General features: G+C 39.1%; 2 protein-coding genes, 1 non-coding gene and 1 pseudogene across 3 annotated transcripts; all 4 read right to left on the bottom strand.

Annotated features, from left to right (window-relative positions):
* Positions 1–45071: 45071 nt before the first annotated feature.
* LOC131173384 (G2/mitotic-specific cyclin-2-like) lies at positions 45072–45708 on the bottom strand (annotated as a pseudogene).
* On the bottom strand, positions 45072–46225 carry LOC110644828 (uncharacterized). Its single transcript, XM_021797789.2, has one exon. The coding sequence runs from the start codon at positions 46223–46225 to the stop codon at positions 45800–45802; it is 426 nt and encodes a 141-aa protein (XP_021653481.2). The 3' UTR covers positions 45072–45799.
* A 583-nt stretch (positions 46226–46808) lies between these two features.
* Positions 46809–57047, bottom strand: LOC110644827 (protein transport protein SEC23 E). The gene is made up of 12 exons (XM_021797788.2): positions 55969–57047; positions 55680–55853; positions 54404–54565; positions 53544–53686; positions 52612–52687; positions 52365–52537; positions 52163–52244; positions 50442–50519; positions 49717–49878; positions 49336–49599; positions 47778–47882; positions 46809–47341 (listed from the first exon to the last, which is right to left on the bottom strand). The coding sequence occupies exons 1-12, from the start codon at positions 56734–56736 to the stop codon at positions 47195–47197; spliced, it is 2334 nt and encodes a 777-aa protein (XP_021653480.2). The 5' UTR covers positions 56737–57047; the 3' UTR covers positions 46809–47194.
* Positions 57048–63034: 5987 nt separating this feature from the next.
* On the bottom strand, positions 63035–63141 carry LOC131178193 (small nucleolar RNA R71). Its single transcript, XR_009147325.1, has one exon. It is a non-coding gene; the product is annotated as a small nucleolar RNA R71 (small nucleolar RNA).
* Positions 63142–72089: the final 8948 nt, after the last annotated feature.

The following is a 72089-nucleotide window of genomic DNA, read 5'->3' as shown; positions in this document are numbered from 1 at the left end:
GCAGTTCGTCCATGGGAAGATTCTCTCTCCCTGAAGAAGGCGCATGCCTTGAGGACGTCACTTGTTCCCGAACTGAAACGGAGACTCTAGGAGGTTCAGTTAAGACTTCCTTAAAGAAGTCGTCAAGAGGGAACCGATGCCCGGCTTTCAACTGTTCTTCGTATACCATAATCATGTCGTTCTCTTCGAAGAAATGATCGGCCCGGAGATCGCCGTGACACCGGAGAAGTTCATATGAATCGGGCTCAATGTTCTACTCTGGTGAATGATCAGATTGATTTCTTGAAGGACCGACGGCAGTTCGTCCATGGGAAGATTCTCTCTCCCTGAAGAAGGCGCATGCCTTGAGGACGTCACTTGTTCCCGAACTGAAACGGAGACTCTAGGAGGTTCAGGTCGTGCCCTTGGCCCGACCATCTCTACTTCATCAGATGACCACGAGAACTGGATGGAAGGAGGACTCGCCGCTCTCTGACCTTCGGTGCCGCTCATTTTCAAAGAAAATAAAGAATTTGAACTAAAAGAAGGATCAAAACCCTTACCGGAGCTTGATCGGAGTCGGAAGAGCTTGAGAAAATGAGAGAATTTCAAAGTTGTTCGCGAGAAGCTGAAAATGACACAAGAGAGCAAATGGCTAACCCCCACCCCTATTTATACTCGTCCGAGCATTTAATGCTCACGGCATCCCAGGCGGTGCATCGGTCAGCGAGATCTGCCAGCTGTTTCTGACATCTCATGAATATTCCAGAAGTTCCATAAAGAGATCCGCTAACTAGAGATCGACAGATTAAGATAAACCTTTTGAATGGCGGATCGGTTTAGGGTCATTTATATTAAAGGTCAGATCGGGTAAATACTTCAGAGATCGGAAAATAATTAATGCAATAATAATAAAATGATTATTGACAAATAAAATCTTTATTTCCAAAAGATCGGATTACATCATTTGGGCGATCTCTAGGGATCGGATTACATTAAAATTGGACTACATCATTCGGGCGATCTCTAGGGATCAGATTACATTGAAATTGGACTACATCATTTGGGCGATCTCAGAGACCGGTGGAACATCCCATCTAAAAGGGGGCCTATGTCAAAGTCAACATTGTGACTGATCCAAAGGATGTCATCGACCGGAACCGAGCCGCTGTCGGAACACCCAATGTGAAGGAAAGCCGCTGTCGGAAAACCCAATGTGGTGAGAAGCCGAATAAACTTGGAAGAACAACCGCTAAGGGTCGACAGAACATTAGTAGTCTTCTCGGCTGAAATCGGTTCACCGATTATACCGATCGAACGACTCGAGATCGGCACGATCAAGGTCTGCGATCCAGATCGGTTAATTGATCCAGTTCTCTCACCATCATCAGATAAGGTTATCACGATTATTCGAGCACCGGGATCGTAAATTTTCAGTTGGGGAATAAAGAGGTCCATCGGAAAGGGATCAACAACCACAATCATGGCCGGAACATCTGTCGGAGCAGCTAGAACTGGAAAGTAAGAAGGAAGAGAGGGAAATCAAATGAAGAAAGTCTCCTCTGTCAGGGGGTATATATAGGGAAAATCGGGCATTTATTGCTAAGCAGAAAACGAAGCGGATGCTTCGGGAATCGAGGGGAATTAATGCTTTGACCGGATCGGGCCTGATTAAGGGAAATATCGGAATAACAGAGATCGGAAGATGGGAGACTGGTATGCAAGATCGGAGAAGGATCTCGTTGAAAAGACCGGAAAAAAGGGGAGGTCGGGAGACAAAGAGAATAAGACAGCTCCTGGCAATTATCGTCATAATCAGAGCCAAGGTAGTTAAAGCGTTGCAGGAGAAATCTCAACCGCACGCCCCAGAATCGCCCGCATTTCTGACATGCGTACGTCAGGACAGCGCTGTACATCCTAATCTCCACCGTTGATCTTATTTGTAAGGACGAGCTCGGAGCCCTCGGATCGAAGAAGAAAACGACAAAATCAGCGCCCTTCACTCCCAGCCCTCGGATCGCCCTGGACAAGAAAATTTAGGACCGTCAGATTAGAAGAAGAAAATGACAAAAATTCTGAAGGGGATCTCAGCCGTCCATTCTGATCCTCTTTAATCCCTGAGCCTCAGATCATGTCCTTCGAAATCCTGACCCTCCATCTCCCTCAAAATAGATCCTGACCCTTCACAGGGAACACCCGGTCCCTATAAATACCCGCATGAAAACTGTTCAGGGAAAGGGACGAAAAAAAAGAAGGAAGTTACTATAGCGGAAGAACTCTGAAATTTAATTCAGATCGTTACTCAGCTTCCACAAGAAGAACTTTTGAAACTAGTTTTCTAAAGTGTTTTCTTAAAAGATTTGGAACGTTGAAACTCTCCATTTTCAGCTCGTTCCTTATCCCGTAGCGTTCACATTTTTCAGTTCCTTGTTATCTTTATTTTCACTTCCATCGCCCATGCTCAATCTCATTTAAATTCGGGTATAATTCTGACTCAATTGCATTTAATGAAGCACTCTTTGTTCCAAGACGAACCTTAGTCTCCCAACTATCTACTTGCAATCTTATTGCGTTTTGTGATTCTCGGTTAGTTCACTAGAATCGACTCCTTACAGGTCAGTATTCATGTTGCCATTTTATTAAGTTTAGTTTTTGTTCTACGCATTCCCATTCTTCTCTCTTTATGTATGTTATTTTCTTTAAGTTCATATCATGCTAGAAAGATATAAAGAAAGGTTGTGCTCTAGTTTATTTCCGTGTCGATACCTTTGTTAATCTTTATTATTTCTGAGCATAAGTCATCTAGTTCCAAGCGATACATAAGTAGTTGAATGAGATGTAGGTAACGGCAACTTAAGAGTCCTTTTGAAATAATGAAGGGTCTGAATAATAAGCCTGGAAAATGGTAAAGCTGAGTCACTAGAATAACTCAATAGGTTATAGGGCAAGACGTCCTAAGACGAGCAAAACCAAAACCCGGGTAACTAAATGGAATAGATCGGTTGCCAAAAATGCTGGTAAGACGACCATATTGGAAGGTCGGAGGATTCGGTTTGGCATCCCCTGCCCAGTCCTAAGGTACCAATAAGTTAAAGAGGTCTCGTGTAGACCCCCTGACACCTTTGAAAGTCAGAACCCTTAGCCTTAGGCCCTCTCGATAGGTAAAATTTAGAGAGATCGGAAAAATCCTCATCCGACCACCGTTTAATTAAAAGAGGTCGGAGGAGAGTTCCTATCCGATTCTCAATCTAAAACTTTAACAAATATTTTAAAGGAAATCAGAAGAGAGTTCTTATCCGGTTCCCAAGCTTAAAAACGTTAACAAATATTTTAAAAGAGATCGGAGGAGAGTTCTTATCCGATCCTCAAGCTAAAAATAAATATTAAAAGAGATCGGAGGAGAGTTCTTATCCGATTCTCAAGCTTAAAATTTTAATAAATATTAAAAGAGATCGGAGGAGAGTTCTTATCCGATTCTGATTCTCAAGCTTAAAATTTTAATAAATATTAAAAGAGACCGGAGGAGAGTTCTTATCTGGTTCTCAAGCTTAAAAATTTTAAATATTAAAAGAGACCGGAGGAGAGTTCTTATCCGGTTCTCAAGCTTAAAAATTTTAATATTAAAAGAGATCGGAGGAGAGTTCTTATCTGGTTCTCAATCTAAAATTTAAATAAATATTCAAAAGAAATCGGAGGAGAGTTCTCACCCAATTCCAAAAATTGAATTCTAATAAAATAGCCCTTCAAACAAAACTAATATACAATAGTGACTCACTAAGGTTATCTCATTTACTTATGTATCTGGGTAATCCAAACTTAGTGAAAAATTAAATATTCCTTTTTGTTAAAAGGATTAACATTTCCATTCAAGCTCTCCTAACTAATTTATAAAAATGCGAAGTTAAATCTACTTACCCTATTAAGGGATGAGGTGGGGTGCCTAACACCTTCCCCACCCGTTTATGGACCCCGAACTTGGAATCTCTGTTTTGAAGTGGTTTTATTTCAATTTGTCTTCACAAATGGTTTTCTTTAGTTTCCCTCAAAACTAAGGTGGCGACTCCTCATTCTTTTCCACTTCGGTGAGGGTTCATTTAGGCGACCGCAAAATCCCTTGCGACAGCTTGGCGACTCCACTGGGGACGTTATCCAAACTAAACCCCGGTCTAGAGGTCCAAAAGTAGATTTAATTTTGTGTACAAATCATAGTTAGAAGGGCTCACTCTGTAAAATTCTATACGTTAATTATTATTATTCCTGCTAACCATTTTTGTTTGTCTTGCTTGTCTTATTTCCTTACAGTGCTCTACATTTAAAAAAGGAAGGAAAAATAAAATCTCCCTGAATTGGGAAGAGGTAAAGGTGTCCCTTCACACACTGAACACTCACACGATGTCCTCACACACTTCAGCCCTATACCCGGGCTTTCTTACCCTCTTAGGAAAGTAGGAGGGAGTCATGTAGCGGTACCCATGGGTTTTACCCCGTTAGTATCTGTGAAGGCTTCTGCTCAAATTGAAACTCGTTCTATTCACTGTGATACCCGTGGAATTTTCCCGACAGTATCGTGGGGGATAGAATGGGGCTCTACTGTTTATAGTAGGGGCAATTTGGGAACCTGTGGCTCTTAGAAAACTAGATCCTGAGCTAAACTATCACGATAGCTGAAAGCCGTAGTAAGCTACCTTATAAGATAGAACTATCCAATTAGGTAGCACTCATCCGGTATCAGGAGTCTCCCTATCCTAGGATAAAAGGGGCATACTTACTCTTAACCTATTCTGTTTATTTTATCTTGTTCTTATTTTTAAAAGTAGTCTTGAATCATATTGTTAAGAAAACCTACACATTTTCCTACTTTGATAAATGTGTAGGCACCACTCCGCCAATAATATAATACAGGATTACCTGAATTTATCCTACTAACGAGTTTTTCCGCAGGCGTCATCCAACCAAAAGTCTGTGAAAAGGATAGGCATCATTTTTATCATGGCATCCTCGAGTCAATCGGCAGAAGAAGTCCAAAATGCTAAGCTTTGGCCCATATCAGCTCATAGTCCAGTACCCCCGCAAAATGATGTTTCCAAGGCACATGCCGGCTTGCTACCTTCATTGGATCTGAATAAAATTGAGGTCAGAATGAACAGTCTCGAAGGTCTGTCTAACGGTTGGAGGTCGCTTCTCGACCAGATCAAGGCGCGATTTGAGAAGAAGTACGGGAGGATTGCAACCCTAATGCGAGTCAATGTCCAAATCCCGGCATTAAAGGCCATGCTGTCGGTTTGGAGTCCTAAGTACAGAGTATTCTCTCTCAATGATATTGATACAGTTCCCACTATGGAAGAATATCAGACATTACTAGAGATTCCTTACCTGACGCAAAATCAGATCTACCTTCATCTCGAGCATAGGCAGGCTTGGAAACGATTGACACATATGATTGGTATTTCCCCAGAAGAAGTAAAGTCAAAAGAAACTGTCAAAGGAAACACGCATGGTTGGTATTGGACACATCTCAAGAAGTGGTTAGATCAATACATCCGAGAGAAACAATGGGATCGAGCTTCAGTAACACTCGCCTTGGGAATCTATAGCCTGATTTTGTTCCCGGGACCATCGGGAATCATAACCCGCAGCACGGTAGAAGTATTCTGGGCGGTAGAAAAGCAGGAGGTCAATCCGATACCGGCAATTCTTACGGAGACCTTATTAACCCTTACCTACTGCAGACAATAGGGCAAAGGGTCCATTAAGTGTTGTTCTCAATTGTTGTACCTTTGGATTATCTGTCACATGTGCCCTGTGGAGACAAAAGGATTGACTTGGTACCTTGACCAGCCTCCCATCGAGAAGATGACCCGGTTGGTAATCAGTCCGAAGAATGAACAGCAGTGGCGGGAACGGATTTTGAGTTTCAATAGCCATGATTACCGTTGAGGAAATCAGGGCGTCGGGCCAATCCGCTTTGATCAAAGACGGAGGTAATCGGTATCCCTAATCGGAGTATTTGGATACACAAGTTACACTCGGCATTGGTAATGAGGCGCTTTGGCTCAACATACCCGTAATCAACATTGAAGAATATCACCAAGGTCATTTCTACCATGAGCTCAAGGAAGAGGAAGGGTTGAAAATGGCTCGCAAATCTTGGGAAAACATCTCTCTGATGGAAAGGTCGCCTAAAGGTCCAAGTGCCACACGCGATTATCTTGAATGGAGGGCTGACAGGGACCGAGAACACTCAACTACAGAATTCGAAGACAGCGACCCTCGCCGAAACATCCTATTAGAAGAAGCTGATAATCGTCTGGCTGACTCACTACAAAAGGCAAATACCGAGAACTCACAATTGCAAGAACAAGTGAAACAGCTGGAAAACCAACGGCAGAACCTTAAAAGGAAAGTGAGAAGGCTCAGGGAAGAGGCAAAAGCCGAAAAGATAGGGTTCGAAGAGCAAGAGGAACAATGGAAAAAGGAAAAAGACTCTCTCCAAGCTGTGGTAAAAGAAGTAGAAATACAAAATAGTAAGCTTCAAGAAAAAATAAAATACCAAGAAATACTCGTTGAGGAGTACAAACAAGAAAGCAAAAAGAAGAAGCTCGAATTGAAAGAACAGGCACTACTCATCAATGATATTCTGAAAGAGTGTGCTAAGGAAAGGAAAGAGAAAGAAAGACAAGCCGCTCTCTATCAAGAACTGAAAGAGAATGTTGACTAGCTGGACAAAACGATAGCACAGGAAAAACAAGAACTATTACCTGAATCCGAGTATGCTCTGAAAGCATTCGACCCTGCCAAACAAGAAGAAAGGTTATATGAGTATCTCAAAAAATGTCATCTCATTATAAAGAACCTCCCAGAGCCTAGGCCGATGTAAAGAACACGGTGTACAAATTATTCGGTTAATGAAATGATTTTTGGACCATTGTTTAGCAAATTTGTGAATGAATAATATGACTCCCGTAGGAACTCCCTCGCTAGGGTTATGTGAAAAATTGAATGCGCTACATGGACAAGTATCATAAATGCACATTCAATCCAGTCATTCACAGTCAGACTATCGAATGATGCCATGATAAAGTTGATGCAATTATCCTTTTGCAGATTATATTCTGGCTCCCAAATGCCACTGTATCCTTAGTCCAGACCAGGGCTTTTAGTTTTTTTTACAAAATTCGAAATTCATTAAAACTTTTTACTCCTTACAGAAAGTCAACATTGCTGCAAACAAGGCAAGCCTGACCAAGCACACGGTTCAACCTAAAAGAGTGTACTTAACAAGATCTCGAACAAAGAAGATAATGGAAGATCAGGAACAAGTACAGAACCTACAAGGGCAGGTTTCCGAATTGAAGGATCAGGTCTCGGAACTTATGAGACTAATGAGAGAAATGTCCCAGAATAAACCTGCTTCAGAACCTAACTTACCACTACCTCCTCCACCTCCTACAACAATGGATCCTCACCAGGCTTCAACTTCTTTTACCTTTCAGTCGCCTATTCCGGACCCGACAATCACTGTCAATCCGGCTACCATGAATAATGACCTATCTTACTCTCATTACCCAACCGTTTCAAACACCGACCCATACCCTTCAATTCTAATCCCCCCAGTCCACTCTACCCCTCACCTCCCAATTGGGGGAGCATTTCATGCAGTGGGAAGAGAAAATAAGATGAGAGAAAATGAAAAACTATTCACTCTAGAAGAGAGATTGAGAGCAATCGAAGGACTGAATATGTATGGTTCAGTCGATGTGGCATCACTTAGATTGGTTCCTGATGTGGTAGTGCCACCTAAATTCAAGGTCCCGGATTTCGACAAGTACACCGGGAACTCAGATCCCCGCATTCACCTGGCAACCTACATTGCCAAAATGTCTGCCTTGACAGAAGATGACAGGCTTCTCATCCACTTCTTTCATGAGAGCCTCTCAGGAGCAGCCCTGAGATGGTGCATACAATTGGACAGGAGCAAACTGCGCTCCTGGAAGGATTTAGCTGACGCCTTCTTAAAACAGTATAAGTTCAACTACGACGTCAACCCCACAAGGAGAGATCTCCAAAATTTGGTGCAAAGGGACAGGGAAAGCTTCAAAGAGTATGCCCAGAGATAGAGAGAGAAGGCTGTAGAAGTATATCCTCCGGTGATCGACAATGAACTCTGCTCCCTATTCATCGAAACACTGAAGGCTCCTTACTTCAACTTAATGATTGGGAATACTTCCAACAGCTTCTCTGACATCATTCAGGCCGGTGAAAGAATAGAGGCCAATTTAAGAATGGGACGACTGCAGGAGTTGGCTGAGAGCCCTGCAAAGAAGGCTGCCAATTTTGGCAAGAAAAAGGAGGGTGATGTGCATTCCATCACTCGGCAGAATAATTACTCCCCACTTCCCCAAAATAACTATCGACGATACTCTTCTCCTCCTGGCCAAACCATCGCAAACATTCCGCCTCCTTTCCCGAATTATCCACACTCGCGCCCACAGTATCCCCCACCTACAAATTACCAACCTAGACCACCTCCTCCTCCTGCTCAACCAAGACTACCATAAAACAACCCAAGACCCCCGAGAAACCCTGATCCACCTCTTCCCCTCCCGCTCAGTGAAATATACCGATACCTTGTCGGTATAAACCAGATTGTACCAGTTCCCCTAGACCCAATTCAGCCTCCATATCCTAGGTGGTATGATGCCACTGCCCGTTGTGAATATCATGGAGGGGCACAAGGGCATTCAACTGACAATTGCGGAGCACTTAGGGGGAGAGTGCACGCTTTAATCCGAAACGGATGGCTGAAAATTGAGGGAAATGGTTCCCTCCCTAATGTTACCTTAAACCCATTGCCCAACCATAATGCAGGCAATGGTGTAAATATGATAGAGTCTAACGGAGAGAGGTCAACACCGGAGGTAGACGAGATGATTCCTCACTTTGAGGATATTTTTGCCGTGGCAATAAAGGAAGGCTACCTTTGCCCTCGGGCATCAAAATCAGTAGAGGATGCGGGATGTCCTTACCATGGAGGGGCAGCTAATCATGAGCTGCAGAACTGTGAGGAATTCAAGCAAGAGGTTCAGAACTTATTATCCCTCAAAGTTCTGAGGTGCCGGACAAGGTCGAAAATGGAAGGGCGAGTGAACACAACTAGATACAGCCAGAATGCTTCTACCTCTAAACCCAAAATCACCTTCTCACCCCCAATAGCCTCACCGCCAGTGACGGTTATCCGAACTCCTCCTCAGCTCCCTGTCACCAATACTCACACTGTTCCTTGGAACTATAATTTCTAAGTTTTCACTTAAGGAGCGTCAAGCAGTACATCAACTCCTAATCTTGCCTCACCTCCGGCACTACCAAAACCATGTTTTACTCCTCATGAGCATTTTAAAATGACTTATGCCGGACCTACCGCTTGATTACTCCCTGTGTTAATCTTGACTGTTGCCACACAAAATCCTCCCCACCTGAGCAAGAAGTCGAGTTTATAACTCGAAGTGGGAGATGTTACGGGAACGAAGAAAAAGAAAAGAAGAAGGGGAAAGTAAAAATGGGAGAGTCACCGAAGGATACAGAAGAGGAGGATGAGAAGACAGGGGAAGTGGAGCCTACCGGACATAAAGAAGAAGAGGAGCTGCTGCTCCAAATAATGAAACAAAGTGAGTATGATGTGGTGGAGCAGTTGAGAAAGACACCTGCCCGAATTTCACTGTTATCATTGATCCTGAGTTCAGAAGTGCACCGACAAGCCTTGCAGAGAATCCTGGGTCAGGCCTTTGTAAACCCCGACATCACTCTGGGGCAATTTGAGAAGATAGTAGGACAAATCCAGGCATCCAGTTTTATTACTTTCTCGGAAGACGAGATAGATCCTACAGGTCTGACACATACTAAAGCCTTACACGTGACAGTGAAATGTAAGGGTTGTATAGTAGCCAAGGTACTGATTGATAACGGATCAGCTCTCAATGTACTCCCTAGTGCTACCTTGGCTAGGTTGCCAGTTGATCAATTAGATATACGTCAAAGTGCCATGGTGGTAAGAGCCTTTGACGGTACCAGAAGAGAAGTGTTGGGAGATATTGATTTACCACTCCAAATTGGTGCATGTACCTTCAACGTCACATTCCAGGTGATGAATATTGAGCCGGCCTACACTATGTTGCTGGGGAGGCCTTGGATCCATTCTGCGAACGCCGTTCCCTCAACTCTACACCAAAAGATAAAATACATTATGGACGGCAAAATCACCACCGTAAGAGGTGAAGAAGCCATTTTGGTCACCAAGCCACAATCACTCCCTTATGTGGAAGCGGCCGAGGAGTCGTTAGAAAGCTCCTTCTAGGCCCTTGAGTTGCAAGAAACCAGAAATGAAGGGGCTCTGGCTATGGTAGCCAAGATAATGTCGAGAAGTGGGTACAAAGAAGGCAAAGGCCTAGGCGCCACATTACAGGGAATCGTTGAACCCATACCAACTATCCAGAAGATAGGCCACTGCGGTTTGGGATATGAGGAAGATGCCCTTATGAATGGGCGATTCTGGATGAGGAAAATGCTTCGGGATCAGAGATTTGACCAGAAAATGGGAAAAGGGAAAGTAGTCCCGAGAATCACAGAGGTCTTTACTAAACCGGTCATCGAAAATCCGACAGAGGATGAAGAATCACCTGATGAACCATCCATTGACGTCATCCACCTGGATTCCTTGTATGAGGCTCTGGTCTCGCCGATAGCTGAGGGGCAAGAGTTGGACAACTGGACAACGGAGGACATCCCTGTACTTAATTTCGAGTAAAGTACCTTTGGTTATCTGCACTTGATCATTTTGTCCATGATGACAAGTGTAACATTGTAAATGGACCCTTTTCTTATGTCATAAATTTTTAATCAATCAATAGCGCATTTATTTCCAATTCTTTTCTCCATTTGAATTCCATCCTTATAATATATTCTATTTTCATTCATTCAGGACCATTCATCAATTAACACCTAATAATTCAATAGACTCGGAAATTCCTCTGGTTAATTTTGAAACCCCTATAACTGCCATTACTTCAAGTGATTCTGAGGTGGAGCTCACAGAAGAAAACGATGAAAAGGATGAACCTTCCCTAGTGCCTTGTGGCGATGAAACACGCACCATAAATCTAGGCACGGAAGAAGTGAAGAGGGAACTTAAGGTTGTGGAGAGTGAAGAAGTGGGAGATATGATCAGTTTGCTTAGAGAATTCCTGGACGTATTTTCCTGGAGCTATGATGATATGGTTGGTTTGGACCCCCAGATAGTGGCACACAAAATTCCCCTTATTCCGGGGACAATCCCGGTGAAACAGAAACTAAGAAGAATGAATCCTGACACACTGCTCAAAGTTCGGGATGAAGTCAAGAAACAGTATGATGCTGGGTTCCTGGAAGTAGTCAAATACCCCCAATGGATAGCTAACGTCGTCCCGGTAATGAAAAAGGACGGGAGAGTTAGGGTGTGCGTTGACTACAGGGATCTTAATAGAGCAAGCTTAAAGGATGACTTCCCTCTCCCCCACATCGATGTGTTAGTAGACAATGCGGCGGGATTGGGCAGATGTTCATGCATTGATGGGGCATCTGGGTACAATCAAATCCCAATGGATAAGGAAGACAAAGAGAAAACCGCTTTTATCACTCAATGGGGAGTATTTTGCTATCGGGTCATGCCTTTCGGGCTGAAGAATGCCGGTGCTACCTATCAACGCGCTATGGTCACATTATTCCACGATATGATGCATAAAGAAGTAGAGGTGTACGTGGATGATATGATTATCAAATCCAGGGGAGAAGAGAGCCACGTACAGGTGGTGAGGAAAGTATTTGAGAGACTTAGGAAATATCAGTTGAAACTGAATCCCGCCAAATGCATATTCGGAGCTAGGTCAGGGAAATTGTTAGGATTCATAGTGAGCGAGAAGGGAATAGAGGCAGATCCCGATAAAGTTCGAGCTATTCAAGAGATGCCATCCCCAAGAACAGAAAGGGAGGTGCGCAGTTTCCTGGGAAAATTGAACTATATATCAAGGTTTATTTCCAATCTCACCGCTAAGGCCGAGCCTATTTTTAAACTGCTCCGAAAGAACAATACCACTCAATGGGATTCAGTTTGTCAAGAGGCTTTCGATACAATCAAGCAGTATCTGTCAAGCCCACCAATATTGGTTCCACCCGTGGCGGGGAGACCTCTGATCCTGTATATGGCAGTCCAACAGAATTCGATGGGAAGCTTTTTGGGACAACATGATGACACTGGCCGAAAAGAGAGGGCTATCTATTACCTGAGTAAAAAGTTCAATGATTGTGAGTCGAGGTACTCTTTCTTAGAGAAGACTTGCTGCGCGTTAGCCTGGACGGCAAACTGCCTCAAGCACTACATGTTGAATCACAAGACATGGCTCATCTCCAGGATGGATCCTATCAATTATGTATTCGAAAGCCCATTCGTGCCAGGCAGGATAGCCAAGTGGCAGGTCATACTCTCCCAATGTGACATAGTCTATATGACCCAGAAGGCGGTAAAAGGTAGCGTGATCGCTGATCTCCTTGCGGAAAATCCTATCCAAGATTATGAAGCTCTGGATTTTGAGTTCCCTGATGAACATATTAATGAAGTAGACTGCGAAGAAAAAGGGCCAGCCGATGTATGGGAAATGTATTTCGACGGAGCTGTCAATTTGTCCGATAATGGAATTGGAGCTGTGTTGATATCCCCGGATGGAAAACACTTTCCGATAGCTATCAAGTTGAGATTTGACTGCACCAACAACGTCGCGGAATACGAAGCTTGTGTGATGGGTCTACAGGCTGCCATCGAAATGAAAATCAGAAAGTTGAGGTTGTATGGAGACTCAGCTCTGATCATTTATCAGGTTAAGGGAGAATGGCAAACTAAGGATCCTAAGCTAATCCCATATCAGAAATACTTACTGAAGCTGATTAAGAAATTCGAAGAAATCTCTTTCACTCACCTTAGTAGAGACAAGAATCAATTTGCTGATGCCTTAGCTACTTTAGCTGTTATGGCTCAAATGGAAAAAGGGCAGATGACTCAGATATTGAAGATTAAAGCAAGAAGTGAGCCGGCTTACTGCTTCATGATTGAAAAAGAACCAGATGATGAACCTTGGTATCATGACATCCTGGTCTACTGTAAAACCGGAGAATTCCCTTCGGGGGCAAGCAAAAATGAAAGGAGGATGATTCAGAGATTAGCATTGGGATACTTCCCCAGTGGAGAAATCCTATACAAAGGGAGCTCCAACGGCGAATTGTTGAGATGTGTGGATGCAAAGGAGGCAAAGAAAATCCTTTTCGAGACTCATGAAGGAAACTGTGCCACCCATACTAATGGACATATGATGGCTAAGCAAATCATGCGACTGGGGTATTTCTGGACCACCATGGAAAAGGACTGCATCGAATATTTCCGAAAATGCCATAAGTGTCAGATCTACACAGATCCGATAAATGTTCCACCTCACAAATTGTTCAACCTCGTTTCGCCATGGCCTTTCGCAATGTGGGGCATCAACGTGATTGGCCCCATCAACCCTAAGCCATCCAACGGACACAGGTTTATCCTGGTAGCAATCGACTATTTTTCCAAATGGGTCGAAGCAACATCATACGCCCATATTACACAGAACACGTTTCCCAAATTCCTCAGAAACAACATCATTTTCCGGCATGGTCTCCCCAACGAAATCATCACTGATAACGCCAAGAATCTGAATGGTCCGAAGATTCAGAAATTGTGTGATCAATACAAGATCCGACATCTCAATTCCTCCCCGTACCGTCCCCAGATGAATGGAGCGGTGAAAGCCGCGAACAAAAATCTCAAAAGAATAATCCGGAAAATGACAGTCACATATAGGGATTGGCATGATATGCTTCCCTATGCTCTTCACGCATACCGGACTTCTGTAAGAACCTCCACCGGGGCAACTCCATACTCACTGGTTTACGGGATGGAAGCAGTATTACCTATTGAAGTTGAAATTCCTTCCTTAAGGATTCTGAAGGAGTCAGGTATCGATGAGTCAGAATGGATCCAGTCAAGGTTGGATCAATTAAACTTGCTGGACGAGAAAAGGTTAGCAGCAGCATGTCATGGGCAGTTATACCAGAGGAGAATGGCTAGGGCATTTGACAAAAGCGTTCGCCTATGCGAATTCCAACCCAGGGACCTGATTCTGAAGAGAGTACTATCGAATCAAAACGATCCCCGAGGTAAATGGTCACCAACCTACGAGGGACCCTATGTGGTTAAAAAGGCATTTTCCGGGGGAGCCTTGATCTTGACCCACATGGACGGTGAAGAATTGCCAAGACCTGTGAATGCTAACACCGTCAAGAGATACTATGCCCAAAAAAAAAAAAAAAAAAAAAGGGATAGGAGTGAAAACCCGAAAGGGCGCTCCTAGCAAAATGTGTGAAAGAAGGCGAAAACCCCGAAGGGGCGCTTTCTGTAAAATGAGTGAAGGATGAAAACTCGGAAGGGCGTCCTGAAAAAGTGAGCAAAAAAAAAAAAATAGGGGGAGTCCCAAGAACCAAAATGGAGAAATAAGGAATGCGGTATGAAACCGAGGATGGAGAAGAAACCGTCACGACATGAGGCTTCAGAAGACTTGAAATAATGGCAGTTAAGGGATTTCAAAGCCAGCCACAAGGAATATGTAAGATCTATCCTTGTACCCTTTTCCTTTGAAACTCTATCTTTGTTTTTATTAAAGCTATAATAAAGTCACATTTCGTTCCCTATGCTTTTATCTTCCCTTTATACCCACTCTTTAACATTATCTTTCTGCAATCTCGTTATTTAATGCGCTATTAATCGGTTAAAATTTTTGCCATAAGACTAAGATTTGACAATTGATAACCTCACGTACTTTACTATGAGATTTGCAGGAAATGACCTCGAAGAAAAGAGGGGTAGGAGTAAAAACCCGAAAGGGCGCTCCTAGCAAAATGTGTGAAAGAAGGCGAAAGCCCCGAAGGGGCGCTTTCTGTAAAATGAGTGAAGGATGAAAACCCAAAAGGGCGTCCTGAAAAAGTGAGAAAAAAAAAAAAAAAAAAACTAGAGGTGAAAACCCAGAAGGGCGCTTCTAGTCATATAGACGAAAGGGAAGTGAAAACCCGCAAGGGCACTTTTCGGGAGAAAGTCGAAAAAACAGAAATGGGGCATTGGAAGAAATGAGGCCATAGGTCAAGTCTTGCAACTCGTCCTCCATTCATCATTGGCCTTCGGGATTCTGTTCAGTACACTTCATTGGGGAGAAATTTCTTGTGTCCGGATTAGGCTTGCTTTGTAAGTGCAATTTAAATTTCCTGTTATCAACCTCTGGTTCCTTGATCTAAGTTGATTTTAATTTCCTGCATTTAAATTTCCTGTTATCAACCTCTGGTCCCTTGATCTAAGTTGATTTTAATTTCTTGCATTTAAATTTCCTGTAATCAACCTCTGGTTCCTTGATCTAAGTTGATTTTAATTTACTGCAATTTAAATTTCCTGTAATCAACCTCTGGTTCCTTGATCTAAGTTGATTTTAATTTACTGCAATTTACATTTCCTGTTATCAACCTCTGGTTCCTTGATCTAAGTTGATTTTAATTTCCTGCATTTAAATTTCCTGTTATCAACCTCTGGTTCCTTGATCTAAGTTGATTTTAATTTCCTGCATTTAAATTTCCTGTTATCAACCTCTGGTTCCTTGATCTAAGTTGATTTTAATTTACTGCAATTTACATTTCCTGTTATCAACCTCTGGTTCCTTGATCTAAGTTGATTTTAATTTACTGCAATTTAAATTTCCTGTTATCAACCTCTGGTTCATTGATCTAAGTTGATTTTAATTTACTGCAATTTACATTTCCTGTTATCAACCTCTGGTTCCTTGATCTAAGTTGATTTTAATTTCATGCAATTTAAATTTCCTGTTATCAACCTCTGGTTCCTTGATCCAAGTTGATTTTAATTTTCTAGTATTTTAACTTCTGTTGCCGATCTTTAGGTCACTAACTTAGCTATGCTTTAGTTTCCTAACTTTGAACACCTAATCGTCCAAAATATGGGTCTGAATCTTTACATAATTCCTACACGGGAAATTTTCCCCTCAATAGAAATTATGAAAAGAGGGGCAGCTGTCGACACCATATTTTGGCCGATCAAACCAATCCCCAGTACTAAGTCTCCCTTTGACAGTTAACCACATTTCCGATCTCTCTTTGCTAGATCACCACATTTCCGATCTTTCCTCACAAAGAATTGAATCAATGCTAAGTCCTCACATCAGTCAAAGCCTTACCGGTCTATTAAATCACTCACCAATCTCTCAAACCCATTGTCGAATCTCCTGACCAGTCAAGTATATTCCTGATCTCTATTGACAATTGAAATTGAACTGACACTAGATCTTTGTTACCATTTTTTTTGCCGATCTCCCTTTCAAAAGTTTAAAAATAATCAAAGGTTCCATTCCGGTTTAATGATGATCCCGATCTTAAATGTTCAAGCCAAATTCCTAATTTTAATCAAGTCCCGTTTAGCGTTGGTTCCCTACCGATCTCATGCTCATTGTGTTTTCCGATCTCTCACACTTGGGTTAATAATCACTTTCAGTTATTTCAACATACTCAGACAATCAAGTGTTTAAATAATTTAGAAATTTTCCGATCACAACCATTCATCGAACAAAAGAGGCATTCCATTTCATTTCATTTCAAGAAGTTGTACAAGTTATTCAGCTGGAGGATCACCCCCAGCCTGATCTACATTTTGTCCGTCCCCTCTCTCACCCTCAGCCTCCTCCTCACTCTCCTCACCTTCATCCTCGGCAGCCAGGTTGGCCATCCAGGAGAAGTCCTCCTCAGGGTAACGCTTCTTGAGCTCAGCCAGGAGATCTCTGTGAGCATTCACATAAGCGTCGGCCACTCCAGTCACTATCTCTTCCTTTTTCACCTTGAGCTCCTCAGCAAGGTGAGCGAGTTGAGCAGCTTCATCGGCGCGGAGCGCTTGCACTTCTTCAACAGCGTGAGCTTGCTCGGCCAGCTTGTCCTCATAAAACTTCATTCGCCCCTCAAGTTGAGATATGTAGCCCTGAGCGGATGAAAGTTGAGATTGGAGGGAAGCTGCCTCATGACCCATCCTCTCGACCTCTTTACCCAGGCGATGCACCTTCTCCCGTATGATGTGCTGGTTCACCAGGCACTCCACGTTCAGGCTCATGGATCGGGTCAGGATATCATCAAGGTTATCTGGAGACAGCCTATCCCGATCTTCTCGGAGACAGATAGAGGACGCCAAGACCTTGGCGAAACCAGGATTTTCACGAACCGTACGATTTTTCTCCAGTGAGTGGACTAAGACTTGGGCACCGCGGGAGATAGTTCTCACGTTAGATTGAGAAGGACCTTCTTCTGTGTTCGGAGTAACTGGAGGAGGTGGAGACGGCTCTTCCCAGCGAAGAGGGGATCGGACCACTTCCGGGATCACCGGTCCCGAAAGTTGAGACGAGCCTTCTTGTATTTCCCCGGGCTCATGCCTAGGCATTTGCATTTCCTCAACTCGCTTCATCTCCCGTACCTTCTGGGAGATCTCCCTCTTTCGCTTCCGGCTCTCCTTGGAGGCTTCGCCGCTTGCCATACCTGCACAAAGAAGAGGTCAATGAGATCGCTAAGGTCCTGAGATCTGAGATGTAGAAAATACCGATGCCGAGGTCAGAGAGCTGGAGCCTGCGATCTTTGCCGGTGATCAATTCCATAGTCCAATGGTGCAACTCGGCGGTCACTGCATCCAAGCAAGAGAACTTCTCTCTGGATGCCTGCTCCTTCAACTCCATCACCATTGCGCCCTCTTCCCTATTCAACACGAGACGCTTCGGAATTAAGGGGCCTTGGTGTAGCCAGCTACGAGGGAAACCCTCAAAGCCGTGCGAAATTTTGCTCCTTAGAATGAAGAAGCGGTTCTTCCAATTTTTCAGGGAGGAGGGCAGATCGATGAAGAGCCCGCAATGTGGCTTCGCCTGGAAAAACTAGTACTCATCGTCCTTTTGACGAGTTAATCTATGCAGTTCGGCGAATACCTTAGGCGTAGGACGGAATCCCTTAGCTCGGCAGAGGCCTCGAAAGGCTACTAAGATCCGCCACGAGTTCGGGTGAACTTGAGCTATACACACTTGGAATAATTTTAAGACTTCCTTAAAGAAGTCGTCAAGAGGGAACCGCAGCCCGGCTTTCAACTGTTCTTCGTATACCATAATCATGTCGTTCTCTTCGAAGAAATGATCGGCCCGGAGATCGCCGTGACACCGGATAAGTTCATATGAATCGGGCTCAATGTTGTACTCCTGGCTGAATGACTGCAGATCGGTTTCTTGAAGGACCGATGGCAGTTCGTCCATGGGAAGATTCTCTCTCCCTAAAGAAGGCGCATGCCTTGAGGACGTCACTTATTCCCGAACTGAAATGGAGACTCTAGGAGGTTCAGGTCGCGCCCTTGGCCCGACCACCTCTACTTCATCAGATGACCACGAGAACTGGATGGAAGGAGGACTCGCCGCTCTCTGACCTTCGGCGCCGCTCATTTTCAAAGAAAATAAAGAATTTGAACTAAAAGAAGGATCAAAACCCTTACCGGAGCTTGATCGGAGTCGGAAGAGCTTGAGAAAACAAGAGAATTTCGAAGTTGTTCGCGAGAAGCTGAAAATGACACAAGAGAGCAAATGGCTAACCCCCACCCCTATTTATACTCATCCGAGCATTTAATGCTCACGGCATCCCAGGCGGTGCATCGGTCAGCGAGATCTACCAGCTGTTTCTGACATCTCATGAATATTCCAGAAGTTCCATAAAGAGATCGGCTAACTAGAGATCGACAGATTAAGATAAACCTTTTGAATGGCGAATCGGTTTAGGGTCATTTAAATTAAAGGTCAGATCGGGTAAATACTTCGGGGATCGAAAAATAATTAATGCAATAATAATAAAATGATAATTGACAAATAAAATCTTTATTTCCAAAAGATCGGATTACATCATTTGGGCAATCTCTAGGGATCGGATTACATTAAAATTGGACTACATAATTCGGGCGATCTCTAGGGATCAGATTACATTGAAATTGGACTACATCATTTGGGCGATCTCAGAGACCGGTGGAACATCCCATCTAAAAGGGGGCCTATGTCAAAGTCAACATTGTGACTGATCCAAAGGATGTCATCAACCGGAACCGAGCCGCTGTCGGAACACCCAATGTGAAGGAAAGCCGTTGTCGGAACACCCAATGTGGTGAGAAGCCGAATAAACTTGGAAGAACAACCGCTAAGGGTCGACAGAACATTAGTAGTCTTCTCGGTTGAAATTGGTTCACCGATTATACCGATCGAACGACTCGAGATCGACACGATCAAGGTCCGCGATCCAGATCGATTAATTGATCCAGCTCTCTCACCATCATCAGATAAGGTTATCACGATTATTCGAGCACCGGGGTCGTAAATTTTCAGTCGGGGAATAAAGAGGTCCATCGGAAAGGGATCAACAGCCACAATCATGGCCGAAACATCTGCCGGAGCAGCTAGAACTGGAAAGTAAGAAGGAAGAGAGGGAAATCGAATGAAGAAAGTCTCCTCTGTCAGGGGGTATATATAGGGAAAATCGGGCATTTATTGCTATGCAGAAAACGAAGCGGACGCTTTGGGAATCGAGGGGAATTAATGCTTTGACCGGACCGGGCCTGATTAAGGGAAATATCGGAATAACAGAGATCGGAAGATGGGAGACCGGTATGCAAGATCGGAGAAGGATCTCATTGAAAAGACCGGAAAAGAGGGGAGGTCGAGAGACAAAGAGAATAAGACAGCTCCTGGCAATTATCATCATAATCAGAGCCAAGGTAGTTAAAGCGTTGCAGGAGAAATCTCAGCATACGCCCGAGAATCGCGCATTTACGACATGCGTCGTCGGAGACAATGTACATCCTAATCTCCACCGTTGATCTTATTTGTAAGGACGAGCTCGGAGCCCTCGGATCGAAGAAGAAAACGACAAAATCAGCGCCCTTCACTCCCAGCCCTCGGATCATACAGACAAGAAAATTTAGGACCGTCAGATTAGAAGAAGAAACTGACAAAAATTCTGAAGGGGATCTCAGCCGTCCATTCTGATCCTCTTTAATCCCTGAGCCTCAGATCATGTCCTTCGAAATCCTGACCCTCCATCTCCCTCAAAATAGATCCTGACCTTCACAGGGAACACCCGGTCCCTATAAATACCCGCATGAAAACTGTTCAGGGAAAGGGACAAAAAAAAAGAAGGAAGTTACTATAGCAAAAGAACTTTGAAATTTAATTCAGATCGTTACTCAGCTTCCACAAGAAGAACTTTTAAAACTAGTTTTCTGAAGTGTTTTCTTAAAAGATTTGGAACGCTGAAACTCTCCATTTTCAGCTCGTTCCTTATCCCATAGCGTTCACATTTTTCAGTTCCTTGTTATCTTTATTTTCACTTCCATCGCCCATGCTCAATCTCATTTAAATTCGGGTATAATTCTGACTCGATTGCATTTAATGAAGCACTCTTTGTTCCAAGACGAACCTTAGTCTCCCGACTATCTACTTGCAATCTTATTGCGTTTTGTGATTCTCGATTAGTTCACTAGAATCGACTCCTTACAGGTCAGTATTCATGTTGCCATTTTATTAAGTTTAGTTTTTGTTCTACGCATTCCCATTCTTCTTTCTTTATGTATGTTATTTTCTTTAAGTTCATATCACGCTAGAAAGATATAAAGGAAGGTTGTGCTCTAGTTTATTTCCGTGTCGATACCTTTGTTAATCTTTATTATTTCTGAGCGTAAGTCATCTAGTTCCAAGCGATACATAAGTAGTTGAATGAGATGTAGGTAACGGCAACTTAAGAGTCCTTTTGAAATAATGAAGGGTCTGAATAATAAGCCTGGAAAATGGTAAAGCTGAGTCACTAGAATAACTTAATAGGTTATAAGGCAAGACGTCCTAAGATGAGCAAAACCAAAACCCGGGTAACTAAATGGAATAGATCGGTTGCCAAAAATGCTGGTAAGACGACCATATTGGAAGGTCGGAGGATTCGGTTTGGCATCCCCTGCCCAGTCCTAAGGTACCAATAAGTTAAAGAGGTCTCGTGCAGACCCCCTGACACCTTTGAAAGTCAGAACCCTTAGCCTTAGGCCCTCTCGATAGGTAAAATTTAGAGAGATCGGAAAAATCCTCATCCGACCACCGTTTAATTAAAAGAGGTCGGAGGAGAGTTCCTATCCGATTCTCAATCTAAAACTTTAACAAATATTTTAAAGGAAATCGGAAGAGAGTTCTTATCCGGTTCCCGAGCTTAAAAACGTTAACAAATATTTTAAAAGAGATCGGAGGAGAGTTCTTATCCGATCCTCAAGCTAAAAATAAATATTAAAAGAGATCGGAGGAGAGTTCTTATCCGAAAGAGATCGGAGGAGAGTTCTTATCCGATTCTCAAGCTTAAAATTTTAATAAATATTAAAAAAGACAGGAGGAGAGTTCTTATCTGGTTCTCAAGCTTAAAAATTTTAAATATTAAAAGAGACCGGAGGAGAGTTCTTATCCGGTTCTCAAGCTTAAAAATTTTAATATTAAAAGAGATCGGAGGAGAGTTCTTATCCGGTTCTCAATCTAAAATTTAAATAAATATTCAAAAGAAATCGGAGGAGAGTTCTCACCCAATTCCAAAAATTGAATTCTAATAAAATAGCCCTTCAAACAAAACTAATATACAACAGTGACTCACTAAGGTTATCTCATTTACTTATGTATCTGGGTAATCCAAACTTAATGAAAAATTAAATATTCCTTGTTGTTAAAAGGATTAACATTTCCATTCAAGCCCTCCTAACTAATTTATAAAAATGCGAAGTTAAATCTACTTACCCTTATTAAGGGAAGAGGTGGGGTGCCTAACACCTTCCCCACCCGTTTACGGACCCCGAACTTGGAATCTCTGTTTTGAAGTAGTTTTATTTCAATTTGTCTTCACAAATGGTTTTCTTTAGTTTCCCTCAAAACTAAGGTGGCGACTCCTCATTTTTTTCCACTTCGGTGAGGGTTCGTTCAGGCGACCGCAAAATCCCTTGCGACAAAACCTATGTACATGGGTATACCTTGAAGGAACGGAAGCGTGAAAAACACAAGATTATACCATTGAATTCAAAAATTTTCACCTAGGGTCACATGCACCATGCAAGATTTATTTTTATCTATTTGATTTCAATAATAAACAACATATTAAAACTCTTTTAATATGTTTTTGGATCTGTATTTGCCATTTAAGATTTTAAAATTAATCAGATTAATTTTAGAACCCTAGATTAAATCAAGAACGATTACACTAACCTCTTGATGTGCTGCAGCGTGTCTGCGCCTTTGAGAGTCGTCTTCAGGACACCAGATGTTGTCCCTCTAGCTTGTCCACACCAAGAACACCTATGGCAGCCCTTGAACAGCTTCTAAAGCCTTTTCTATTAATTAGAAATTCAAGTTCTGCCTTTTAAGAGATTAGAGATGCAAACAAGACACTAGAAACAATTTCTAGTGTTCTTAATTCAAAAGATTGATGGCTAATCTCTTTGAATTGATGAGAGATGAAGAGAAATAGCTGGAGGCTCAAAGTGGCGTGACATATGAGAGGAGAGGCTGCTGGTTGTGTTTTCTTTTCATAACCCCACTTAAATAGCTAGGTTAACACATTAAACCCTAGCCACATGTCACCTTTTGATTAGCTCTAGGTTTAAGTGACCCAATCACATTGTGCCAAGTGTCAAACCTATATTTAATCTTGATTTTAATCATCTTACATGATTAAAATTATTTGTAAGCTTATGTGTTATGCCATGTGTCACCATCTCATGGTGCCACGTGTCACTTACAAAATGACCAAAATGCCCTGTGTCTTAATTTTGAGTTCTTAACCCAAAATAATTATTATCTTCTTCTAATTAATTTATATCAAATATAAATTAATTAATTAATCTCTATTAATTAATTTCTCATCAATTAAATTCATATTTAAACACTTTAAATATAAATTTAATTTATACTACATCCAATAATCTAGATTTGGTTTCAAGTCATGCTAGGGACTTTGCAATTTTATTGCAAACCAAATCTATTTAATTAATCAATTAAACTCTTTAATTAATTAATTAAATCATATTTAAATAGGTGATAACTTGTGTATGTATGTGACTTACTAGGCTCATCACTAATTGGCAATGAGACATGATATCAACTCTTAATATCATCGAACTCTTTCTTACCATAAATGATTTCTCTAAATCATTTTATGAACCTCATAGACCATGGTTAACACCTAGCATAGCATGCCATGGCCACCCAATTAGTAATAAGATTTACCTTAAATGAACGTATAATCATATGTTACCATGCACTAGAATCTCTCTGTTACAAAATCCCAACTCAAGCTGAGTCATGGTTTATGTCAAACTCCATTTGCTATGAATATTATGTTCTCTTTTAATTCAGTTCTTGATTAAAAGATTTTTCTCATCGAAACTCTTTTACGAATAAATCTATCTGTCTGGCCAGGAACTTGAAACATCAAGAACAATTAAATGAACATAGGATTTTATCTCTATTTACTTAGAGAGCAGATTCCATCTTGATCAACACCTACCTCCATATATAACTAGTAGGAGCCAACACATGCCCATATACCCATACATAGTACAAGTATGAAAGCGATATCAAACTCAAACTACCTATATACAAGATAAGCTGTGCTATCTCGGTCTAAAGATTATATGCCTCGATATGATTTATGACAAAACATTGACAAGAGTAAACTCCATGTGCTTGTCATAAGCGTCCAGTTCGGCCTACTTATCATTTATAAGTGCCTATCATGTTTGTTATATGGCATGAGACTCACCATTCCATCTTATTTATATCTCATATAAATAACTTGGGAACAAACATGAATACAATCTTTCTGGATAAGTCATGTCCTTATTATGAAGTATCCTCGATTGTGAACCTATTTATGATACTTCGTGCTAGAAATATTGTCACTCATATTCTTAACAACTTAAGAATAATATTTCTAACAAAATATCAATGGACCTTTTCTATTACACATAAATATATTATGTAAACGGAAAAGTGGAAATGCCTTTATTAATAAAAATATGTACAAGATACATACTAAATGATATGCTCTAGGGCATATTACTAACATACCTATGATATACCTGGAGCTGATCTGAAAGTGTCTTCAAAAAAACTTACTCACTGCTCTATGCTCTTCTTACCTGCGACAGCATACAAAGCTATCGCTGAGTGGTGAACTCAGTGGTGCAAAACTATAATTTAAAACATAGTACAATATACATTGATAAAATTTACAGTAAATAATTTGGAAATCTGAATACTCATCAAATTCTAAAACTCAAAATATTCATTGCCATTAATGTAAATCATTTGTATAAAATGACTTTGATCACGAAATTCAATTTATCAAATCATGACTAACCATTTAAGGTAGTTCCAACAAAATCAATTATACATAAATCATAACTGAAATCATAATTCTTTACTGTTCAAAAACATTTTGTGTCTCAAAAATCATGTTGTATCTCAAAAACCATGCTGTATCTCAAAAATCATTCTTTATCTCAAAAATCATGCTGTATCTCAAAAATCATGCTTTATCTCAAAAATCATGCTTTATCTCACTAACTATGTAAGACTAATCCGAAAGGGCCATATTCGATGTGATTCTAACTCTCTATGGTCGGGGAGGTCGAATCAGATTCTAACTCCCTATGGTTGGGGAGGTCGAATCATCGTGCACAGTACCATCACAATAATGAATCTTCTGCAAGGGCCATAACGATAAAAAAACTTAGATCTAACCTCAAATCAGAGGAAAATCTAAGCCTGTGCACGTACCATGGTAATCAAAACACAACTAACTCCATTGTCTTCTCAACAAATGAGAGAGACGGGTAATAACCTAGTCAAGCATCTATAGTGAGATATAAAACAATATCACAATCCTTTTAGTGAGCATAAATCACAATATAATTCAATTCAAAGTCAATTCCAATATCCAATAATTTTTATGCTCATCACAATTCAAATCATAAATTTGCATTTTTCCATGAGAATTACCATCACAATTCAAAACATGTTCTATCACGATTTTCCAAAACATAATTTATTCAATCCATAACAATGCTTAATACTTGTGGAAATACCATTTCACAAAGCTAAATTCATACATACTATAACAATTTCAATAATCATTGAATTAAATCCAATGCTTATTAAACATAATACATAAGAAAAGTATGTCATTTAATCATATGAAATATTCAAACAAAATCAGTTAAATACTAGTTGTGCACAAACCTCTGATAACTATCTCTTGGCTCTGACTCAGTGTTTCCTTCTCCTTCCCTGAGTCTTTGCTAACTGAGAAACACAATTTGAAGTGTTTCAGTACTTAATTAAACTGTCTCTAACGATAATGTTTGATAAATAATTCACTGAATGCTATTATTTGCTTAATCAACCTAATATGTCGACCCTCAATGCATTCTAGGTAAATTAGGTTTTAATGTTACTAACATGTCACATTCGATAGTCTTTTAGGGTTGGTACATTTTACCAAGTTCATTTCCGTGTATACTGCATTTTCTTGCAATTTGCTGGATTCCGGGATACTAGTTTGACCTAATAGACGACCTAGTTCCCTCGGTTTTTGGGTTTTGGTCAAAACTACAAACTTGTAGATCTATGTCTTATGGAACGCGGGGCAAAATTTCAGGTCATTCTGAGTTATTTAGACCAAGTTATGGTCATTTTACTATTGCTGGTCAAATTGCACTAAAATTGATCACTTTAGGTCATTTTAGGTCATTTTAGGTTCGGCCAGTTTTTGGATCCGAACTTGTACAAGCTGTTTGACTTACTTATGGTCATTTCTGGGCTTTGGTGTCTTCATAATACTTGTAGATATGGGTCTTAACTATTCATGGTTAAAATTTCAGGTCAATTGGACCTGTTTTGAGTGAGTTATGGCCTAAACACTAACTGCTGCCCAAATGGTCAATTTTCAGGTCTCAATTGCACTTAATCCGGATTTGGTCATTTTTCAAGCTACCTTGCAAGCAGAATTTTGGCAAGTTTCCTTCATGAAAGTTGGCACATTTTGTGCCTAGTTTCACCTTCAATTGGTCTCATACCAATTGGAGCCACACACTTAAAGTTATAGGCCTAAAACTCAAACTACCTTATTGCATTTCTTGCATACACATCAAGCATCACTTTTAACACTCACCAAACATAACATTCAAACCAATTCTGGTTGTACCACAACCTAAACATAATTCACATCACATTATAGGTCATTTTGGCAGCTTACAATTACATTCAACATGCACCAACAAGTGCAGAATTTTTCAATCCAATTTACAACAATTCAATTACCTTTTTATGCTCATTTACATGTCCCACTTCACACCACCTTACACACACTCAAACTGCCACAACAACCAACACATTTTAACATTATTATTCCATAAACCAAGCATGAATTCCAACATTCTTCAAGAGCTTACAAACTGCCACAATGGTACACTTACATTCCATTACTTTCCAAGCTTTAAATCTCATTTTACATTTACATATACTAAGTATACATCACCCAAATAATTTCCTACACAATATACATTTAATCAATCATTTAATTCACCATTTACAAGCACAATTAAACTGCCTTCAAGGTGCTTCCATGGCTGCCAAAAGTGCACATTCCCATTCAACATCAAAACTCAAAAATTTCTTCAAAATCAAACACCCATAACATTCCTACTAACTTTAATGAAGCAATAACCCAAAAATACAAACTTACTACTTTGGAAATTCTTCAAAATCTCTCCAAAACTTGGTCTTCTTGCTGCCTATCTACTGCCCATGGTGTGAGGATTAACTTTAATGAAGGAAGGTGCAAAGAAGGAAGCTTAAATCAAGCTTGCATGAAGCTTTCAAATGGACGTCAATGGTGGATTTTCTTGGGAGAAATTTGGCTGGTTCTTGGAGAAGTGAGGAAGAAGATGATCTGCTGTCCAAATGAAGTGGTGGTGGTCCACTTTCATGAATTAGTGGAGCACCATGTCAAAATAAATTATTAGTTTAATCTAAAATTTCATTTTCCCACATTAAGCTTCCCATTTTTGCTATTTACATTAGGTACCCCTAAATTAATTTTTCATTATATTTTCCAAGTGTAATATTATTTATTTTTAATGGACATTTAGGTCAAAAGACAACTCGGGATGTCAAATGACCACAATGCCCCTGTTCGGGTTGCATTCTCGATTTTTCGGTAACACCGGGTTTTGTTCGTTTTTCGATTTCCCACTTTTCTTTGTACTAATTATTTAATTTTTCTTTGATATTTCTAATGATATTCATACTTCAATAAATATTTATTTGAGTCCTAAAAATATTTTCCAGGGTTCCCCGCAGTCCAGGGCTAGTCAACGGTCCATGCCGTGACTTCCCGGTGCGGTCACCCATCGCTAGGGTTCTCGGCTCGCTTAACTTGGTTACATTTCTTTGCTATTATTTTTCCTTTGTTTTTCTTGTATTTTCTTTTCTTGTATTTTATTATTTTATGTCTCCTCACTCATATCGAAGTGTAATTCTAGGCATCCTAGCTGTCCGGACAACACTGGTCACCAGAACAGTAGAACGCATTACCGAACATAGGGGTGTTACAAAAAGAGATGTGTGGAAATTGTGAGAATGAAAGTTAAATTCGTAGGGCAAATGGTCATGCTGCCAAGCCAACTTTGAAGGACCAAAACGAAAATTTTACAAGTCCAATTGATATGCCACCAATTGGGGATGAAAATAGACATAAAATAGCACAATTTTCATTAAGGAACCATAGCCAAAAACTGACCAAAACTTAGTGAACCAATTGACCAAAGTGAAATGAAAGCAGGCTGCCACTGCACAAACTGACCAAATGAACAGTAATTGTTCATTTGGTCATAACCCGAGCTAGGAAGGTCAAAATGACCTGAAATTTTACCAGTAATTAGATAAGATATAGATCTAAAACTTTCACGAAGAACACCAACACAAATTATGCCATTAACCTAATCAAATGATTGAGCAAAGTTGAGTTACTGAACCTGCAAAACTGCAGATTTCCATTTGAACAGTAAAGTTCCAATGGCTATAACTCTCTCTAGAAAACTCCGATTTAGTCGATTCTTGAACCAATGGAAACCTAAGACATAGTAGAACATTTCGTATGAAGGAAATTAGACCAAATTATGGACTTAACTTGATCAAATTATTGAATGAAGTTGGATAAAAAAATCTGCCAGAACCTAAATCTGCCAGTTTGTCTTCGCCCAATTCAGTCCAGCACACTGGAGTTCTACATTTTCTCCCATACAGCGCTTCATACGGGGCCATTTGGATACTAGCTTGGTAGCTATTGTTGTATGCAAATTCTGCCAGTGGGAGGTATCTATCCCAACTTCCCTCAAACTCAATGACACAACTCCTCAGCATATCCTCAAGGACCTGACAAGTATTTCACGTTATTGTTATCATTTCAATTCAATATTTGTATCAATTTCATTGGTTTCAATTATTTACCTGGATTACTCTTTCAGATTGCCCATCCGTCTGAGGATGGAAAGCTGTGCTGAAATGGAGTTGTGTACCCAAGGATTCATGCAACTTCTTCCAAAATCTCGATGTAAACCTTAGGTCTCGATCAGATATGATGGAAAGTGAAATTCCATGCAGTCTAACTATCTCACTGATATACAATTCTGCTAACTTCTCCAGTGAGTAGTCGGTCTAAGCGGCGAGAAAGTGTGCTGATTTCGTCAATCTATCAACTATCACCCATGCTGCATCATGTTTCTTCCGAGTGAGAGGTAGCCCACTTACAAAATCCATGGTGACCCGATCCCATTTCCATTCAGGTATGCGTATAAATGTAGCAAACTGATGGAACTTGATGTTCGCCTTGACTTGCTAACATGTCAAGCATTTAGTCACGTAGTCGGCTATGTCCTTCTTCATACAGGCCACCAATATTGGAGCTTGGATCATGATACATCTTTGTACTTCACAGGTGCATAGCATATACACTAGTGTGTGCCTCTTTTAGAATATTGGCTTTCAATTCCCCATCATCCGGTACACAGTCTTTCTTTGTAGTCTGAGACACCCATCGACTTTCACCCCATAGTCGGTTGCTTTTCCCTCGGGATTTTGCTCATAATAGCCATTAGCTTCTCATCTACCTTACGCCCATCTAAAATTTCTTTGTAGAGTTTGGCCTCACTTGCAACTCGGCCAAGATAGCTCCATCACGAACCAAAGATAGCGGGCATTCAATGATCTCAAGGTGTCATGGATTTTTGCTCAAAGCATCGGCAACTACATTTGCCTTCCCGGGATGGTAATCAATTACAGTCATAGTCCTTCAGAACTCAATCCATCGCCTCTGTCTAAGGTTGAGCTCCTTCAGGTTGGCAAATATTTGGGCTCTTGTGGTGCGTAAACGTAGCACTTTTTCCATACAAATAATGCCTCCATATCTTGATGCGAAGATAATTCTGCAAGCTCTAGATCATGGGTAGGGTAGTTACATTCATGTGGCCTTAGGTATGCGGAAGCATAGGCGATCACTTTCTCCTCTTGCATCAATACACACCTAACCCATTATGTGAGGCATCACTATAGACCACAAAGTCCTTCAGGACACTTTGTGTGCTGCTGGTGCCTCTGTCAACATAGCCTTCAATTTCTCAAAGCTGGTGCGACACTTGTCATTCGGTCAAATCGACATTCTTGTGTAACAACTTGGTCATTGGAGCAGCTATTAGGGAAAATCCCTTCACAAATCTCCTGTAATACCCAGCTAGCCCCAAGAAGCTTCTGACCTCAGTTGTGTTTCTGGGAGGCTTCCATTCCATCACTGCTTCTATTTTCTTGGGATCCACCCTAATCCCATCAGCTGACACTATGTGTCCAAGGAATGCAATTTCATTCAGCCAAAAGTCACACTTGGACAACTTAGCATACAGCTCCTTTTTTCTCAGGGTTTGCAGAACAACCCTCAAATGCTCATCATGTTCTTCCCTGGTCTTGGAGTACACCAGAATATCATCAATAAAAACCACTACGAACCGATCCAGGTATGGATGGAAGATACGGTTCATAAGGTCCATGAATGCTGCTGGTGCATTTGTTAGGCCAAAGGGCATCACCAGAAACTCATAATGCCCGTACCGGGTCCTGAATGCAGTCTTGGGCACATCTACATCCTTCACCCTCAGCTGATGATACCCTGATCTGAGATCAATCTTAGAAAATACTCCTGCTCCCTTCAACTGATCAAACAGATCATCAATTCTAGGCAACGGATACTTGTTCTTCACAGTCACTTTATTCAACTGCCGGTAATCAATACAAAGTCTCAAAGTCCCATCCTTCTTTTTCACGAACAGCACTGGAGCTCCCCATGGTGACACACTGGGGCGTATGAACCCCTTATCTAGTAACTCTTGCAACTGAGTTTTCAACTCCCTCAATTCAGTAGGTGCCATCCTATAAGGAGCAATGGAAATAGGTGCTGTACCCGGCAGCGTCTCAATAGCAAATTCAACTTCCCTTTCTGGTGGCAAACCAGGCAATTCTTCAGGAAATACCTCTGGGAAGTCTCTCACTGTGGGTATGTCACTCAGGTTTGGCTTAGCCTGCCTAGTATCCACCACATGTGCTAGGTAGGCTTCACAGCCTTTTCTCATCATTCTTCTTGCGACTGTGGCTGAGATGACATTGGACAAGAAATCTGTCCTTTCACCCACAACTGTAATCTCATTACCCTCAGGAGTTTTCAGAGAAATTCTCTTCAATTTGCAATCAACTATTGCCTGATGACGTGACAACCAGTCCATTCCCAAAATCACGTCAAACTCATGGAAGGGCAACTCAATTAGGTCTGCCAAGAATTCATACCCCTGAATCCTTAACGGGCAACCCTTGTATACCTTGTTCACCACTACACTGTGGCCTAATGGATTAGTGACCAAAATGTCTTGGTCACTCTCCCCTACTAGTATCCCCCTTTCTACGGGTAGGTTGATGCAAATGTAGGAATGAGTGGATCCTGGATCCACCAATGCATGCACAGGAGTATTGTAGAGGGAGAACGTACCCCTAATGACATCCGGGGCATCTTGCTCCTTCTGAGCTCTCAGGGCATAATTTCTGGCAGGTGGTCTGCTATCTGGCCTCTCTACTGGCTCAGATGTAGGCCTCTGAGATGGTCCCACAGCTTCGGATTTACCAGACCTTCTACCCCTTGGTGGTGCAGGCAGTGCATGCGCTTGTGTTGGAGCGGTGTAGTAGTTCTGCGTGGCGGTTCCTCGATTGATGTTACGCCGACCCACATCTCAAGCAAGCACCAATCACTCTCCAACACTCCCCCTTATGCCATTTCTGACAGTGTGAACACGCAGAAGATGCTGGGGCTGGTCCCCTGAACCCCATCCTCGAGAGGCGCCACCGATGGTGTGGGTGACCTCTCCTAGGGGTGAGCGTGGCTGGGCCTCGAGGTGACCACGACCACGTGGCTGACCCGAACTCTGTGCAGGAGGACCCTTAAACTTCTTCCCTGATGCAGGAGCTGAACTCGACTGACCCGGTCCCCTCTTCTGCTGTCTCTCTCTTCTAGTCCACTCACTAATTCTTACTTTTTCAACCTTTATTGCCGCTTCCACTAACTTGGTAAATTCTGTGATTCCCAAGGCAGTGAGCTGGATCTTGATGTTATCATTTAGTCCCTCTTTAAATCTCTTGCATCTTTCAGTTTCATTTGGGACTATCTCCCTTCCATAACGGCTTAATCGAACAAACTCCTTCTCATATTCGGCCACTGACAACTGTCTCTGCCTCAGGTTAATGAATTCCCTTCTTCTCTCTTCCAAATATACAGTACCCACATACTTCTTCTTGAATTCAGAGAGAAAGAAATCCCAAGTTGCAGTTTCTGGCTGCACTTCACTGGACACCGTGTCCCACCACTCATAAGCATCATCTTGCAGCAAAGAGATGGCAGCTTCCAGGTTTTGCTCTGGAGTGCAGTGGAGTTGTTTTAGGACTCTGCCTGTTCTGTTCAACCAATTCTACCAGCATGAGTCATCTTCTGTCTGACCATAGAAGTCCACCGCTCCAACCTTTCTTAGCCTCTCCTATTGTGATTTCTGCTGTGGAGCTGGTGGTGGTGGTGGTCTTCTTGGCATTACCCGACCATCTGTCTAAAGAAGTCGGCCATTTGTTGGAACATGGCTGTGGAGGTGGCGAGCTCTGTTTGAGTGGCGAGCAGATTCTCTCATGCCCCGGTCTCAATTTCTGCGGTGGAGCATGACTCTCCACTTCCTCCTCAACGGCTCTCTGAGATGAAGGATCCATATCCTATTCAAAATAAGAAAGATAAACAGATCTGCGTTAGTGTCACCTCGACTCTTACAAATGCAATGCATGGTATGGACTCAATCTAGGCCCAGAAACGCCTAAACCGTGCTCTGATACTACTAAATGTGACACCCCTTACCCGTGTACAGTATACCCGAGTAAGTAATGCCACACGGTGTACTGGCACTCTCTAATATACCTTACTTAATTTGTGTCATGCTTTTGAAGTTAATTTATGAAATATGATTTGTTTTAACCATTTATCAAAAGTATTATTCATTTGAGGTTCCGAAGATTTTAAGGAAAATCCGGCGGAGTACCGGCTAAAAATGGAGAAAACAGTTCTTCGGAACCTGTTAAAAACACTTCCAATATACAATTTCATTCATACTCAACTCCAATATCATCAACAAAACTCAATATCAATATCTCAATAATTTGTCAATTTCAGGTCTCAACAACCTTTTCATTTCTCAAAACATCCCTTTACAGGGTTCTCATATATAAACAACCATTAAATACTCAAATTAATACCATACATGACCATAAATCTTTATTATTTACATGAACCTCAAAATACATTACATAAATCCCAAATACATATGAGAAAATAAAAAGTTAATTACAAAATGACAAAATGACATCTAGTGTCCTACCAATACACTGCAGGTGACGAGGTGACACGGACACTGAGCAGAACTGCCGGATGGACTCACCCAGTCTGTGGTCTACTGGGCTCGCGATCGGGATCTCCAGTACCTACGCGTGGCAAAAGCAACGCGCTAAGCAATAATACTTAGTGGTGCAATAATATAATAAAAGAAAATAGCAAGAAAATAAATGTGTATAGAATGCGTATGCTTTCTTTGTTTGGTATTGATATATTCATTGTTTCATTTACGTTGTTCACTTTTATTCATTTGGTTGCCCCAAGTAACCTACTCTAGATGACTGGACTGGATAACGGGTAAACTGGCACTGGGTACCTAGTACCTCGGGCCGTCACACCATCAGTCACATACGTATCTCCCGGTGTGCAGCGGCTAACAAGTCAGAATAATATCTGGCACAAGGCCAAGTCTCAATACAAAGTCAGAATGGCTAAAAGCCATGAAATCACAGAATGGCATTTTTGCCATGTGCAGTACTGCTAATTGAACCCTATTGGCATGCCAAACTATCCAAACCAATCTTGTTAGGTATACTAGGGCATTTGGAACTTTTAAATTCTTCGATTTGTGAATTTCAAATTTTTGGTGTCACTATTCATCATTGGTCAACAAAAATGTTGACTTTTGGATAGAAAATATGTACATTGACTTTGGCACTCCCAATATACCACATTTGGTGTTTAAAACTTGTTGGCATTAAGTGTTAATACCATTTCAAAGTGTAAACCCACACAAGCAAAATTTTCAGTTTTGGTGAGTCAACTTCACTGTTCCATTGGATACTGTTACTGTTGGAATTTGAAGAAATGTAAAACATGAAAGTTGTTCCTTATTTTGTCTAGTTGAATTTCCTTTTTTGAATCACTCCATTTGGAGTTTTGTAGCTCCAGATATGGCCCAAAAACCCAAGCTGGCCGGATTGCCAAATCTGCAGATTTACCATATCTACAGTGCATGAACAGTAACTAGAGTCACTTGGTTGGATGGGTTATGGCCATAATTTGGGGTAGGTTCCTTCATGAAAGTTGTTTGTCTATGTCTTAACTTGTTGCTGTAAAAATTTCAGGCCAATTGACCAAATCTACAGTGAGTTATGGCCAAATGAACAGTTACTGTTTATTTGGTCAATTCTGCAGAATTCAGTGCAGGGTATCCGGATTGGGGCCAAGTTTTGGTCCTCTTGCTTTGGTCTTTTGGGCATGGTTTCTTCAGCAAAAATGTGCCATTATAAGCCTAGTTTCATGTCCAATTGGCCAAACACCAATTGGCCCAAGTTATGGCAGTGCAAAGGGACTGAATTTTCAGTCCCTATGCTGCTGTCCATAGGCAGATTTCACCTTCACTTTACCATCCAATTTTTCAGTTCTAATTAGGGTCAACCTACCTAAAATGGTCACTAATTGACCATTAAAAAGTTCTCTAACCATTTCCTAAGCTAAGTCACAATTTCACCTTTCCAAACCCTAATGTCCAAACCAATTACTCATAAACCTTGATTAACATGCTTAGTTCAATCTCCATGCATATTAATACCTTAACCATGATTTCCAACCACTCTAAGTTTATTAAACAATCAAACTCAATCTCCCATAGGGCTGCCAAAAATTGAAGGTACCCTTAACACATGTGATTTACTTAAATTTCTTAAAATCTCTTAGCTCAAAATGATGTTTTAACTAAAATTAAAAGAATGAGAACAAAAGTGTAGCACTAACCTTGATTGGGCAGAATTTCCAAAGCCCTAAACTTCACTTTCTTCCCTCTTGTTGGCTGCCAAAAACTTCCTTAGGGTGTGTAGATTAATTTTAGTGAAGATGACTTAGGGTTTTGGGGTGAGGTTTGAGAGGTTTGAGAGCTTGAAAATGAAGAAAATGGAGGTTTGGCTATGGAATTTTGAGAGCTACGGGTATGTTTTTGTGGGAGTGGTGGCTGCTGCAAATTTTTGGTGAATTTAGTCTTCATTTAGCCTCTTTTATTGTTTATTTAAATGGTTGTTAAATTATAATTGGTGGAGACTTTCACATGACATCATAATGATGTCATATTTGGCATTTTAGTGTATTTTCTTTTTCTTTTCATCACTACTCAATTTCAATTTAATTTCTAGTAATATTTCTTCATATTTTACGTTATATTAATTATTTACTCAACTGGACAAGTCGGCCAAAAATCACCTCGGAAGGCGAAATGACCAAAATGCCCTCCGTTTGGCTTAACGGGTCAAAATCGTCTGTACCGATTGAAAACTTTTTCTAGGTATTTTCTTGGCATTCTAATGCCATGGGAACCTCAATTACCCTTCTCTGGAGTCCCAAAAATTATTTTATAATTTTTCCCCCGGGTCTAGGGCTCCTCGTTGCGAGAACCGCAACTTCCCTCCGGTTACCCATCGCTAGGGCACCGGCTCGTTTAACTTGATTGTATTTTATTTCTAAAATTTTTACTAAATTTTTCTTGTTAATATTTGAGTTAATTATGGTTCCTGACTTTAGTTTGAATATTTTTCCGGACATTCTAGCTGTCCGAACCGACACCGGTCACCGGAACAGTAGGATGTACGGAGTGGTTATCGGGAGGGTGTTACAGGCTGGGTAGGCGACTGGCCGGCGAGGGGAGGTGAGAGGAGAGAGAAAACGGGAGAGAAAGAGAGAGAGGCGATGCGACGCGGGAAGAAAAAGAAGAAGGAGAAGGAGCCGGCCCGATTCGATCGGTCCGATCCGATCTGGTTCGATTCAACCGGTTCTATTCAGGATACAAAATTTTGAATTTTTTTACTCTGCCTTGGGATCGAAAACGAGGCCCAAAAATTCCGAAAAAATTCTATAAAACTCAGAAAAATTCGTAGACTCCAAATATATTTTTAGTTTTGCCACGTGGTCTTTAAATTAATTTTTAAAAATCATCAAAGTTTTTATTTTCGGAAAAATCGAACTCGATTTCTAAAATCTGAAAATTTTCAAATAATTTCCTAAAATTCAAATAAAATAAAATATCAATATTTACCCAAAAGTAATAAATTTAAAAATTAAGGGTGTTACATTCTTCCCCCCTTACAGAAAATTCGTCCTCGAATTTTACACAAGGCAAAATAAAGTATAGGATTACACATTGAATAGATAAGGGTACTTGCTACGCATGTCCCGCTCTGACTCCCAGGTGCACTCTTCCACTGACTGGCTCCTCCACAAAACCTTAACCATAGGGATCTATTTTGATCTTAACTGCCTCACTTGGTAGTCCACTATGGCTGCAGGTTGTTCCTCAAACGTCAAGTTTTCTTTTAGCTCTATTACATCCGGTTGTAGCACATGAGAAGGATCAGGAATGTATTTCCTGAGCATGGAGATGTGAAATATAGGATGAATGTGAGAAAGGTTGGGTGGTAGCTCCAACCGGTAGGTGGCGTGGAAGAAGGCTGTCCCGGCTCACCTGACAATTTTATTATAATCATTTAATAAATTTGACTCAATACAAACTAAGAAAAAGATCAAATACGTCCTAAGTCGTGCTGAAAATCTGGCAGAGTCTCCCCTATACCTAGGACCTACTCAACCTGCAAAAGGGCTCAAAACGCACTTCTATATCCATAAACCATACACCCACAACTCAATTATATCACACAGCCCCTCCTGGGCCCATCCAAACAGTCATTAATCACAGTATGTAAAATTATAGTTTAGTCTTTATAATTGACCCTTTTTGCAAAAACTATCCAAATAAACTCTAAAAATTCTAAAACTTTGCCCCGCGGTCCTTAGCAATATTACTAGGCTAATGCAAAAAGAATCATAATTTTCTGAGCTACCACGAATATTTTATGGATTTTTAATCCCATTTAAGCACTAGAAAATTATGAAAAAGCAAGGTTTGGGTTTACCTATGCCGATTCCGACTCCGGGGACGCGCTCGGGACATCTGACAATGGTGGGGTAGCCAAAATCTCGATCCAATTCAGAGACTTTTCGATAGCCGGTCTGTCTGGCCGGAAATTCACAGACCCGGACAACTGTCGAATTTTCGTGAATTGAAGATACCTACACGAAGCCCATAACACGGGGGTTAGTATAAAATTTTTACGGAAATTTTCTAAGCTCATTTAATGCTTGGAAAAACACTACGAAGTTCTGTGGGACCCACTGAAAAATGGTGTCGAAAAAATTTGAAATTTATATTGTTACGAAGCTCTCGACGAGTGGAGCGCTCTGTTACTCTCGGTTTTCTCGTGGGGTTCACGGTTTGCGAGAAATCTAGCCCAAAATTCAAAATGGGCTAAAACTTCCCGGGCAAAAATTGAAAAAATCGCTCAATAGATTTTGGTGTTCTTAGTGTCTATGGAAAGCTCTCGAGGTGTAGATGGGTTTAGACACAAGACCCGGCCCAATCGGTGGCTGGATCGGTTGGATTTCGGCCGGGAAGAGGAAGTGGCGCGCTGCGCGTTGCGTCGCTTCGCGCGACGTTTCCCGGTGTTCTAGGTGGCGGCCGACGGTGGGAGGAGGCTTGGGTGGCGCGCCGGCAAGGTAGGGAGGCTGGGTAGGCGACTGGCTGGCGAGGGGAGGTGAGAGGAGAGAGAAAACGGGAGAGAAAGAGAGAGAGGCGACGCGACGTGGGAAGAAAAAGAAGAAGGAGAAGGAGCCGGCCCGATTCAGTCGGTCCGATCCGATCTGGTTCGATTCAACCGGTTCTATTCAGGATACAAAATATTAAATTTTTTTACTCTGCCTTGGGATCGAAAACGAGGTCCAAAAATTTTCAAAAAAATTCTATAAAACTCAGAAAAATTCGTAGACTCCAAATATATTTTTAGTTTTGCCACGTGGTCTTTAAATTAATTTTTAAAAATCATCAAAGTTTTTGTTTTCGGAAAAATCGAACTCGATTTCTAAAATCCGAAAATTTTCAAATAATTTCCTAAAATTCAAATAAAATAAAATATCAATATTTACCCAAAAGTAATAAATTTAAAAATTAAGGGTGTTACATTCTTCCCCCCTTACAGAAAATTCGTCCTCGAATTTTACACAAGGCAGAATAAAGTATAGGATTACACATTGAATAGATAAGGGTACTTGCTACGCATGTCCCGCTCTGACTCCCAGGTGCACTCTTTCACTGACTGGCTCCTCCACAAAACCTTAACCATAGGGATCTGTTTTGATCTTAACTGCCTCACTTGGTAGTCCACTATGGCTGCAGGTTGTTCCTCAAACGTCAAGTTTTCTTTTAGCTCTATTACATCCGGTTGTAGCACATGAGAAGGATCAGGAATGTATTTCCTGAGCATGGAGATGTGAAATATAGGATGAATGTGAGAAAGGTTGGGTGGTAGCTCCAACCGGTAGGCAACTGCTCCAACTCTATCCATAATCTCAAAAGGTCCAATATACCGAGGTGCCAAGTTACCCTTCTTTTCAAACCTCATGACTCCCTTCATAAGAGAAACCTTCAGGAATACGTAGTTGCCTACTATAAACTCCACATCCCTCTGTCTGGGGTCTGCATAACTCTGCTGCCTACTGAAAGCTGTTTTCAATCGTTCCCTGATTAAAGGAACTATCTCTGAAGTGTACTGCACTAGGTCTACATCATATACCTTCGCTTCTCCCATTTCCGTCCAACACAGAGGAGACCTACAGTTTCTGCCATATAGTGCCTCATAGGGTGCTACTCCTATGCTGGAATGGTAACTGTTGTTGTAGGCAAACTCCACCAAAGGTAGCTGATCATCCCATTGACCTCCAAAATCCAAAACACTCATGCGAAGCATGTCTTCCAGTGTTTGGATTGTCCTTTCGGACTGTTCGTCTGTCTGAGGGTGGAAAGCAGTGCTAAAGTTCAACTATGTGCCAAGTGCCTCCTGCAACTTCCTCCAAAATCGAGAAGTGAACTAGGGCCCTCTGTCAGATATTATGGAAGTAGGAACTCCATGCAATTTGACTATTTCTCGAATGTAGAGCCGGGCATACTGTGCAACAGGATATGTGGTCTTCACAGGCAAAAAGTGAGCTGATTTAGTCAGACGATCTACAATTACCCATATCGAATCATATCCTCGCGTGGTACGAGGCAACCCAGTCACAAAATCCATAGTAATCATTTCCCACTTCCATTCTGGGATAGGGAGGTCTTACAGCTTCCCTAACAACCTCTGGTGTTCAAACTTTACCTTCTGACAAGTCAAGCACTTGGGCACAAAGTCCGCTATGTCTCTCTTCATGCCATTCCACCAATAGCTATCTTTCACATCTGGGTGGAGCCTGGGTGGACATTGTACAGTGTATAGTGTGCCTCTCACATGATTTCATTTCTGAGATTGTCCACATCGGGCACACATATCCTAGAACCTTGCACTAGGGCACCATCATTGGCAAATCCAAACTCACCACCTTCACCCTGCTGTACTCTTTCTATGATCTTCATCAATTGTTGGTCTCTGTGCTGGGAAACTCTAACTCTGTCTCGTAGGTCTGGTCTCACTGGAAAATGAGCCAACAATACCCCCTCATCTGAAAGATCTAGGATTAAACCTTGATCCATCAACTCATGTACTTCCTGAATCAACGGTCTCTTCTCCGCTGATATGTGCGCCAAACTGCCAGAAGATTTTCTGCTCAAAGTATCTGCTACTACATTGGCCTTCTCAGGGTGGTACTGGATGGTACAATCATAGTCCTTCAGAAGCTCCATCCATCTCCTCTGTCTCAAGTTTAAATCCCTCTGTTGGAAGATGTACTTCAAACTCTTATAGTCGGTGTATATCTAGCACACTTCACCATACAGGTAGTGTCTCCAGATTTTTAGTGCAAATACTACAGCTGCCATTTCCAAATCATGGGTGGGGTAGTTCTGCTCATGCCTCTTCAGCTGTCTTGAAGCATAAGCCACTACTTTTCTATTCTGTATCAAAACACACCCTAAGACAACTCTGAAGGCATTATAGTACATGGTATATCCTTCACCACTCATCGGTAGTGTCAACACAGGGGCAGTGGTTAGACACTCCTTAAGCTTCTAGAAACTCTCCTTACAATCATCTGTCTAAATGAATGAAATACTCTTCCGAGTTAACTTAGTTAAGGGAGCCGCTATCCTGGAAAAATCCTGCATGAAATGCCTATAGTAGCCAGCTAGGCCCAGAAAACTTCACACCTCAATAACTATTGCAGGCATAAGCCAATCAGTTACAATCTCAATTTTCTTGGGATCCACTTGAATGCCTTCACTAGAAACCACGTGTCCTAAGAATGAGATGCTTTTTAGCCAAAATTCACATTTTGAAAATTTGGCATATAACTGGTGCTCCCTCAAAGTCTGCAACACCATCCTCAAGTGCCACACGTGTTCTTCCTCGGTCCGAGAGTATACCAAAATGTCATCTATGAATACGATGACAAAACGGTCCGGGAATGGCCTGAACACCCTGTTTATCAGGTCCATGAAAGCTACTGGTGCATTAGTGAGTCCAAAAGACATCACCAAGAACTCATAATGACCATATCTTATTCTGAATGCTGTCTTAGACACATCCTCATTCCTGATTCTCAACTAATGGTAGCCTGATCGCAAGTCTATCATGGAAAAGAATCTATCTCCTTGGAGCTGATCAAACAGATTATCGATCCGAGGAAGTGGATACTTGTTCTTCACAGTCACCCTATTCAGCTGTCTATAGTCAATGCACAACCTCAATAACTCATCTTTCTTTCTCACAAATAGAATAGGAGCACCCCAGGGTGAAGTGCTTGGACGTATGAAACCCTTGTCCAAAAGCTCCTGTAGTTGCTCCTTTAATCCTTTTAATTCTACTGGTGCCATCCTGTAAGGCGGCATTGATATGGGTTTGTACCCGGTACAACATCAATGCAGAACTCTATTTCCCTTCCTGGTGGCAACCCTGGAAGCTCCTCAGGGAAGACATCCATGAATTCTCTGATAACAGGAACATTTTCCATGTTGACACCTTCTACAGATGTATCTCTCACCAATGCTAAATACCCTTGACATCCACGCCTCAACATTTTTCTAGCACTAATTGCTAACACCAAATTATATGGAGCCACGCTCCTGTCACCATCAAAGCTAAACTTTTCCACACCAAGTATGTGGAAATACACCTTTTTGTTCCTGCAGTCTAAAGTGGCATAATGAGTTGCCAACCAATCCATTCCCAAGATTAAATCGAAATCCATTACTGGTAGAGGAACCAAGTCTGCTAGGAGGATCTTTCCATCCACTACTACTGGGCTACCCGGAAAAACCATGTCTACATCTATGTTATCACTAAGTGGGGTAGCTACAGACAAAGGGCATTCTAAAGTTGTAGGGTTTCTACCCAATCTTATGGCAAACACAGGGGAGACAAATGAGTGCGTAGCACCCGGATCTATCAAAACACGAGCCTCATAGGAACAGACTAGAAGAATACCTATCACGACTGCATTGGAAGCCTGAGCGTCCTAGTGGGTCAGGGTGAAAACCCGAGCTTGACCCCTACCCTGAGTGGCAGAACCCTGTACTGACTTCTACCTCTTGATCTACCTCCAAATCCACGTCCCCCTTATCCTCGGCCCTGTTGGCCACTGAACTGACTGCCTTCCATACTGGAAGCACCAGGATACAACTGACGAGGAACATTTGCAGCAGAACCCTGTGACCCCATCTATGGCTCGCTAAACACAAGGCATTCCTTAGCAAAGTGACCTGGTTGGCCACACCTGAAGCATACTCCTGAACCCATCAGACAAGGTCCTGAATGTCCCCTTCCACACTGTGCGCAAGGTGCTAAGGAGGATCTGAATCGGACCTAATCGCCTGTATCCCGAATCGTGACCACCTGCTTGGATCCATACCAGTGCAATCCTCAAGATTTGTGTCTAAATCCACTCCTTTTATTCCTGCTTCTTCCTCTATAATTAGTTTGGCCACCACTATCCGTAGTACCGATGTGGGGAACACCTGAAGAACCCTCTGCTCTATTCTTCTTTGCCCTTCCACTGTCATCCACAGCATAGCTAATCTCAATCTGTCTAGCTCGATCAACTACCACATCAAAAGACTGATCAAACATCATGGCCAGGTTTACATACCTCCTGTCAAGCCCCTTTAGGAATCTCTTCACCTTCATAGTTTCTGTAGCTACTGTTGTAGGGGCATACCTGCTCAATTCCAAAAATTCTGTAGCATATTCATCCACAGACCTATCATTCTGTCTTAAGGCCTCAAAGGCCCACTGCTTTTGATCTCTAAAACTTTTTGGTACAAACTGGGCCCATCCAAACAGTCATCAATCACAATATATAAAATTACAGTTTAGTCCTTATAATTGACCCTTTTTGCAAAAACTACCCAAATAAACTCTAAAAATTCTAAAACTTTGCCCCGCGGTCCTTAGCAATATTACTAGGCTAATGCAAAAAGAATCATAATTTTCTGAGCTACCACAAATATTTTATGGATTTTTAATCTCATTTAAGCACTAGAAAGTTACGAAAAAGCAAGGTTCGGGTTTACCTATGCCGATTCCGACTCTGGGGACGTGCTCGGAACGTCTGACAATGGTGGGGTAGCCAAAATCTCGATCCAATTCAAAGACTTTTTCGGTAGCCTGTTTGTTTGGCTGAAAATTCACAGACCAGGACAACTGTTGAATTTTCTGCGAATTGAAGATACCTACACGAAGCCCATAACACGGGGGTTAGTATAAAATTTTTACAAAAATTTTCTAAGCTCATTTAATACTCAGAAAAACACTACGAAGTTCCTTGAGACCCACCGAAAAACGGTGTCGGAAAAATTTGAAATTTATATTGCCGCGAAGCTCTCGACGAGTAGAGTGCTCTGGTAGTCTCAGTTTTCTCGTGGGATTCACGGTTTACGAGAAATCTAGCTCAAAAGTCAAAATGGGCTAAAACTTCCCGGATAAAAATTGGACAAACCGCTCTATAGATTTTGGTATTCTTGGTATCCATGGAAAGCTCTCGAGGTGTAGATGGGTTTAGACACAAGACCCGGCCCAATCAGTGGCCGGATTGGCCGGATTTCGACTGGGAAAACGTGCGTCGCGTCTCTTCGCCCGACGTTTCCAGGAGTTCCAGGCGGCAGCCGGCGGTAGGAGGAGGCTGGGGTGGCGCGCTGGCGAGGTGGGGAGGTTAGAGAGGCGGCTGGCCGACGAGGGGAGGTGAGAGGAGAGAGAAAACGGGAGAGAAAGAGAGAGAGGTGACGCGACGCGGGAAGAAAAAGAATAAAGAGAAGGAGCCGGCCCGATTCGGTCGGTCCGATTCGATTCGGCCGGTTCGATCCAGGATACAAAATTTTAAATTTTTTTACTCTGCCTTAAGACAAAAAACGAGGCCCAAAAATTCCGAAAAAATTATAGAAAACTCAGAAAAATTCGTAGACTCTAAATATATTTTTAGTTTTGCCACGTGGTCTTTAAATTAATTTTTAAAAATCATCAAAGTTTTTGTTTTCGGAAAAATCGAACCCGATTTCTAAAATTCGAAAAATTTCAAATAATTTCCTAAAATTCAAATAAAATAAAATATCAATATTTACCCAAAAATAATAAATTTAAAAATTAGGGGTGTTACAAATTTCTACTGTTAACTCACAATTTCTCAATTTTCACGATGAATTGACTTATAACGAAACTAACAATTTAATTTCTATATTTTCAAGATCAAACAAGTTAATACATCACTTTTCAAATTTTATATTTAAACAATTAATATATTTTAATTTAACATAATAAATATAATTTTTATTAAAATGTCTTTTATGCGTGGTGTCCTACATTATTAGAAAAATTGTACTAAATTATATATATGTGTGTGTGAATGTGATAAAACACATTTAAAATTAAGATGGTCAGAACATAATATCAATCAAATTAATAATTTCATAATATGATAATGGTTTATTTATATTATGAAAATTATTGTGTTTGGTTAATATTGTGCAATGAGTAAATAAATATTAATATATTATGATATTTATTAATTTGGTTAATATAGTATTTTATTTGTAAAATTTAACTATAAATTACTTAAAAATTATAAAAAATTATTTTAACCATCATAATTTTAAATATGTTTTTAATAGGTCTATAAATTGTTAATATGGTTACACATGTTAATAGAAAAAAATGTATTATTTTAAATTTAAATATAATACATAATTTTAAAAATAAAGAATTAACTTGTTTGATTTTAAATTATAGAACTAAATTATTAGTTTGATCAAAATGTTAAGAACTTAATTGTTTTATTTTAGTCGGTAATATCTTATTAACGGCAAGTTAAAAGTAAAATAACGATAAAAACTATCATGTTTATGTTTTGAAAAATCAAATACTAGATTGTTTTATTATAAAAATATAAGGACTAATTTATATATTTTACCCAAAGTTAGAATAAATGGCAATTACCCGGCCCTAAATAAAATAATAAGGTTACCACTAATATAAATAGGTGAAGGACTGCAGCAGTTCTTTTATTGTGGAAGGTCCCAAATGACAAGGAAGCAAAGCAGCCAAATACATTATCACACCACTGTATTATTGCGTTTTTACCTATTGCAAACTTGAACTTATTTCGAGACCTATCGTTCATCTGAACTTTAAAATCATGAACTTCAAAACAAAATTACACAGACATGAGAATGTGAGATACATGCGCAACGTGTAATTTTATTATCACATGTCCAAACCTTATAGGTACTAACCCTAAACCACAACGTTTTTGAAAATAATAATAATAATAATAATAACGTTCTGTACACTACCTCTGTTCAAGCTGCGAAACAAAGGAGCAAATCTTCTCATATTTACTTGATAGTAATTCTTAACTTTTAGAACTTTAGTTTATAGATTCTTTAATAAAATGCTTTCTTGAGTTCTTCAGGATCCATTAACGTATCTTCATTGTAACTTGTGTGACGTTTTAGAGTTTCTGTCTAAAATGGGTTCTTATCAAGGGTATCAAGGGTACAACGTGCAGCATACACAGCCGCTGCAGCAAGAACAAGAGGCAGTACATGATGACCACTAGTTATTGCATTCGACCAATTACAGTCAAGGAAACACCATATTCTCCATCTCCTTATAAGATAGAACTGAGACTTCGATGTATCTAACAAGGAAGACATATGGTGTGGGAACAGTTAAATACCATTCCAACTTTCCCAAGATGGTTTTTTCCCACTGCCAAAGACCTGTTCTCTGGTGTAGGCATTATTTGATATGCAAATAAAGTCACCAATCTCTGGTGCCCATATTTCTTCATACTTGCCTGCAATGATCGTAAAGCTGATGCCAACGTATTGAAGCTCCCTCCTTGGTACAACCTTTACCGCAAGGAATCAATCGATTATATTTATGGTAAGGTAAAGAGTTTATGGCATAGTTCAAATTTGTGATGAACTTCAACCAACCAATCTACAAGAATTGATCTCATCTTCGCATTTATATATAACTGCAAGTGCATATAGTCATGCACCCTACCATCAGCTTATGTGAGCTTGTAGAACTTGTAGATACCATGAACTTATTCAATAACAACCAACTCATTTTCAACATCAGTTACATCTATGTTCACCAGTGATTCCTCTGGCCTTTTGACAAGTCCACATGCAGCCTTGCTCCGAGCAGTCAGGATTAGTGAGGGTTATGACTCCTTCCTCGAAGACCCTTCCATTTGATACTCTTCTGCCAACAGTTTTACTCTTCTCACTTTCATCATTAGAGCTTATCACAATCACCGTCTCAGGTGCATGCTTCTTCTCAACTAGCTTTTTTGTAGTTGCCCTTGTTGCCATAGGACCTCTCCCAGCTCCAACCACATTACTAATATCTGTGACTGGTTTCTTCAGTTGTAAAGCACGATCACTCTCCAAATTACCAATGTCTTTAAGTGCTCTTTTATTTCTTCCGTCTACTACAACGTTCTTCGGCTTCACTTCTTCTTTTAGCTGTTGATGAGGAACATCAGCTTTTGATACCATTTTAGGTCCTTTTGATTCTTCTTGATTTTTGCCAAATACTCTTCCAACGGTAACGACAAAAGCTTCAGGAGAAGACTAGTGTGTCCCTCCTCCTGTCTACGGTTTGTCACTCATCTCCCTCTGGTTCTCTCAATACACAAAATCCCCTTTTATCACCCCTTACAAAATCCTTCTTTCATTTTCTGTTTCTTGCTCGCTTTCTGAGCTTCCATGGAATGGAAGGGACTCGTATTTACTAGAGAATAAGCAGAGTCTGGAAAAAAGGGCATTCACTCACTCTTCATCGCGTGACAACATGCTCTATGCTATCGACCTATGCAATTTTATATTTAATTGTAATGATTTTTTTAAACTCAGGTATTCAAAAGGTTAAGAAATTAATTCAAGTGTGCAATATGCAAATCTCAAAAAGTTGTTTAATGACATATTTGGCAACAGTAGCGTTGCTAAAAACACTGCAATATATTGCTGCGAAAAGAGATGAACAGGACAGTCTTTGTCTTGTTTGTGTATAAAGCGTTACAAACTAAAATATAAAATAGTTCAAATGGAGTTTGGTGTTCTTCAACTTATAAGCCTAACCTAAGCAAAAAGAAGCCATTCTCAGTATTAATTTAAAAAATCTGATACATGATGAAAACACATATGATCTTTACCAAAAATCATCTCCCCGCCATTGAAGCAGGGATCCCTCTATAACTCGCATTCCTAACATACCCTTCTCTGTATTAACAAACACTACTTTCCACTGACTTATTGTTTCAAGGGAGCAAATTTCTCCCCAGTCCCCACCAAACAATGATATATGCTCTCCTTATTTTTCAAATAATGCACGCAGGGACTTTACTTCTTCAAGAAGATACAGACGAAAGCAAATTGCCTGAATGATAAAAAGAGAGTATACAAAACTCGCACCTCAGGGGAAACTAAAGCCCCCGCACTAGAAAACCTACAAGATAAGTTTTACTGTCAAGACTGCACGGCTAGCCTCTGAAGATGTTCAAAGAAGACTTGAAGGCTCACATCATCTGTGAATATCACATCTGATCCAGCAGCCATATCATGGGCATTATTGTAAGTAGCTGATGGATTCAACTTTGCCAACAAGAATCTTGCCTACTCAGCCAGGACATAAATAATGAAATAAAATCAAAGTGAGTTTCATATAAGAATACCAATTTCCAACGCGCTAGCGCCACAAACCACAAAATTTTAACCATTACAATCTTAGAAAATCAAGCAATTTTAATCACCAAAATTCAGAATGGCTTTTTGAAGAGGCTAATCAAACATCCATTTGTTCTGTTGTAATGAGACAAAAATGCCAATCAAGCACCGACTTGTGAAATTAAACACCACCCCCCCCCCCCCCCCTCTTTATGTTTTTTCTTCATCATAATTAATCCTTGCTCTTATTAAGTTAGTTAATATAACTACAAGTATAGGTATTTAACATTTTTTTTTCATAATTTTTTACTTTTGAAGCAAAAATACAGAGGGAACAGGAGTACTACTGCAGAAACCTTAAGCACAAAAATAAAAATAAACTTACCTGAGATCCATGCTGATCACAGACCACCATTCTAGGAATTGGGAAACGGTCCCTGATGATCATTTGGGCATCATCTTGAGGAGCTTGCAATAGCTGTGCAAATGCCTGTCAGGAAAACAAATTAATGAAATTAGCAATCTGTTGAGAAAAAAAAAATCCATGAAACATCCCATCAGATAAAGGCTACTAGCTAGAACCAAAAATAACTAAAACTAGAAACCAATAATTCCATAAAAAAAAAGTCAATGTAAAAAAAAAATCATATGAGAAATAACAACTTTCTAGATGATCATTGATGGAAACTACTCACTGGATTTTGATGACTGACTCAACAATTATGAGTCAAAGATAATAATAAGATATATTTTTTTTCCACAAAAGGTTTATTCGGCTCAAGGAACAGGGCCCAAGCACATGAGGAATGGACCAAAGGACACTGCTTGGTGGTGCCAAAGTTTACATATTCAGATACAAGCTGTTTTGGGAAATCAGAAAATCAAATTCAGAAGATTGAAGAGTTGATACAATTATACAGTAAAAACCCATGAGGAGTTCTCAACCACAGGCAAAACCTAAACAGCTGACCCTCATCTACGTTAGATGTTAGTGAATGGCCATTTTGCCAATAATGGGAAGTAATTCTAAGCAGAGGGCCATTCTAGATGTTCAGTGAATACAAAAACACCTGCTATACATCCAAGTAACTGACATCCAACAAAAACATACAAATGACACAGGCAAAACTTAAACAACTGACCCTTACGTTAGATGTTAGTGAATGGCCATTATGCCAATTATGGGAAGTAATTTTAACTAGAGGGCCATTCTAGATGTTCAGTGAATACAAAAGCACTTACTACACATCCAAGTAACTGACATCCAACCAAAACATACAAATGACAAAAAGAATACAAGTTTTTTATGTTCTCATTAAATATAAAGGCCAGGACATCCTCAATGAGAAAGAACCATAAACTCTATGCAGCCTTCAATTGACCTATTTTTTGCACAATGGTTGTTTCCAAAAAAAAAAAAAGCAACCTTACTGTCATACCAACGTTGTAGGTGGAATTATCCATATCAAAATATTAAGCTAACTCAATTAAAAATTCATTTTATTACTTTTCAGCTGCTGGGTTGAGAGGCTGAAAGAGGATCTCATCTTTAAATAACAGTAAAATCCTAAAAATTCCAAAACTTGGCTCAAATTTGCAATTATCACTGATCATTTTAATTTTGTCAATTATATACACAAGCTTTCAATTTGGTCTCAGTTACAGCCACATTTAGAGGGGCACATGTCAATTGTCATAACTCCTAAATTTCTAACACCACATAATTTATTGATAAAATTCTCACATAAGCATATTTAAAGAAAAAGGATAGGGGAATGAAGGAGAAGGGTTGGGGGGAGAGGGGGGGGGGAGAGGTTGTGGGGGGAGAGAGAGAGAGAGAGAGAGAGAGAGTCCAATAAAAATAATTCAATTTTTTTTTTTTTGTTTATTTTTTTTAATTTATAAAGGTTAAATAATATTAAAACTATAATACAAGTGAATACCTGGTGTTCTGGTTGATTCTGGTAACCCATGTTACGCCACTGTGCTATTGTCATCCCATGGAAGACGACCAAACTAAAATATGAATCCAGTAAGAGAATTCGGTCAGCTGCAATAGAAGCCACATCCAACAATGCAGGTTGAGGCAGTGAGTTAAATGAATATGATATTAGTGATGGCTGAATCATGACAGCAGCATTGGCGATGTTTTCTCGGTTTAACAACATGCGGAAATAAGCTGTCTCATCTGGACTGTTGTTAAAGACCTGTCATACCCAAAAAAAAATAATAAATCAAACTAAGCACACAATTGTAGATAGTTCAGTTAAGCATGAAACGGAACAAGGGGTATAAGCGAGATGAAAGAGTAGCACAGCATCTACCTGTACAAACTGAGACCGTCGGAGATTAAACATAAACTGAGGGAACAAGGAAAAACAAGGGTTCAATGCAAAAGATGATGGATCATCCTTCCGATAGTCACCAAATTTGGAACAGAGCCGAATCAGGTTCCGGTCTAACCACCGAGTGGCATCAAATCCTTCCTGTCAGAAAAGCTCAACATAGACGGATTGAATTTTTTTTTTTTTTTGGTGGGGGGTTGGAGAGAGAGAGAGAGAGAGAGAGAGAGAGGGAGAGAGAGAGAGATTGTAAGATTATGAACTAACTGATGCTAAAATATTCACAAGCGTATAAACAAAAATTAAATCACTAATTGCACAGCACAAGAATCATGACAATGAGGATAGAAATGTCGTTCTTTCCTATGAAAAACGGCACAGTCAACACTAAGCAACCTGGATACAAAACTACAATCTCATATGAACATGTTACATTACAAGGGAAGCATCTCTAGAAACAGAGCAGATTGAACCATAATAATCTACCTATCTTTTTGGGGGGAAAAATTCCAAAAGTAAAATAAATTTCCTTGTCCTCTATATGCAAACATGAAAATGCAGCCATGCACACCTAAAATCAAAACAGTACTGTCACCAGTTCCAAAGAAGACTTTCATTAAGACCAAGAGATGACACAAAATGGTGAGGTGCATATCTTTTAAAGAACATGTAAAATAAGTAGCCAAAAATAGACATTTGATAAGTACCTCTGTCTCCATTTTCAGGGATGTTATTCTTGCCATTACCACAGCAGCAGTCTCTTGGTCAAAACCTTGTACTAACTCCTGCAAGATATTGTTCTCCTAACTCAGCATTAACTCCTCACTTGTATTTTTACAAATCCTAAGTAAACCATACAAATTATGCAAGAGTAATAATCCAAATAGTGGATTGTAGAAAGCAGAGAAGCAAATATGACCTAAGACAGATCAGATATCATAAATCTGAAGATTCATGCATTTGACTATCATGCATTATTCATGCACTAAGTTATCTAAGCATCCCAAAAAGCCAATACGTTGAAGGATTAACAGAAAAAATGAACAGCAGTATAATATGGATACCTGTAAGGGTATCCACAACTGAAGTCCCAACTTAACACAAACCAAAAGAAGACAAATAGATTAACTTCGCTTCTGCTAAACACACATGAAAGCACATTGACAAATAGAATAACATGATTTAACTTCTCTCCTGCCAAACAGAAATGAGGACACATTGACAAATAGAGTGATACATTTAACACAGAAAAACTGTCATTTCTGTCTGCAGCTCTGCATATCATACATGCTCTTATTTCAGAAGATGCTCTTTTCAAACTTTTCCATAGATTAGTACCCTCTTCCTCAAGAAAAGTAAGAAATGAAAAAGGGTTAAATTCAAGAAAATAGAAGACCTTACCTCACATAAAAAGTGATCTAAAAATAATGAAAAAAAAAATCTCTGACCATATAACCATGGATTACTCTGAGGCAAATTTTACTTGGAAAGCCATATGGCAGAAAAATGCTGCTACACAAGTTGTAGCTCTGGCAGATCACATATTAAGTTGTGCAATATTCTAGTTAGCAAGCATTAAAAGGTTTAGCTGAGAACAAGTTAAGCATAGAGGAACTATCTTTCCTATACTTGTAAAAATAGATAGTTTTTTGTCCTCATCACTCACTGATCTTCAGTTAATTTAAGGGAAACGTACTAGGAGGGCTTTTGAGGGAAAGGTGAAAGCCCTTCTTCGCTCTTAGATGTGTTCTAAAACCCTTTAAGGTTATGGGAGACAGTTTTTTCTGTTAATGTTGATGCTGCTTTAGAAGTTGTAGATTCCACATCTAGTAAATGATCTCCTTGTTATTGAACTTAGCTTCCAACTAGGCCACCTTTAGAGAAGTTCCTGTCTAATAATTAAAAGATAAATAGAAACTTCAATTATGCAATGAATGGATCAAAAAGCTTGAAAATCCAATGACTGTTCCATGTGGCGCATGCTATTAAAATAAAATGGAGCATTTAGAATACATTCATCTGCCTTTTTCAACATCCAAATATAACTCCAAGGTTGTTTAACACTGTTTGTGAACAAAAATGGTCCAAGTGTCAGACTCAAACTCAACTCATTTTATTACAAAAATGGTCCAAGAGTTAAGCATGAGATATCATAATTTATTACAAACTCAACTCAAACTCAACTAAGCCTTTATCCCAAAAATTTGGGGTCGGCTAAGATATCATAATTTATTAATCCATCGAAAAATATATTCCACATTGCAGCAACTAAAGAACTGACTTGGGAGGGAAAAAGGGAAAGAAATGCATACATAAAAGATCCAAGCTTCATAATTCATGATTATAAATAATAGTTTGACCCTTCTATAGATAATCACTGAGAGCTCATCCACACAGTACCAGAAAATGATAATGAAACATAACCAACCTCTGAGCTAACAGCACTATCTATCCATCTTCTTGTAACTGTTGTGACCCGAAGCAATGTATGACCTTCAGGGTTCTGATAACTGCAATAAAAAAATATATCCATCAGAATTTGATTATAATGTAAATATAGTCAGTTCTGAGTTAAGAGTTAGAGAAAAAAAGGGAAATGGAGAAAAAATGAACTTTATGATCCAGTGTACCTTGTAAGGAACTGAATGTATAACTGTGGATTTACAGTTCCTGGAGTATTTGACCTCTCACTGGATGAAAGATCAAATAAGACAGTCAAACAAGTACTCTTGTCAAGACCACACATCTTCCAAGCGGTAGTATTTCCCTCCCCCACAACTGTATCAGCAACATTAGGTCCTTTCTGCAAGACTTCTAACACTTAGCATCAAAACACAGTAACAAACAAATAAAATTTTAATTGAGTCTGCATTCAACCTTTTCCATAGACGTGCAAGGTCCAATGATCCCTTGAACTTTAATGTCCTTCGAACAGTTAATCTCAAGCATTCCACTGCAAAGAAATAAGACAAATTATACAGCTGCAAGGAAATAAAATAAATTGCATCACCCCCCATGTGGCCCGTGCAAGTACAGAATTAACAAGCATAGACACCACTAAAATGGAAACTCTGCGCAAAACTCACAATTCATTCATAGGAAATTGAGTGCTGCTTCTTATCCTTAAAAATTAAACTCATAAACAAGTGCAGCCATTTGCCTTGGCTTCTACTAATTCATGAGATTATAGACTTCTTCTAACAACGTGCTTAGGCTCATAATTTCCAAAAGGCATAGACAACATACAACAAAATGATGTTCCTAGGTTAACTTTTTATCATGAAACGTGAAAGCCAAGACTCTGCATGCAGTTCAAATACACAGCCCATAAATGTAGAAAGGAAAATTTGTTAAGAAAAAAAAAAATTCTCCATCCAGCAAGACTTGATATCCAACTTTCATCAAGTGTGCAGACACATAAACATACATTACATATGCATACATCAAGAAATGCATGAACATACACATAAATAGAGGTAAATGAAGGAAAGAAAGGCATAAGAGAGTTTTCCATGCATAATTTATTACAGTATGATTGTATGAAACAAATTGTTTAAAAGAACTTTTCAGGCAAAATCATTCATGAGAGCAAAAACTTTACCTACAAGGGTGTAATGGTGCCACTGAAAAGGAAATAAGGAAAAATCAAAAACAACTTACTATACCACTATCAAACCACAAAGGGGTAACAAAAAACCAAATGATGATAAAGCAACCATTGAAATAAGTACTGTAATTAAATAAGAAGAGGAAGAACCCGTAGCAGCAGCAGGACAAGAAAAAAACTCAATGTTTCTTAAGGAACTCACTTGAAACAAAGACCAAGAGACTGTTCTCCGTCTTCAAATATATGCTTGAAAGAGTCCTTAAATACAGAATGCCCAAAACTTTCAGATAGAACAACAAGACCACCAGTCCTTTCAACTGCAACTTTCATTTCAGCAATCCCAACCTAGAACATTGCAACTCTTAAAAGTCAAAACACGATTATTCATAACAGATAATGGACTTTTCCTTAAATGAATGGAGAATCAGTTAGCCAATTATTTCCAGTTAAAACATCAGTATTTTTTAAAACAGTTATACCATATATGATTAGAGCAATAGATGCTCCAATATTCAACAGAAAATAAGATTAGGCCAAAAAGATTCAGAATTTATGAGAAAATAGGCCAAAAGTGACAATTAGAGTGACATTAATCAAAAGAGATTAAATTCATGGTCATCATTTTTTAGAATAGTTCAGGTCAATTTGATTCCAAAAGCATTTAATGCTTAACCAGTTTGATGCAAGTTGCAACCTTCCATCAAAATCACCAAGTAAAATAAGTAGAACAACAAAATGAACCATTCTCATTCCCCCTGCGATATTTATTCTGAGAGTTTAACCAGAGAAACATGCAGTATTCTTAAAAATAAATATAACCCCTCTAAAAGCAGTGCTTTTGCCATGAGCTAATGTGAATAGCAATAGATTTAATTAAGAAAATTATTGGCATGAAAGTGGGAAATAAGTACACGTTCTATCTTATATTTACATATCACATGTGAAAACTAATCTCTTAAAAATACATATTTTCCTTCCACAAAAGTACTAGCTGGCCTATCGCATATTAATAAGATAAATGACTTGCAGATGTCACAGAATTAAAGGCTGAGCGACAAACACCTGATCAAGTGCAGATGCAAAAAGGTCTAAAACATGACCCTGGCTAACAAGCTGCTTCGCAAGGTTGTCATAGAATTTAACTGCTTTTTTAAAATATGGTGCTGCATCCTTGTCAAGATCTTTATGGGAACGCACTGGATCTGACAAATCTTTTGATACAATCTGCAAAACTTCAAAAGGATCAGCATCTTCAATGTAAAAACAAAAACCAGCAGAAATTCTCAGATTGAAAGAACAAGTGCTGTACATATTGGTTCGTTATTCTGGTTATGATTTCCCTACCTCCAAAGAGAAAGTAATTCTTTGTTTGGCCATTAGTTGGCATGAAAAAGGAGTCAAACCCCCAATAGGCAAACACTATGGTTTGCAACCACCCCATATATATTGTTCTAATTTTCGTCTATGCATAGATGCTTCACAGGGATTACAAGTTGACAGAAGTAAACCAAAGACAAAAAGGAAGGTCTCTAATATGCAATGACATATGGTCCCCTCTTTAAAATATAATCTAGAAAATGGGTTGTTCTTACAAACTGGAACAAGAATGTAAAGCAACAAGAAACTCCAGAACTTTGCAATAAGAATGTAGGTTTCTATACTATTATTCCTACTAGTATTTATAAAAATTTTTAGACTGATTATAAGATTTTTTTACCCTTCCTCATCAAAAGAATTTTGTAGCAAGTAAGACACAGGTCCAGCCATAATAGTGTCCATACTCCATTAGCATCTCAATTAAATTCCAGATAATTTTTATTTCTTAATTGACAAATATGATTCCATTAATAGCCATGAATCACCAGGGACTGACAACAGGAGAGAGAACCACTGACTTTGCAATTAGAAAAGCCTCTTAAGCCATGAATTTTATTGACTTCAGTTCTCGGTAAAATATATTCAAATAAGAACAAGTCTTGGGGTAAGAAAAACTTATACCTGAGGACCTGAATGCAACTACAAAAACTTGAAAAAAAAAATGTTTCTTTTTTCTCCTAACAAAAAGCAAGCTACACTCTCAATGTTACGCCATAAAATCTAATATATCATTTTCTCTAAAAACAAATACTGCTGCGACCACACATTTGAGCAGAATTGTATCTAATACAGATACATAATTAAATACATTATATTAACCACATAGGACACCAATTTATAATAACATAATCTAATAAAAGAAAACTTCAGATATAGAAAAAAAGGGAAGATCTAAAGTTTAAAATAAAAATAACTAAAACAAATAAAAATAACTAAAACAGAGAGAACCAGGAGGCATTACCGTGCCAAGTCCTTCTGTGCATGGACCACCAACCAAAGCTATAATCCTGGCGCCAGTCCCAGGCAAACAAGCTCCAAGCAATCCTGCCGCCACACTTAAGGCCACTCCTGTGCACCTTGAAGCTCGATTTCCAGGAGCAACCGGCCATTGATCCGTTTGCAACTCATCCAAAAGCTAACAAAATAATTTATAAAAAAAAAAAAAAAAAAAACCAATTCACTCGATTAACAAAAATATAACATTATAATTTGAAATTCAAAATCAGAATCAAACTGAATCAAGGACGCACAGAATTGAGGGTATATTCGCACTCGGATGCGGGCAATAAGAAGCGTGCAACGCCGGTATTTGGAAACCCATTTTGCATTCCTTTCTGTTGATATCCAGTAGGGGCTCTCCTGCCCGAAACGCCAATTCCCAACTGCTCCATAATCTGATCTTTCGAAATCTCCTTGCTGCCTCTAAAAACATAAACCTTCGACATATCTGAAAATCCCAATTCATGAACCCGTGCCTGCGTCCCAAACGAAACGAATCCAACAAGCGCATTATCCGGCAACAACCCAATCGCGCGTTTGAGCGCCAATTTCACGAACCCAAACTCCTCCTCGATCATGCACGTATCGAGAACGAATAAGAAAACAGGTGAAGCAGACGGTGCAGGGGCCGCATTCATGGGATTATTGGGATTGACATTAGGGTCAGAAAGCGTGTACTGCACAGTCGTGTATTGAGGGTATAGCTCAGCTGGGAGATTAGTCTCGGAGATCAGGGAGTAGTGAGGAGGAAAATGATTGCGCAGGAAACAAAAGGGGCAGATCCAGATCTTGGCAGTAAAGTCGACGCGCGAGAAGGAATTGAGGATTGCGGAGCAAGTCTTGCAGCGGAGAGGCGTGTAAGGAAGGGTAGGGATATCAGGGTGGTGGCGGATCACAGAAATGGAGGCGGCGAGTGGGATCACGCACTTGCTGGCTTCAACTTTGGTGCGTGGCCAGACATTCCATGTCATTCGAACTCCGTCAATCCCTTCCGGATCTGTGTTGGCCATCTCCGACATGGCTGATTATTCGAAGAAACGAAAAAAATAAAAAAAAAAAAAAAAAAGTTCCTGCGTGTGGATTTCGGCGAAGGAGAAATTGAAAAATTGAAGAAAATTGGCAAATTGGAGGGAGTGGCGACCCCTGAAGAAAAGGGGAAGAGAGGGGTCACCGCAAAAGATAGAGAGAGAGGATGATGAGGAGAGGAGATGTTGGGTATGAAGAGAGTTTCAAAGGGAGAAAACGTCCGACTTGGGCGTTAAAAACTGGTGCTGAATTGTTGGGACGGAAGAATTTTGTGTGTGTGTCTGCAAATCTTATTTCCGAAAAATAATATAGAAAAAAATAATAGGCTAATAATACTCTTTTTCTTATTTATAAACAAATTTTTTTCTAATTTTATATTGGAATAAATTTTATTAATTCCGTCATTTCTATCAATTCTATGGCACAGGATCAAGTTTTAGTGGAAGCTCAATTGAGTCCTGATACACTTAAAAATATTCGATTATTAAATTAGTGATATATGAATACTCATAAATCAAGACATTCGTATATTAGGAGGAAGTTATATTCTTTAACATTTGGTATATGTCGTACGATCCGAACTGATTAGATGATCAATCTCAAACCTTATTAATAAGCTATCGAACGGCATCATTGCTCTATCCCTCGAAGTATCGCTTGGAAGAAGAGAAATGCCTCTTTCCTTTTAGCAAACAGAGAGTCATTAAATCCAGATAAGACAAACACATTAGTAAGCCGATATCCATGTATTGCAAATGTGAATGTTACTCCTATTTCTAACATAACAATAGTCGAAGCAAAAATAACAGGACACCTGCAACTAGGGATAAGCCATTCACAACATGTCGTTAAAGTTGGATATTACAGTCAAGCGAGCACTTTCTAACAACACTTGACACTCTCCTATTGAGTTTATTGGCAATATATAAGGTGATGCTTCCTCAAGGTAAAATATTTTAATTTTAACCCATTCATTTCTAATTCTTACATTCTCTTTACTTTCTCGCTTTATTTGGTAACTAACTTTAGCATCGAAGTGCCATGTTTTACCACATTGGCCCTCTAACCTTTTGCTATCTTGCAGAAGGACTAAGAGATCTCTCAAATCAGCTTGAGGATTGGTCGAGTAGTCCATAACCATTCATATACTCTATACATATTAGCATACTTGACTACATATCTTCTAACGCTACACCACGTACTGATCATTCAAAATACCACCTGTATCACCAATCATCAAGTCCTTAAAAGAAAATTTGATTCAATTAAATATTTTAGTTTTATTTTGATTCAATTGATTAGTAAAAGGTGAAAAAGTTTTTGTGAAATTCATTAAAATTATAAGATAATGATAATTTTAAAATTATAAAAATATTATAATTTTCAAAATTTTAAAAATTTCAAAAAATTAAGCTCAAAATTTTAAAAAAATGAATGCAAAAATTAAGATCCATTTTGGTTTTTTTTTTATACAAGCCTATTTTGTGTCATTTAAATCCCTTTCATAATAATAATAATAATAATAATAATAATAATAATAATAATAATAATAAAGCTTTAATCTGGAAAAAGTTGGAGTTGATTATATAATCTTTTTTTTTTTTCTTATTCAACTTTATTTGAAACTAATTCTACATTGATATCTAAAAATAATAAATCTTTTGACTCTTCAGGTCATTTTAGGCATCCTCATTTCTCTTCTCACTTCTTTCACCATTAACTTATCATACTTTAGTACAAAGACATTCAATACTCTACATTGGACATAACCAAAATATCTTAATTGACCCTATCTCATACCTAATATACATTACATGCACTATCTAACGAATGAGGTCATTCCTAATTTTATCTATTATTGTAATTCATATATTTATCTTAATATCCACATTTCTGCAACACTCATCTTATAGATATATTGTAACTTAGATGCTTAAGATTTACTTATATACAACATAGCTAGCCTAATAATATTTTTATAAAACTCAACTTTCTTATCAAGAATCTTATTGTTGCACAGCACATCCATCAATCCTTTATTTCATCCATCTTGTTTTAACCCTATAAGTTACATTCTCATATATTACTCTATTATTTTGGATGATAGAATCTAAATACTTGAATTGATTACATTTTGGCACCAAAAATTCTATATCCAATAGAACCTCCCCTCCTTTCCTTCTACGAGAGCTAAACTCGCAATGCATATATTTCATGTTACATCTACTGAACCTAAAACCTTTACTTTCAAGAGTCCTTGTCCATAACTCTTAGTTAACTCCTTCACTAGTTTCGTCTACTAAGGCAATATCATCTGCGAATAATATATACCATGGGACATCATCTTGAATATGACTAGTTACTTACTAATAACTAAGGCAAACATGTATAGACTTAAAGTTAATCGCTAATATAAATCCAATATTATGAGAAACTCATTTATATCCCCTCATACTATTCCCAACTTGTAATTGCCTCTCATACATTTTCTTAATGATATTTATATATTTAACATTAACTCATTTCTTCTTTAGCACCACCAAAGAACTTTCCTTAGTACTTTATCATATGTCTTTTTCTAGATCATGAATATAATGAGGAGATCCCTTTTCCTCTCCCTATAAATTTCCATTATTTTTCTTAGCAGAGAGATAGGTTCTATTATGAATCTCAAGGCATAAAGCCAAACCGATTCTCTAATACTATAGTAGTTTCCTTACACTTTGTTTGGGAGGAGGTAAAATAGCATAAGGTTTTTCAAAGTAAGATTTTTCATGGTTTTTAAACTTTCATAATTTTTTAATGTTTGGGAGGTAAAGTTTTTTAAGGTATTTAGAGGTTTTAAAGAGAAAACCGTATTAACCCACCAAATTGGTGGGATGGAAAATAGAGCTTTTTTTAGATTTTTAAAAGCCTCCAAAAATCTTACTCTGTAAAACCTTTTACTCTCCCAAAAGCACATTCAAAATTTTCAAACCTTGAAAAGCCTTCCATTACTTAAAAAAAAATTCCTCCCAAATAATGGCTTAAGACATTTAATCATTATTTCCCATAGCTTCATTATGTGATTCATCAATTTAAATTCCCGTTAGTTTATTCAACTTTGGATACCTCCTTTATTCTTAAGATAATAAACAAAGTGTTCTTCCCCCACTCATTTGGCATCTTTTTAGATTTCATTATGCCATTGAATAGCTTTTTAAGCAAGCTACTCCAACCTCCTTAATGCACTTCCATACTTCTATTAAGATATTATCTAGGTCGTAAGCTGTCCCCATTTTCATATTCCTCATTGTCTCTTTAACTTCAACAAACCTGGTTCTATGAGTGTATTTAGAGTTTTTATTTATGACAGGAACATTAAGGTTTATAAAGTCATTTTCATGACTCACATTAAATCGTTGATCAAAGAAACATCTTTATCTCTTTTTGTGTTAGTAGTATGCCCTAAAACAATGCCTTAGTGTTATGTGTTGTAAACATTCATTCTCATTTAATGGCAAACATTCTTTTCATTTATATTCGAATGGTTTGAATTTCATTGAAAAGTCCTCTAATATCTTAGTAGATGTTCTATTCTTAAATTGTTAAGAATGTGAGTGACAGAACATTCTAGTACAATATATTATAATTTTAGTTCACAGTCAAGGATACTGCATTGGGCATGATTTATCCAAATTGATTGTCATTTATGTTTGTGTCCATGGATTAGTATAGGATACTAATAGGTTGGAATGGTGAGTCTCATGTCATATAACAAAAATGGTGGGCACTTATATGATAAGTAGGCCGAACTAGTGACATAAGATGACTTGTACATGAAGTTTACTCTTGTCAATACAAAGTCATCTAGATCATAATAGTGCATATAATCCCTTTACCTGAAATAACACAATTATCTTGTATATAGGTGGTTTGAGTTTGATACTGCTTTCATACTTGTACTATGTATGGGTTTATGAGCATGTGTTGGCTCTGACTAGTTATATATGGAGATAAGTGTTAGTTAAGATGGGATCCGTTACCTGATACACTTGAATTGTAGAGATATTTTTAAACACAATTGCATTCTATTTCATAGCATTTAGGCAAGTATTTTCATGCATAATAGTTGATTTCATTAGTTTTTGTAATTCCTATTGTAAAGCCCTTAATTCCATATTTTCTGCATCATTTCAGGTATTTTGGTGAAGCCCCAGATGTATAGGAGCGCAAAGGAAAGCTTGGAAGAGTCAAGAGACAGAGAATTGTTGCTGATACAAAGTACACAGGTCGTGTAAACCAAGCCCCAGACCCGTATAACTCTCTACCAGAAGAAAGCCAAGAGAATCGATGAGAAACACAAGTACACGAGTCGTGTAAGTAGGCCCGTGTAATCTACAGGGACCCGTGTAAGTCTCTGCGGGGCACAAGCTTGAAGAACCTTATGGGAACAATAGTACACGACCCGTGTAATCAAGGCCGTGTAGTTTGGCACAGACCCGTGTAACTCTCTATGCCAATGCAAGATTTTGCAGTTCTACTCCAGCAAGTTACAAGGCCCTACATGTCGGGACCGTGTAGTGACACACGGGCCGTGTACTATGCAGTAGCCAGTTTTTAACTCGAATTTTTGCTCTTGTTTCCTGATTCAAACGAGACTCCTAAAGCCTTTTGGACTCACAAATGACCTAACCCTAGAGCAACCAATATAAATAGGAAAGAAAACATCAGAAAGAGGGTCGTCGTCGGGAATGCTGTTGAAGGCTGCTGCTGTCGGGCTCTACATCAGGACCAAAAGAGGTTTTCCAACTGAAGCTCCACAAGATCAAAGCTGCAACTCTCTTCGGTTCCTTCTTTTCATCTCCCTAGACAGATTTTTATTGTTTTATTTCTTTTACATGATTTTCTTTTTACTGTCTTTACCTTTTAACATGATGTTTGCTGAACTCACCATGAGTGAGTAGTTTTCTTATTCTGGATTTGGGAGAGTAGCGCTTGTAATTATTATTATGGATGAACACTAAGTTTTATTTATTGGATTTGAGATTCATTTCTTGATTTAATTTCTTGTGATCTTAATGCATGCTATGTGCCGATACCCACTTAGCCATGATTGTAGATGTTAATTGAATGACTGAAAGGTGAAAATTAACATCAGAATATCAAGATCTTGAACCTAGGAATTCTAACCTAGACATAGGCTGATACCTTCGTAGAACCTAAAATTGATCAAAAGTCTTAAAGGATTTTAATTAATTTGATCATCACGAAAGTAGGATTTGAGTTAATTAAAATACACCCTAGATGCCTTGAGAGAGGATTTAGGATAACTTAGGGCTAATTTCCATCAAGGCAAATAATCCTCAGTCCAGTAAATAAAACGAGGTAACATCCCTAGTAAGATTCAAGTGTGAAATCTTAATTCCAGAATTGTTTCAAAATAAATCATTTTGTTTTAAGATTACCATTCTAGTGTTTAAAGTTAACAAATTTCATTTCCTAAATATTCGATAGCCTAGACAGTCAAAATTATTGTGTAGATTGGTACTTGCTAAACAAAATCCTCGTGAGAACGATACTCTACGTATCACTTTATTACTTGTTAGCGATTCGTACACTTACGGTGGTTGTAAAATCGGCAAACAAGTTTTTAGCACCGTTACCCGGGGATTTTTTTTTGTTTTAGTAATATCAAGTGATAGGCAATTTGGCTTATTTAGGCAAATATATTTATTATATAATTTTATTTTACTAGTTGTATTTTTCTTCTTTTCTCTCAGGTGCTCAATCTGGTATATGACCATAACAATACCAGAAGAAGAAATTTTAGACTGTGATCCGGAGATAGACAGAACTCTGAAAGCCATCAGGAGAGAAAGGAAATATCAAGAGCACGGTCAAAGAGATCCTGAAATTTCAACCATGGCCGATAACAATGACAGACCAAGACTCTTGAGAGATTACAGAGCTCCATCTGTTCAAGGAGTTTAGCCCAGTGTCACTAGACCCACAGTGAAAGCCAACAACTTTGAATTAAAACCAGTATGGCTCTAAATGATTCAACAAACCCAGTTTGCAGGTTCACCAACAGAAGACCCACATTATCACCTCCAGTGCTTTCTTGCCCTATGTGACACATTCAAAATGAATGGAGTGTTTGATCAAGCAATAAGACTCAGAGCATTCCCATTCTCCCTTCGGGACAGAGCAAGTAAGTGGTTACTTTCTCAACTAGCTGAAACGTTCATAATTTGGGAAAACCTATCTCAAGCTTTTCTAACGAAGTATTTTCCACCTACAAAGACTGCAAAACTGAGGCTTGAGCTCAACACCTTTAGACAAAAGGAAGGAGAATCACTCTATGATGCATGGGAAAGATATAAAGACCTGCAGAGGGAATGTCCACACTATGGTATAGAAGATTGGCTATTAGTGCAAAATTTCTATAATGGATTACTACTCTCTACAAAGAGCACAGTTGATTCAACTGCAGAGGGTGATCTAATGGAGAAAATAGTGCCACAAGCACTTGAACTTCTAGAAAGGGTTGCATACCATAATTATGAGTGGTCAAATGAAAGAGGAAATGATGCAAGGAAAACTGCAAGGGTAATGGAAGTAGATGCCCTAAGCATGATAAATGCTCAGTTTGATCAGCTCACAAGGAAACTCGAAAGAATGCAAGCCAACACAATTGATACAAATAGTCAACATAAAGACAGCTATGGAGGAGGATACATGAATTCAGAATACAGCAATTTCAATGAACCCTCCTCAGAACAGATGAACTATGTGAATAATAGAGAAAACTTCAACCAGAGGCAGCCCAATAATCCATATTCAAATACTTATAACTCTGGATGGAGGAACCACCCAAATTTCTCATGGTCCAATCAGCAGAACTAGCCAATAAACAAGCAACAGGGGTACAAACCACCAGCACCCCCCTGGATTTCAGAACAGAGGTCAAAACTTTGCACAATCATCACTGCCTCTCCAACCTCAACAACCTGAACTGAAAATGACTATGGAAACCAAGATGGAAGGATTCCTAGCAACTCAACAACAATAAACTGAATTGATTAAATAGCTAACTTCCAGAATAGACCAACTTGCTACTCATAACGAGATGCTAGAGAATCAAATCGCTCAGCAAGCAAGTTCCTCAAGTAAGGTTGCTAGCAAACTACCTAGCCAACTAGAAATGAACCCAAGGGAGCATTGTAAAGCAGTTACAATGAGGAGTGGGAGAACTCTAGTACAACCAGATGTAGAACCAATAGGGGAAACCATAGAAAAATTTGAAGACCAAGCAGAGAACAAGGAGGAAGAAGCTAAGAAAGATCAGGAAGAGAAAGTAAGGAAGACAAAGAAATTACCAGAGCCATACCAACCTCCCCTACCTTTTCCTCAGAGATTTCAGAAAGCCAAATTGGACAAGCAGTTTGGGAAGTTTTTGGAAGTTTTATAGAAACTTTACATCAACATCCCCTTCACTGAAGCACTTTCTCAGATGCCATCCTATGCAAAATTTCTTAAGGAAATTCTCTCAAAGAAAAGAAAGCTAGAAGACTATGGAACAGTAGCTCTAACAGAGGAATGCAGTGCCATACTGCAGAACAAATTACCTCCAAAGTTGAAAGATCCAGGAACCTTCTCCATACCTTGCCTCATTGGTAACAAGAAAATAGACAAGGCCCTCTGTGATCTTGGGGCAAGTGTCAGTTTAATGCCTTTATCTGTAACATCCTCCCGGTAGCAATTCCGCACAGTCTACTGTTCCGGTGACCAGTGTCAGTCCGGACAGCTAGAACTTCTGAAAAAAAAATATTTAAACTAAAGTGAAGAACCATAATTAACTCAAATATTAATAAGAAAAATTTAGTAAAAATTTTAGAAATAAAATACAACCAAGTTAAATGAGCCGATGCCCAAGCGAAGGGTAACCAGAGGGAAGTTGCGGTTCTCGCAACGAGGAGCCCTAGACCCGGGGGAAAAATTTTAAAATAATTTTTGGGACTCCAGAGAAGGGTTATTGAGGTTCCTATGGCATTAGAATGCCAAGAAAATACCTAGAAAAATTTTTCAATCGGTACAAACAATTTTGACCCGTTAAGCCAAACGGAGGGCATTTTGGTCATTTCGCCTTCAGAGGTGATTTTTGGCCGACTTGTCCAGTTAAGTAAATAATTATTATGACATAAAATATGAATTAATATTGATAAAAAATTAATTAAAAGTGAGTAGAGAAGAAGAGAAAAGAAAATACAATAAAATGCCAATTATGACATATTATGAGGTCATTTAAAATTGTCCACCAATCACAATTAAGTAACCATCAAATTAACTAATAAAAAGAGTCAAAAGAGACCAAAGAATTAAAAAGCAAACAGCAGCCCTTCTTCTCCTTCAAAAACGTTTTTCACCTCCTCCCTCACTCCTCCATTAATAAACTTTCTAAAGCTTCAATTTCCATGCTTTCCTCACCCCAAAACCCTAAGTCTCTTCACTAAAAACTTGTCTCTACCTCTTGGGAAGTGTTTGGCAGCCTAGAAAGGGAAAGAAAGTGAAGATTAACTTGGGAAAATTCTGCCCTACAAGAGGTTAGTGCACCTATCTATTTAAAGCTCTTTATTTCTATGCTAAGGGACTTAAAATAAGTAAGGAATTGTAACTAAAATGAAAAAAATTATGTGTATGCATGCCATGCATTTTGGCAGCCCTATTGAAGGAATAGAAATGGAGTGTTTGATGGACTTAGAGTGAACTAGAGCTTAGGTTTAAAGTGTATACATATATATATATATAGAGAATGAAAGAGTAAATTAGGGAAATTGTGAAAACTTTGAAATTTAGCTAGGGTTTAGGAATGAAAATTTGACTTGGCTTATGAAATGGTTAAAGAACATTCTAATGGTCAATTAGTGACCATTTGAGGTATGTTGACCATAAATTGGACTGAAAAATGGCATGGCATGATGGAATGGTAGGTCACTAAAGACAATGACATGGTGGCTGAGATTTCAGTCCAATTGGACTGTCATAACTTTGGCTGTGTAGGTTCAATTGGTGTTTGGCCAATTGGAAATGAAACTAGGCTTATAATGGCACATTTTTGCTGAAGAAACCATGCCCAAAAGACCAAAGCAAGAGGACCAAAAGTTGGCCCCAATCCGGATACCACAAAACAGCCCCAGAGAATGACCAAATGAACAGTAACCCATAACTCACTGTAGAATGGTCAAATTGACCTGAAATTTTTACAGTAACAAGATATGATATAGAAAAACAACTTTCATGAAGAACATCACCCCAAATTATGCCATTAACCCATTCAAATTATTGAACAAAGTTGAGTTATCAAACCTGCAACTCTGCAGATTTACATTTGAACAGTAATGTTTGGATGGCTATAACTCTCTCTAGAAAACTCGGACTTAGGCGATTCTTGAACCAATGGAAACCTAAGGCATGGTAGAACATTTCATATGAAGAAAGTTAGACTAAATTATGAACTTAACTTGGTCAAATTACTGACCAAAGTTGGACCAAAATCTGCCAAAACCCAAAATTTCAGTAGGAGCGATGCAGTGAACAGTAAACTTATTTTGGCCATAACTTGAGCTACAAAACTCCAAATGGAGTGATTCAAAAAAAGAAATTCAACTAGACAAAATAAGGAACAACTTTCATGTTTACCATTTCCTCAAATTCCCATTATAACAGTGCTTAATGGAATAGTAAAGTTAAGCTTCAAAAACTGAAAATTTTGTTTCCCTTGGTTTAAGCCTAGAAATGGTAATGGTGATCACTTCCAACAAGTTTTAAATGAAAAATGTGGTATGTTTGAAGTGCCAAAGCCAATGTACCTATTTTCTATGCAAAAGTCAACTTTTTGTTTGACTAATGAAGTGAATAGTGACACCAAAATTTGAAATTCAAAAATGTGAAACTTAAAAATGCAAAATGCCCTAGTAGGCCTAATGTGATTGGTTTGGATAGTTTGGCATGCCAATAGGGTATTGTTTTAGCAGTACTGTGAAAGGCTTTATGCCTGTATTCATGGCTTTATGCCCGTATTCATGGCTTTTATGCCCGTATTCATGGCTTTTATACTCGATTATGTGATATCATGGCTTTTTAGCCATACTGACTGCATACATGGTTGACGTTCTGCGTCCCATGGTATGACGGCCCGAGGCACTGCGGTGTCCAGTGCCAACGACCCGTTATCCAGTCCAGTCGTCCAGTATAGGTTACTTGGGCATGGAAAAGTATAACTGTGATTGAACTGATTATTAAAGAAAATACGAAAATTAAGTATCAGGAATGATTACAAAAATACAAAGAAGCTCAAGATCATGAAGAAAATAATTAACGAAATGCATGAAGAAGTTAATATCATAAAACATGATTAGCCCTCGACTAAACAATAAGTTAGTAATTATTCATCTCTTATGAACACAATAGCAAGGAAATTATTATTTTTATTTGCATATTATATTTTCTTGTATTATTGGCACCACTAAGCTTTATGCTTAGCGCGTCGCTTTTGCAACACGTAGGTACTGAAGATTTGGACAGAGGGCCCAGTAGACCACAGATTCGGTAAGGCAGTTCACAGTTCTGCATAGCGTCCGTGTCACCTCACAGACTACAGTGCATTGGTAGGACACTAGGTCCCATTTTGTATTTTGAGATTTTTGTAAATTTGGTAATTAAACTCTTATTTTATCATATGTATTTGAACAAATGTAATATAATTTTGTATTAATGTAAGTACTTGTAAATTGTGATTATAAATCACATGTGAGAATTTATTTATGATTTTTGTCTAATGATGATGTGAAATGAATGAATGACAAATAGAGGAATTGTTAAGAAAATTGTGTTTGTGAAAGGAAAAGTGAATACATAACTGTGACTTGTACATGATTATCACATGAGATGAATGATTGAGAAATGAATGGTGAAAAATGTTGAGATTTTGATATTGAAGTTTGAGAGTGATGAGATGATTGAATATGATCATAGGAAGTGTTTTTCACAGGTTCCGAAGAACTGTTTTCTCTATTTTTAGCCGGTACTCTGCCGGATTTTCTATAAAATTCTCGGAACCTCAAATAAATTATAATTTCGATAAATGGCTTAAATAAATTATATTTCACAAGTTATATTCAAAACTACGATAAAAATGAATTAAGATAAAATAGAGTGCTCGGCACACTGAGTGGCATAACTTGCTCGGCTACACTGTAGTCGGGTAAGGGGTGTCACATTATCAATATGCAAAAAGCTAGAGATCGGGGAACTGAAACCCACAACAATCTCATTGCAATTGGCTAATCGATCTATTAAATATCCTGTAGGAATACTTGAGAACATTCCTATCAAAGTGGGCAAATTCTTCATTCCAGTAGACTTTGTTGTCCTTGAGATGGAAGATGTTTAAATTACTATCATCTTGGGAAGACCATTCTTGGCAACTGCCGGAGTTATCACATACATCAAAAATGGGCAACTAACTCTCAAGGTAGGAGAAGAAAAAGTGGAGTTCAACTTGTTTGACACGATGAAACACAAATTTGAACCTGATGAATGCTTCAAAGTTGACACAATTGACGAACAAGTTGAAAAGGAATTTCATAAGACCCATCCTAAAGATCCTCTTGAAGCATGTATTGTACACAGCCACACAGTGGATGATGAAAATACAGAAATAGCAGCCTGTGCACAATAGTTAGCAGCTCATCCACCCTTACCCTTAGCTAAAGCTTCCGAGATGGAGAAGTTGAAGGAGGAACAAACCATAGGTAAGCTCCAGGAAAACGCCAAACAGGTAGAGCTTAAACCTCTCCCATCCTCACTAAGGTACTCATTTCTGGATTCAAAATCTAAATATCCTGTTATAATCAATGCTAGCCTGTCTAAGTTGGAAGAGGAAAAATTATTAAGAGAACTTAGGATCTATAACAAAGCCATAGGGTATAAAATAGAAGACCTGAAGGGAATCAACCCTTTAATTTGCATGCATAGGATACCCATGGAAGAAAACAGTAAACCCACAATCGAACACCAAAGAAGACTTAACCTAAACATGAAAGAAGTAGTCAAGAAAGAAATCTTAAAACTATTAGATGCAGGTATCATATACCCAATCTCTGATAGTAAATGGGTTAGTCCAGTACATGTAGTTCCTAAGAAAGGTGGGACGACCGTTATCCAAAATGCAAATAATGAATTGATCCCTACTAGAGTAGTCACTGTTGGCGGATGTGCATAAACTATAAGAAATTGAACAGTGCTACCAGAAAAGACCATTTTCCTCTCCCCTTCGTTGACCAAATTTTAGAAAGATCAGCGAAGCACTCTTGTTTCTATTATCTAGATGGGTATTCGGGATTCTTTCAAATCGCTATTCACCCAGAAGACTAAGAAAAAACAACATTCACTTGTCCCTATGGAACATTTGCATATAGGAGAATGCCTTTTGGTCTTTGTAATGCCCCTGCTACCTTTCAAAGATGCATGATGGCTACCTTTTCTGATTATATTGAAGATATCATGGAAGTTTTTATGGATGATTTTTCTGTCTATGGAACTACTTTTAATGATTGCCTAGCTAATTTATCTAGGGTGTTGCAAAGATGTGAAGAATCAAACCTGATCCTAAATTGGGAAAAATGCTACTTCATGGTAAAGGAAGGCATAGTTCTGGGACATTTGATATCAGAAAGAGGAATTGAAATTGATAAGGCAAAAATTGAGATCGTTGAAAATATGCTACCACCAACATCAGTCAAGGGAGTTCGAAGCTTTTGGGACATGCAGGATTCTATAGAAGATTCATCAAGGACTTTTCCAAAATAGCTAAGCCATTTACTAACTTGTTAAGTCAAGATGTTCCCTTTGATTTTGATGAAAATTGCCTTGTCTCCTTTAACAGGATCCAAGAAGCCCTGACATCAGCACCAATAATGCAGCCACCAAATTGGGAGCTACCATTCGAGGTGATGTGCGACGCGAGTGGCTATGCAGTTGGAGCAGTGCTCGGGCAAAGAAAGGATAAAAAGCTCCATGCTATTTATTATGCTAGCAAGACATTAGATAATGCGCAAATCAATTATGCGACCACAGAGAAGAAATTCCTAGCAGTGGTGTTTGTAATGGACAAGTTCAGATCTTACCTCATTGGGTCAAAAGTCATCTTATTTACAGATCATGCTGCAATCCAGTACCTTTTGAACAAGAAGGAAGAAAAACCAAGGCTGATTCAATGGATCCTACTCCTGCAAGAATTTGGCCTTAAAATCAATGACAAAAAAGGATCCGAAAATGTAGTAGCTAACCATCTTTCCAGACTAAAATTGGAGTACACAGAGGACTTCGAAGATTTGCCAATTGATGATTCATTTCCTGATGAACAATTACTTACATTCTCCAAGGCTCCATGGTACGCTGACTTTGTTAATTTTCTTATATGCAGGGTACTGCCTCCAAACATGACTTATAAGCAAAGGAAGAAATTTCTACATTATGTGAGATATTACTTATGGGAGGAACCTCTGTTGTATAAGAGATGTAATGATGGGTTGATAAGAATATACATACCAGAGAAAGATATGAAAAGTATCATTTATCACTGCCATTCATCGCTATATGGAGGCCATGTCGGCAGCTCAAAAACCACAGCCAAGATTTTGCGAGCAGGGTTTTACTGGCCACATTTGTTTAAAGATGTAAGATCCTTTATGCTAGGTTGTGATCAATGCCAAAGAACAGGTAACAGTTCAAGAAGGAATGAAATGCCACTGCATGGTATACTTGAGATAGAATTATTTGATTTATGGGGAATAGACTTCATGGGCCCATTTTCCTCTTCTTGTGGAAACAAGTATATTCTAGTTGGAGTTGATTATGTCTCAAAATGGGTAGAAGCAATTGCAACACTGACCAATGATGCTAGAGTGGTCACAAGGTTCCTTAAAAGAACATCTTCATAAGATTTGGCATATCACGAGCAATAATCAGTGATAGAGGAAGTCACTTCTGCAATCAACAATTCGAAATACTATAGAAAAAGTATGGAGTGACTCACAAGGTGGCCACACCTTATCATCCTCAAATCAGCAGTCAAGTAGAAATATCAAACAGGGAATTGAAGCAGATTTTGGAGAAAACTATAAACAGATCCAGGAAGGACTGGTGCATGAAGTTAGATAATGCATTATGGGCATACCGTACTGCATATAAAACCCCAATTGGCACAACATCCTTCTGACTGGTTTATGGAAAATCATGTCATCTCCCTGTTGAACTTGAGCATAAAGCTTACTGGGCAATTCAGATCTTAAACTTTGACCTCAAAGCTGCTAGTGAGAAAAGGCTCTTACAACTAAATGAGTTAGAAGAAATCCGATAGGATGCATACGAAAACGCTAAAATCTTCAAGGATAAAATCAAAAGATGGCATACAGGCGCATAGAGGATCATCTCCATGATCTATTTCTTCATGAGTAAACAACTCTTGTTCATCTTTATGAAGAAAATCATATCTCACTGGTGGGTGAGATATCCTGGTCGATCTGTGAGGAATTATTGTAGATGTTTCATCAATAGGTGTAGGTTGACTAGATGGATCTATATCTATTTGATCTGTTGGTTGGTTAAAATTCTCCAATTCTAACTCTATTTGCCTTCCTTTGCCACCTTCTTGAATAAACTGTTGTTCAAAAAATATGGCATCTCTACTTACCACAACCTTTTATGATGTAGGCAAATAAAAATAATATCCAAAACTTTCTTTTGGATATCCAACAAATCGACCTTTTTCTGATCTAGTTTCCAATTTACCAATGTTTAGCTTTTTAATATAAGCTGGACAACCCCAAATCTTAACATGCTTAAGACTCGGTTTTTTTTTCCATGCCATATCTCATAAGGTGTGGAAGAAACTGATTTTTATGGAATCCTATTCAGAATATGCAAAGCTGATTCTAGTGCAAATCCCCAAAAGGAGATTGGCATATCAGTATAGCTCATCATACTACGTACCATATCTAATAGGGTATGATTTCTCCTTTCAGATACACCATTCAGTTGTGGCATTCCTAGAGAAGTCAGTTGGGAGACAATGCCATGTTCTTTCAAGTATTCATCAAATTCAGTACTTAAGTATTCACCTCCACGATCAAATCGAAGAGTTTTAATACCTTTTCTTGTTTGATTTTCTACTTCTCATTTAAATTCTTTGAACTTTTCAAAGGATTCATGTTTGTATTTCATCAAATACAAATACCCAAACCTTGATTTACCATCAGTAAAGGTAATAAAGTAATGAAAACAGCCTCTAGCCATTTCTTTA

Source organism: Hevea brasiliensis, chromosome 2 (assembly GCF_030052815.1).
Source record: "Hevea brasiliensis isolate MT/VB/25A 57/8 chromosome 2, ASM3005281v1, whole genome shotgun sequence".
Taxonomy (NCBI): Eukaryota; Viridiplantae; Streptophyta; class Magnoliopsida; order Malpighiales; family Euphorbiaceae; genus Hevea; species Hevea brasiliensis.
This window is presented reverse-complemented; position numbering and strand designations above follow the sequence as displayed.

Excerpts from the sequence above, each read along its gene's own strand:
- LOC110644828 (XM_021797789.2), bottom strand. The coding sequence starts at position 46,225 with ATGGTATCAAAAGCTGATGTTCCTCATCAACAGCTAAAAGAAGAAGTG.
- LOC110644827 (XM_021797788.2), bottom strand. The coding sequence starts at position 56,736 with ATGTCGGAGATGGCCAACACAGATCCGGAAGGGATTGACGGAGTTCGA. Across the intron at positions 52,245-52,364 it reads TACATTCAGTTCCTTACAAG|TTATCAGAACCCTGAAGGTC; the intron begins GTACACTGGATC and ends TTTTTATTGCAG. Across the intron at positions 49,879-50,441 it reads CCCTGAAAATGGAGACAGAG|GAAGGATTTGATGCCACTCG; the intron begins GTACTTATCAAA and ends CTTTTCTGACAG.